This window comes from Melospiza georgiana, chromosome 16 (assembly GCF_028018845.1).
Source record: "Melospiza georgiana isolate bMelGeo1 chromosome 16, bMelGeo1.pri, whole genome shotgun sequence".
Taxonomy (NCBI): domain Eukaryota; kingdom Metazoa; phylum Chordata; class Aves; order Passeriformes; family Passerellidae; genus Melospiza; species Melospiza georgiana.
In genome coordinates, this window is record NC_080445.1 from 8,791,792 (window position 1) to 8,848,418 (window position 56,627).

The 56,627-nt window shown below is 43.3% G+C and overlaps 2 protein-coding genes across 5 annotated transcripts; one reads left to right on the forward strand and one right to left on the reverse strand.

Annotated features, from left to right (window-relative positions):
* Positions 1–2,717: 2,717 nt before the first annotated feature.
* On the reverse strand, positions 2,718–47,396 carry LOC131090275 (multidrug resistance-associated protein 1). The gene is made up of 31 exons (XM_058035550.1): positions 47,293–47,396; positions 36,255–36,431; positions 35,405–35,530; positions 34,037–34,174; positions 32,816–32,932; positions 31,384–31,445; positions 30,422–30,553; positions 29,181–29,408; positions 28,350–28,527; positions 27,468–27,629; positions 26,722–26,814; positions 25,692–25,895; positions 23,171–23,317; positions 22,716–22,803; positions 22,173–22,242; positions 21,226–21,352; positions 19,980–20,156; positions 18,806–18,973; positions 18,271–18,448; positions 14,693–14,777; positions 13,463–13,595; positions 12,329–12,536; positions 10,932–11,242; positions 9,460–9,659; positions 8,593–8,719; positions 8,125–8,226; positions 7,010–7,156; positions 5,954–6,112; positions 4,525–4,691; positions 3,768–3,962; positions 2,718–3,203 (listed from the first exon to the last, which is right to left on the reverse strand). The coding sequence occupies exons 1-31, from the start codon at positions 47,338–47,340 to the stop codon at positions 3,095–3,097; spliced, it is 4,563 nt and encodes a 1,520-aa protein (XP_057891533.1). The 5' UTR covers positions 47,341–47,396; the 3' UTR covers positions 2,718–3,094.
* Positions 47,397–50,681: 3,285 nt separating this feature from the next.
* CEP20 (centrosomal protein 20) lies at positions 50,682–54,884 on the forward strand. 4 transcript variants are annotated; one of them, XM_058035546.1, is made up of 5 exons: positions 50,682–50,728; positions 51,174–51,371; positions 51,976–52,060; positions 52,890–53,032; positions 54,487–54,884. In XM_058035546.1, the coding sequence occupies exons 1-5, from the start codon at positions 50,701–50,703 to the stop codon at positions 54,561–54,563; spliced, it is 531 nt and encodes a 176-aa protein (XP_057891529.1). In that variant the 5' UTR covers positions 50,682–50,700; the 3' UTR covers positions 54,564–54,884. The 4 variants fall into 4 exon arrangements, with proteins under 4 accessions (XP_057891529.1, XP_057891530.1, XP_057891531.1 ...); XM_058035547.1 differs by having other exon boundaries at positions 52,893–53,032; XM_058035548.1 differs by having other exon boundaries at positions 52,940–53,032; positions 54,487–54,573.
* Positions 54,885–56,627: the final 1,743 nt, after the last annotated feature.

Below are 56,627 nucleotides of genomic sequence, written 5' to 3' on the forward strand. Positions count from 1 at the left end.
GGCTTCTGCACCCAAGTCAAGAACAGTTTAGAGTTTCTGCTGGACAAGTGCCAGAGATCTGGAGGTCCACTGCCTGCTGCTGCTCAGGTATCAGGAGAGAATTATTTCCCCTCTACTCTCTCCAGCTCTCATACTTGAGGACACAAACAAAACAATTCCAAACGCAGATACAAGAGCACTCCAAAGGGTTATCAATGGATCTCAAAACCAGGAGCATTTAGAAATACTGAGATAAAAGTCAGGTATTTTTCCTTTTTAACTAAGGCAAAGAGGAACAGAATTGCCCCTGTTGCTGGGTAATTCTGAATCAGGCACCTTTTAACGTTCCATAATCTCCAATATAAACATCTTTAAATGCTCATTTTCTGTTCCTAAGGTAAAGAGGGAAGGCAACAGGAGACAATAATCAAAACATCCTTTCACACTGGTAACCTTTAAAAGGGCAGTTTTGCTGTCAGCTAACCCAAAGTAAGAGCAAGCAAAAATATCATCAGCTTTCACACATCAAGTTGTGCTGCAAAGACAGAAGAAAAGCAATTCCCCAAATTACATATGAAAAATCCATCATGTTTCAGGTGTGCTGGAGTCCCCAGGGCTCTGTCCAAGTACTGTGATGAATCTAGAGCTCAAGTCTCACAGAAGTTGATAAAAGCAAAATATATAAAGGAGTTAACACCTGGAGATACCATGTAGGAGAGAAATGCTACCTTAAAAAATCCTTGTCCCACGATTCCAAGTTGAAGGCAATACTGAAACTGCTAAAGCCAGAAAACAAATCAAAATGTCATGCACTGATTTACACCAAGTTCAGGCCATACATGTACTGTGCAAGTCACACTCCCAGTGCCCCAGATGGTCACAAGACACACAGGAATGCCAAAATGTTAAAGGTGTCAGTGACCCCAAGCACAGTTGTTGCTGTGCCACATCACTGTCACGCTGCAAAAGGATCTTTGGGTGGGTCAGGACTGGGAGCACTTACAGAAGGAGCTCTGCTCACACACATCAATTAGGGTGGTTTCTGCAGGTCTTCTGAAAATTCTGAGCTGTTTCTTTGGCAGAATCAGCTTTTCCAGATGTGAGAAATCTTCCATGTTGCAGTAAATAATGTCAGCCCAGAGACATCAATGTGCACTGAACTCAGATACAGTAAATTCAACTGTACAGCAGCTCCTCTCCCTCTTCCCTGCCAGCAATGGGGTGGAAGGGGAGGATCACAGTGTTCCTGGAGGATGACTGTTCCCAGGCAGGAAAGGTGTCTCAGTGGCATTGACAGTTCCTCCCTGGGTCTCTGCAGGGAGCTCCATCTCCACCTGAATGTGCCACACCAGCCCAGTCCCTGTGCTCTGCTCCTGTAACCCATGTGCTCCAGGCATCATCCCAACCTTCTGCCCACCACAGTGCTGCACCAGTGTCTGGGGATGTGAAAACTGTAACTCACAGCTCATCCCCAAGCTCCCCAGTCAGCCCCTGCTCCTTCCATTTCCACAGAGAAAATTCATAACAAGCTCAGGAGCTGAGGCAGCCACAGCCCATAGACACCATGGGGGTGACAAAGTCCTCAGCACTGGGGCTCCTGCTCTGCTCAGCCTTCATTATCACCTGATCAGTACCACTAATTTCTACTTGCAAGGCAAAAAGCTGAACTGACAAAGCAAACCCTTTGTCAAACACAAGGCAAGAAATAACACGTGTTCTTTCAAACAATTTTTTACTGCAAGTTCTTTGCAAATATTTGCATTGTCATTACAAAAAATACCAAACAAATTTTCAGTCTATTCAATTTCAGAGTGTCATAATTTACAAAAAAATAAATAGTTTTACTCTAAGGACAATTGTCTAGTATTAAGGTCAGCAATATCAATCACAGAAGTCCACATTCTCAGTGCTGAGTATCTGGATCCATCTGACTTAGTTTGCTTTCTTCCAGCATTTTCCTTTAAAATAAGACTAATCAGAACATTAGAAAAGTAACTTTTTTCTTACCACAAAAAGCTGAAAATTCAACATAGATCTTCAAAACCAGACTCCGTTGCCATTTTAATTGTTAGACCCTTCCGACACAAAACTTTAAAAATGCCTTTTTTTTTTAAACAACTGCAACATAACATTTTCCCACAAAAACGTAAGAGTCAACAGCAGCAGCAGGAAGGGCATGTTTCTTTGATATAAGGCTAATGGTCCTTGATGTGGCAGAGCTGCTGTGAAAGCACACAACTACCAAAGCCAAGGGTGTTACAATCAAGGTCAGGCAAATCCTCCCTGCAGGGCCCTGTCCCCACAGGTGCCACCAGCACTGGGCACCCCAGTGGGAATTCCTGAGGGAGCTGGGGGTGACATCAGCACACAGCAACACACCAGCTGCTGCACAGTTTGGTTCTGGAGTGACTGTCATCCCAGACATGCTGGGACACTGCTCTGAAGTTGACTGTGCTTTTCCACATCAGCACTGCTGACATGACAGTGAACTTGCTGCTCTGTGCTGTAAACACATGAAACCTTTAGGACAATGCATAAAGCATTAACCATGTACAGTAAATGCCATCAGGAGAAAGTCTGGCACATGTTTTATTTCACAAGAAGAAGAATCTTTGGACTATAGTACTTTATGCCACAAAATGTTCCAAGTGCATCCCACAATAGATGGCTCATGAAATGAGAAATCCACAAACAAGCAAATAACTAGCATTTGCAAAAATGTTTTCAACAAAAAAAAAAAAAAAAAAAAAAAAAAAAAAAAGGAGGGAACTTCAGAACATAAAAGAGATGAGAAGAAAAAGCTTTTCTGAATTTCTCTGATGAGTCACTCGGCCGTACATCTGAGTGTATAATGACAGATTTCAGGCAAAAAATAGGAGTGTCTGAAGTGTTTTCCACAGTGTAGGAGCTTCTCCTAAAGGTGGCTAAAATCAATACTAAGGAGAAGTAAAAAATAAGGAAAAATTGCATCTTTATGTTGCTTCCACTGCCACGCTCTGGCTAACTTCACTGTGCCTGAAACTCAGCTGTGTGGTTCAGTCCAGCTCAGGGGAAGTTACATTTGGAGAACTGTATCACCTCCCTCTTCCCCACAGTAAACAGCCAAGTCCAAGTGCTACACCAAGCCTGAATCTTTGGCCATGCTATAGAAAATGCCTTTTTCCTGAAGTAGTTGGTCTGGGGTACCACACTCCACCACTTCTCCTCTCTCCAGGACTAAAACTCTGTAAAACAAGGAAAGGAAAAAAAAAAAAAAAAGGGAAAATAGTCACAAGAAGATGTACTTACAAAGGTACACTGAAAGTGACAGTACTCATTTTGCCATTCTGTGATAAAAGGGACAAGAGCCTAAAACTGAAATATGAGACAGCCTGGCCCTCAAGGCCACCTCAGCAAGGCAGCCAGTACAAGGGAGGCTCTATGAACTACAACCAGAAGTGAGGGAAAGTGGAACACCAAATGAACTTCAGAGGGCAGGATCTGCCCCTTGGGACTCCCTATGCTCTCTGTGCCTAAATTAGGGCAAGACACAGGAACAGACTCCTGTCCTTGCCTTCTCCCCTTCTCAGCTTGCCCAGGCAGGAACAGCACAACAGCAGTGACAGAGGACCAGAGGGGCTCCACAGGGCAAGCACAGCCACCATGAGGCAGAACACACACACACATCCTAGCCCTCAAAATAGGGAGCTAAAAAGGAACCAGTAATCACCCAACAAACACGGATTGCCATTTAAGTGGAGCACAGTGCAGGTCACACAGTCTGCAAGGTAAGAGCAGCACCAGCTCACCTGGTGTAGTCCATGATTGTGTTCAGACGATGTGCTATAGTTAACACAGTACATTCTTCAAACTGAGACTTTATAGTGGACTGTATGAGCTTATCTGTCTCAAGATCAACAGCAGCTGTGGCTTCATCCAGAACCAGGATTTTGGACTTCCTGAGCAGAGCTCGTGCCAGGCACACCAGCTGGCGCTGCCCCACGCTGCACAGAGGGGATGGAGCAGGGGAGAAAAGTCAGAACAAGTTCAGAGAATTCATTGGTGCTCATTTTGAAACCTGGCAATTTCTTGTTCTGAAAATAAGGTGGGTCTTACTATTTCCCTGCAGAATATCTAACAGCATCTGAAACTACACCCCCTGGCAATGCAGTAGGAGCACACAAATGGTTTCAGCATAACTGCATCAGGCTGGTTCACTGCATCAGGGCAGTGCTGAGGACTGCACTTTAAATGGTTTCTACAAGCTGAACATATAAAAACCTGATAAGGTGCAAATAGCAAGTGAACAGCTTCCTTAGAATAATGCTGCTGCTTAAATGTTTTCCAAGGCTGCCCAAGCTGCCTTGCACTCAAAGTATTTCTTAAAATTATTTTAAATTCTCAAACTCAAGAGCTGAAAACATGCTGAATAAAACCTAGTTGTCTGATTGCCTGGTCACATATTAAGAATTCTCCAGCTGCCTTCCCAGATTGTGACACAGGGCTGGGCCATTACAACTTGCACAAGCACACCCATGATTCAGTTCAGCACACACTTGGACCCACCTGAGGTTCTCACCACCCTCAGCACACTCATGATTCAGTTTATCAGGAAGGGATGATACAAAGTTCTTCAGGTGAGCCAATTCCAAAGACCTCCAAATGTCCTCATCAGAGTGTCGGTCAAAAGGATCGAGATTCATGCGCAGAGAGCCAGAAAACAATACTGGATCCTGCCCATGGAGAGAGGAGACTGACAATGGACACACAACATGGCAAGGGCTCCACAAATATTATTCTTAGAAAACAATACTGGATCCTGCCCATGGAGAGAGGAGACTGACAATGGACACAGAACATGGCAAGGGCTCCACAAATATTTCTTAGAAAACAAAAGGAAACAACATGTACAGATGCAGTTGCAAGCAAGCTAATATAGTGAATTGAGGAGCGAAGACTCATTTTTTTCCAATAAAAAGTTATTCTCCCTCACTCTTATCCTTCTTGGGGGCCTGACCTCTTCCCTTTGCAGATTCCTGCAGTCCAGACCTTTCCATTAGTCAATAACTCATGAATGCAGGAAAAAACCCCAACAAAATAAACAAACCAAAACACCCAAACCCCAGCCAACTTTGTTTTTACTGGACCTCTAGGCTAAAATAGAGGCCCTCCCTGCTCAACCTTCTGTCAGCAGGGACTGCCAGGTCAACTTTTCACTTCTTAGGGAATTAACCATCTGTAAATATTTCAAAACTCTTCAGCTGCAGTTTGAATGAAATTACTCCTTTTTTTTTTCTCAGACAGGAAAAAATACTACTCTGGAAATATTGATGCAAAACAATCAAAAGGAGAGAGCAAAGTCCGCCCTCAGATTTCCAAAAGAGGTGGTACAGAAAACCTTCTACAGTGAGCTCACTTGTTTTCGCCAGTGTGCTGCAATGGTAATTGAAAACATCACATTTTATGGTCTTACTTTGAATCAGAACAGGCAATAAAGGCTACAGAGTAAGAACAAAAACACTTGAGACTAAATCCAATGCTCATAAAGCTGTATTTCCAAATGTTTAGGACTATCCAACCCACAGCTGGCTGGGCCAGACTGGGATGGTTTCTGTGCAAGAACAGCACTGACAGCACTGCCCAGTGCACAAGGGGATCCCAAGCAGGTGCTGAGCTGGGATCAGCCCTTCCCACTCAGCCTGAGCTGTCTGTAGTCTCTAAGTGATCAGCTCCTGAACCCACAGGCCAAGGTTTTGCTTCACAACAAGGCTCAGCCAAGTTCCTACTTGTTACCTGGCACAGGCAAACTGAAACCAGCCTAGGGAAAAAAGCCTGGTTTCAAGTCCATGAAAGGGCAAGCTGAAGTGACTGAATTTCTTAGCACACATCAGAGGAGGAATAACAATTTGGAATAACAATTTTCTCCTCAGTGCTTTATGGAAGGAGCACTGCAAAAAGCAAAGAAGTTTAGGTAGTGGCAGGATTTTGCACCTACCTGAGGGATAATGGTGATCTTGAACCTCAAGTCATGGAGCCCTATCTTGGCAATATTAACCCCATCAATGATAATTTCACCTTCAGCTGCTTCATTAATCCGAAACAAACCCAAAGTAAGTGAGGATTTTCCAGCTCCTGTTCTTCCAACTATTCCAATCTGTTGGGAAGAAATACAAGAACAACTTAGTCTGGGAAAGAGTTAAATAATTTCAAAGCATTTCCACCTGAAATCAACACATTGTCAAACTTTTGGAGTTATCCACACACCAAAGGCATTCAGTTTCACACTGTATGTTTTACTTCCCAGCTAGACTGAAGTCTTGATCAATTCTTTTCAAATATAAAAGATTGTTGCTTAGGTTGGCTGATACACCTCTGGCCATCTGTCCATTCTAACCACTTGAGGTAGCATTCTGCCCATATTTGTAGGTACAAAGTGTGCACTCAGGAGAAAACAAATGCCCAGTTGGCTACCACAAATAAGGAAGCTGGGTAGTAGATCTTTCATAGCTACCTTTTATGCTGCTGTGCAAGGCCACACTATTAATAGACATCAGAGAATCTACACAGGACTGGGCAAGGAAGCAGGAGGAGAAACACACACATCAGCTTGGCCAGATCCAGAGAACCTGCTCTCAAGTCCCATTTTTTCCTGCAGTCTCACCTTGCAACTTCTGCTTCACTAGATCAGGCCTCCCCTTTGACTGTAGGCTATTTTCCTGAGATTATAATTAACTTAATCTCTCTGCAACCTACTCCTCTTTGCTTATGGCAAACAAATTAGCAAAATTCCCTGGGAAGGGGAGACAAGACAGGATAAACCTCACCTCCCAATGAAACCAGGCCAAATGATACTTGGCAGCCCCACATAACAGTGTCTCCTTATCTCTGATGCAGAACACACCTTGCAAAGGCTGAGAGCCCACAACATCTGCAGGGCTGATTCCACAGAAGCTTTTCTAGTTCTTAAGAGCCCCAGACACAGAACAGAACAGGGTTAACCTCTCTGATGCAGACCTGTGAGCTCAGCAGCCTGCCATGGATCAGGCATTACCTTTTCCCCCCCGTTGATGGTGACGTTGATGTTTTTCAGGACCAGGTCCAAGTCCTCGCGGTAGCGCAATCCGTAGCCCCGGAACTCCACCTTCCCCTCCTGGGGCCAGCTGCTGCCTGGGGCTGTCTGCTCAATGCTCCACTCAGCCTGCAAGAGCCACACAGACACCCCTGATCAGCTGCTGCAACCAGCACAGGCTCAGAGGACTCAGATTGCAATTAAGAGCAATCCTTCTTCAGGGATCATTTGCAAAAGGAACTGTGGTGAGAAGTCTCAGGACAGATGAAATGGTGTGAGTAGCCAAGGGTTTGGCTATCTCAAGTCCCACTTGCTGGATAAACTTCCCTCTTGCCAATGGCAGAATCATGCAGGCAGCACACATTCAGACAAGCTGTCTACACACCCCACCATGGCAAGGACACCTCTGGGGCAGCCACACGTGCAACTAGAAGCAGTTAGGCTGAGACTGCACTAAAACATCCATAAGCTGGTAAAAAGCTGCTGCCTCAACCTCCCACAGGGGTGAGAAAGGAAAGAATACACTGCATTCACTGCCACTGCCAAATAAAAAGGCTTTTGCATGTATAAACACTGGTCTGTATAAACACCAGAACTTAAGGAAAAAAAAATCTAGGAAGGGTCTTCACAATGTCTGGTTGCAAAAATAACAACCTAGATCAGGTTCAAGTGACAGGCAAGGCAAAGAGAAAACCCAGGGAACTCCACAATTATAAAGGGAACAATTACACATTAAATGAATAATGTGATTTGAATCAAAACAAAACAAAAAAAAGTAAAACCTTTCCATTCCCCACACTGAGTGCAAAAAGAGAAACACATAAAAACATTATGTTTGAAGTTTTAGGAAACCAAAATATTTGTGCTACACTACTGCTTAGCCTTGAACATAAGAGCACATTTCCTAAACAGCACTGTGTAAATACCAGTGGGAACACCATAAAAGCACCAACAGGAACTTCCCAGTGGGACCCAGCCCGTCCCTGGCAGGCACCCACAGCCCTGAGCTCTGTCCCACCCTCCAACCACTCAGGGGGCAGCTGACACCTCAGAACAGGGCACTGGCTCCCACAAGGGTGGTGGAGAGCTCACTCTACCTCCTTCTCCATTTCAGAATATTCCTTGACTCTTTCCACAGCAACAATGTTGGTTTCCAGCTCGGAGGACATGCGAACCAGCCAGTTCAGGTACGCTGTGATCTGCAAGGGGGAAAGCAGGCAGAGAGAAGGTTACACTGAACAGCTTACCTGCAATAAATGAAAAATTTATTTATTTGGAACAAACAAAGCACTGCAATTTCAGGCAAGATCTTGGCTAATCAGTGCTGGACAGGAGGAAAGCCTAAATGCCTTTAAGATGCACAGGATGAGACACCTCAGCCATATCCCCTCACAGAGGGAAAGCAAAGAAGAAACTTCCCAGCATCTCCTCAGATACTATTTGTAATTATTATTTTCTATGTTCTTTATTATTAGTTTTCCATCCAAAGCCCTATCAAGGCTCTGATTTTCTGATTCAGTCTAAGGATTCAGAGGTTTTGCTCTTTTTAGGAGAGGCAAAATTACCTGCAGTGAGTAGGACACCGAGAGGCCAACCAGGCCTGCACTGAGTTTGTTGCGTGCAATCACTGCAAACAGTGCTGCAAACAGGACAATGCAGTTCCCCACGTACTCCAGACGGACTGCCAGCCACCTGCAAGGCACAAACACATCCCTCCAGTGCTTCACCCACAGAGATCAGACATGTGGACAACAAATGCTCTGTTACACATCTTTTTTTTGTTAGATTAATGACATGGCATGTGTGTCCTGCTAGTGACACAAGCACTGTGAGATGTCTGAGATTCTGCTTCAGCAGTGTGTGAATCTAGAGGCATCCAAAATTAGTCTTTCAGGTGCATAAATTCCTTTCTATTGATCCCTAGGTTCATAAAGCAGTAGTAGTAGTTAAAACTACTACTACTACATTGGGATCAATGAAACAAAACTTTTAAAATAATATAACCCAGAAGCAAGGCAGGAACTGTCAGAAAGGTGAGAGATTCAAAAGTAATTTTAATTGTTACACATCTTTATTTTGTAAGATTAATCATAATGCACGTGTGACCTGCTAGTGACATTGCAAGATATTTGAGGTTCTGCTTCAGCCGTGTGTGAATCTAGAGGCATCCAAATTAATGAGTCTTTCGGGTGCATAAATTCCTCTCTTAACTACAACTATTTCTGAACACAGGGATTGATAAAACAAAACTTTTAAAATAATATAACCCAGAAGCAAGGCAGGAACTCTCAGAAAGGTGAAAGATTCAGAAGTAATTTTAATTTCATCACAGAACTTCGAACAAAACATATCTGAAACGGAGCCAAGCATGCCAAGAGCTGTGACAGACAAGGAGCATGTCCTCCCCAGTAACTGTGCCGCCCCAGTGGTACCTGTTGGCCACAATGCTGGGGTAATAAGCCTTCTGGTTCTCGTCCACCTTGATGTCGTTCTGGCGGATGAAGCGTTTCTGCTCCTGGAAGGCGCGGATGACGCTGACGCCCAGCAGGGTCTCGTTGAAGTGCGAGTACACGGGCGAGCGGCTCACCGACTCCAGGCGCTTCAGCTGCCGCGACGTGGCCACGTAGAACCTCTGCCAGCGAGAGCACCAGAGCCATGGTCACTGTGGGAATGTGCCCCCTCCTGAGGGAGTGACAAAACTCTCCTCTGTCCCCTTAGGAAGGAAAGAAGCCCACAAGTTTCTCTCCTGGATTAGGTGAAAAAGACACCTCATAGGATCTGGGGGATTTCACCTCAAACTTAAGGATAGCTAATTGGACAGGAGCCAAAAAGTCCCACCTTGGCAATTTAGTAGAAGAGAACAAAGAAATTAACGGCTTTTACCAGGGGCAGGAGGGCCTCTTGCACCTGGATCAATTTTTCTCTGTAAAGAGTTTGTGATTGTGCCTTTTATTAAACCTTTTTTGTTTCCAACACTGCCACAGAAGCCATCCTGCTGATTTTACGCCTTCCAAGGTAGCTGAGCTATCTTGGTTGTGAAATACATCTCCAAGAGCTTATGAGACCTGCCTCAAGGAGACTCCTACTTCAGGTTACATCCAGATTGTGTCTGGAAAGACAAGGGGAATCATAAACAGTTCCCTGCCATCTGGGCTGTTAGTGACAGAGATTCAACTCACACATGGGAATATAGACCTTCTCCAGCACTTTCAGGGCTGAAGGACCATGACATACACTGTGCTGCCTTTAAACAACTGCCAACTAACCCATCTCATGCCATTTTCTCCTCTTTCTTTTACCAGCAAATTTAATTCAACAGCATAAAACACACATATCACCACTAATGGAGCCAAAAGGATTTACAAATTCAAGAGCCAAAGTCAACCCCAGCTGCTTCTCTTTGAACTGTGCAGGCTCTTCCAGTTTCTAGGAGTGAAGGCAGAGTGAAGCAAGCACCCCCTGCCCACACAGGGTAAGAATGAATGAAAGGCTGACACCCACTCTACTGCTCTGCAAACAATATTCTGATGAAACAGGCATATGAGCAATACACACACACACACCCCTCTAAAGGCTACTCTCAGGTTTGGAAAGAAGTCTTGGAAAAGGCTTTCCATATTTGGGCTCTGAGCAACAAGCTGTGCAAAATTTGCCACAAAATCTAATGGCATTTTTATCAAGTAGGTATTAAAGGATTACCTTCTGCACAGAAGTTATTTTACACTTGACAAAGGAAGGAAATGCTGTGCTAACATCAGATTATCAGTAAACCATGCAAAGCACAGTCAGTCAAGCATGACTCAAACCCAGCACATTAAAATCCTTCCTCATGCAGGGTAAGAACAGCCTCAAATAGCAGAGCATGTGCCTGCTGGTCCTGGCTCCCCCAGGGAACACCCTTTACCTGCACGAAAAAGTAGACAAGTCCCAGGGGTGGAATGATGACAGCAGCTATAGGTGTGGCCAGCAGGATGATGATACAAGCCCCAATGACATTGAAAGTGGAGCCCATGAACATCTTGATGATGGGTGGGATGGTGGAGTCGATGGTGTCGATCTCCTTGGAGAAGCGGTTCACCAGGTTCCCGCTGGGCGTGCGCTCAAAGAAGCTCATGGGGGACCGGAGCACGTTGTGCAGCAGGTTGAGGTGCAGGTGCCGTGATGCAAAGATTCCTCCTATTGACACAACCATGGAGTAGCCAAACACAGCAATACCTGGGAAAGGAGACTCATTATTAACTGCTGCCACCTCTCACATAAATAATTTTCCTCATTCTGTCATCATTTAGCATTAGCATGTTGTCACTATAAGACACGGAACAACACACCACTGCTCTCAAGGTGAAAAAAGGGAAGTTTGTTTTCTGACTCTTAACATTTATAGATTTCTAAAAGTGACAGTGGATTGGAGGGTGAAAGTGCCACCTCTCCAATCACACTGGACAAACCAACAGTCCATTGAATTTCTCTTCTTCTATAAAAGAATGCAAACCAATAAGTTATTTACAGAAAGTGTGTGAGAAAGTCCATTACAAGAATGTAAACATCAGAAGGCTTAGAAAATCTTTAAAAAATCAGGGTGACAGTATGTCTGTAGTGCAATAATCCTGAAAACTTGGTTACACTTCAGCCAGACTCAGCAAATATGTCAAGTAGTTAAAAAAAATAAAACCAGTAAAGACATCACTTTTCTTTCATTGCTTCTCCATTACAAAAATTTGTGTAATGTTTGAACATTTTCCCTGAGCAAAAATCACCAAATTTGCTCTTGGCATTTGTTTTTTATTGTGGGATTTTCATGGCTCTTCTGAAGTGGGGTACTTGGGGTGTTGGGTTTCACAGCAAACAAACTCTAAACCACAAAGAGGACACAAAACAAAACATCACTGCAGCAGCCTCCCCACAGTGCCCTGGGTGGAGGCACAGGCAGCTGAGCCAGGCTGGGCTGCAGGGAGGCAGCACAGCCACAGCCTCCTGTGACAAACTGCCCTGCAGGGGCAGCACAGGCTGCTGACAGGCCAGGGAGGCTCTTCTCAGATCAGACATTCTGTCAACAGTTCTGTCTCATCAGCCAGCAAAACATTTCTCACTTTGAGAAATTTCAGTTACAAATGAAAAGGAAAAACACATTTTGTAACTGAATAACTGTATAGGTTGGTTTGCTTGCTTTTTTTAAATTCAAGTTTTTTCATTTTTCTATGAAAACACACACTCAAATCCTTAGCAAAATGATGCTGCAGAGACCAAGAGCATTAGAAGCACTGAACCAGCAAATCTTAAAATACACAAAACCAGGCAAACCTTGAGAAATTCCCAATGCTCCATACACTCCCAGTCTGAGAGTTGTGTTCTGCTGTGTGCCATTGATAACAGGATCATCTGTCCATAAACTCAGCCAGTAGTTGGAAGACAAGGAGGCTATGTGATTGCACATAAAGAGGAAAATGGCCAAGAAAGACATACAGAGTCCAATTGCTTTCATGTACTCCCAGTACACTGATGCCTTTACCTGAAGAAAGAAGACAAAAAGAAATACTCATTTTGCAGCTAGGTTTCAAAGGCAGCAACTCCCCCTTGTCCAACACCTATTTAAAGCCAGTGTCCCTCCATGAGGCCATGAAAACACAGCAGCTGCACTCCAGAGAGGCACAGCCTGGGAACACAGGCTGCAAAGCATCCAGTGGAGACATGCCAAACCCAACACTGCCCCAGGGCAGGCACACATCATCCCTGCCCTGTCATCCACGGGAAGGGAGGAGTAGGGAGGGACCTGCCTGAAGTACCACAGAGCATCAGCAGCAGAGCCAAAAACCTCACTGAGCAGTTCCAGCTTCTGGCTCTCCGTACCACAAGATTATAAAGCCTTCAAACCAACCCTTGCTCCACATGGCTCCTATCCTGTGATCTATCTTTAACCAACAGCAAGCAACCCAAGCTTGGATTCAAGCAACATTGCTAGGAGCTGTAGCTGCCACTTTCCCAGGAACCTCAGTCTCAGGTTTCTCAAAAAGCCCTGGGTATCCTGGGATTAGACACTTATGTCTACAGTGGAAACTTGGCTTAAACTCATCTGAGTCAATGCAGCTCCTCACTGAAGGGCAGTTTTCATTAGGTCATCTAATTTGTCACAACCTCTCTCCAAGAAATAGCTGCAAGGTTTTCATTCCTCCTCCTACACTTTGATGTGGTCAGGCCATCATCTCGTCTCACACAAGTTTTGTGTTGGCATTCTTCCTGCAGGCAAACGTGGGGCTCAGGTTTGGGAGCAGAGGGCACAGCAACACTTCCATCAAGCATTACAAAACAAGCAGCAAGCTCAAGAACTCACTCAGCCCGTTCTCACAACAGTTATGTGGTCTTCAGAAGTTATTTTCTTCTGAAATAGATTTTTCCAAAACTGAAGAAGGGCACAGGAAGTGGGAACTGGAGCCTTACCCTCCCAGTCTTTGCTGTGTCAGCCTCTGTCAGTTTCCAGGAATTCTTCTCAGCAAGTGGCTTCTGCAGATCTGCTGTGCTGCTCTGTGGCTTCCCAGTGTCTCTGCTGTATGTTGAAGAGTTACTGAGCTGCCTGTTTGAAGACATTTCATTTTTAATCTTAGCTTGGCACAGGACAGGTGTTACCTCACTTCTAGGCTTTGACGTTCCACAGCTCCAAGCCAGTGGTTTACATTCCTATGGAGATGTCCTAACCCCACCACAGGGCCAGAGGTTCCTTGAGCCTCCTTGTCCCTCAGGGCACTGTCCCACCCCTCCCTGACAGCACTCAGGTCCCAAGTGCCCATGTCCAGGCGCAAGTAAGTCACCAGATAAACAAGTCTTGGTTGCACAATCACTCCAGAATGAAAAATGCTTTGTGACCATCAAGACCAGCCTTTCCAAACCCCATCATCAGCTCAGCAGCTGCTGGAGAGTGAAAAGGGTATCCACAGTCCCCTCAAAACACGCCATTTAACTCCCAGGCACTCATCAGCTTCCAGAAATAGAGTCTCTAGGGCACCATAAGAACAGAGGCACTATTAGAGCACAGTGAGAATGAGGCATAGACCAGGAGATGGTTTTGGAAAGGTGTAATCAGAGTGATTGCAAGCAGAATAGCAGCTGCATTAGGTCAGCTTGGCACTTCATCCCATCTGACAGCAGTAAAATGCAGAAGCCTTAGGAACACACACCAAAGCTGCACCAGCCAATAAAACACTCTCCCTTTTAGGCAAGCCAAACCCACAATATCCTGCTACAACACAGGAGCTTCTTCCCATGGAAAGAACATCACAAGAGCTGTGTGTGTGCACACATGAGTGTGCATCAGTGTGTGCAGCTGCAGGGGGGCTGCAATGCCACAGGAGCCTGGGGCAGCTCCCAGGCAGAGCAGGGACTGAGCCCAGCCCCTGCAGAGCTGCACCTTGCATGGACACACAGAATGGATGCCAGAGCAGACCTGGTCCTGCCCAGGCAGAGAGGTGGTGCTGGGTTTGTGGGGTGTCAGGTGCCTGCTGGACCTGGAACCACAGGGCAGCACAGCTTTGCCTTCCTCAGGCTGCTGGATCCAGCAGGATATACTTTCCCTCTAACAAACACCATCACCATCAAATTATTGTTCATCCACATCTGAGTGACTGGATTGAATGGATGGGGGGCAAGAGGAAAAGCAAAAATAAAACCACACACCTATGTATCAGCTTTCCAGGGGCTTCATTCACAAGGCCTCCATTTTCTATAGGTTTGCCTTCCTTTGCAGATGGACTGTTTGTATCTGAGAGGGTGAAAAAGTAAACATGGAAATGGGTTAGGCAAAGAGACACAAGCATTTCATTTCAATCCTGACTGCCTGTTGCAGTCTTAACGTGCAAACAAAGCAGGGAGCACAAGTTATTTACAGATAATAACAGAAAATTGACCAGGTGACCAAATCAGTTTAGTTAAACTCCCAACAAGGTTAATTGCCAAGACAGGGAACATTTATTTTTCTAGCAAATGTAGGTCAGTAATAATGTAACATAATTATGAGGACATATTTTATGTTCAAACATGCAATACCCACCCACATGTGACCCACTCCATGGAAACAAACCCAACACTCCAGCCACTCCTTTTCAAACCACAGCTTCTACACAGTTAGTTATAAATTATTTTTATTTTAAAAAGCAATGAGAAGACATTCTATAAATGATGGAGTGAAGATGTAAGAACAGCAGCCATGTGCTAGTAACTTTGAGTCTTCCTGCAAAGCTGAACAAGAAGAAATGTGCAAAATCCTGGCGTTTTAGGCAAAATCCTGGTGTTTCAGGCAACTGCAGGAATCAGATGACTTTGAGCAAGAAATCTTTCCATGAGTTGTTATCCCACAACATCCTGCTTGTACCAAGACGCGGCACACATGAGACCAGAGTCTAAAACACTCCAGAAAATGTCAGCTTGAAACAGGAACCTTTTCTGAGCAATTTAATCCAGTGTAGTAGAGTGCCATGAGTAAAACTAGGTTCAGCTTATGTCAATTTTCCCTGTAAAAACTAAATGCCTGCCTCCTATAAAGTTATCTGTCAGTAAATGGAACTCTATTTTCATGTATGGAAGTTAATTTGGAATTTGCAACAAAGAGTTCTGTGTTTTTGAAGGATCTGTGTACAGTTCATGCAAAGGTATTGAGCTAAATATACTCAAAAGGTATTCAGGAAAATTTGTGCAAATCTAGAGTCTGACATTTGCATGTCTTTATACAAAAGCAAAATATATGCATAAAACAGATCATCCACACATTAACTGTGGACCGCTTTCCTTTCTGTGTCTGGAAACTGAATATTGGTTCATTACTTTAAAAACCCAAAAATAAATTGTTCAATGTGGTCTTAAAAATACAAAAAGCAGAACATATGAAAAAGTTCAATTATTTAGTTCTTATTTATGTGAATAAGATCAAGCCTAGATGGGACTGCTGGTTATTTTAAGCCCTTGACAGCACTTGTTTTGAAAGGTTCCCATATGAAAACCAGCAAGCATTCCAGCAACATACTGCTTTAGAACATTGTTGAAGAAAACAAAACCACAAATAAACCATCCTCCCCCTAAAAGCTCAAATCTGATTTCATGTTGTAGGCCATGAAGATTTCTTGCTTATACTGCATTTAGCTCTGAGAACAAAAAAACGCTCAAGACTGCCACAGTAAATCTGACATATGCACTCAGGATATAAACCCAGTAGTGAGGGTCCTGCTGAAAAAAAGTACCCAGAAATGATGAAAGGGAACAGCAGTGAGCAGTGAATACACATTTGAGAACAAAAGGACCCTCAGGGCTCAATCCTGACTGATGCATCTCTTGGTACACTCACTACATTTCTAAGTCCAGGGTGTACCTATAAAACTAATTTAAAGTTTCCTCATGGAAGCCTCAGACACAGAATTGCTGCTGCTGAGTTACCTACAAGCTGCCACACAACCAAGGGCAGGCAAACCATGCAGATACCTCCTATGCACTGATAAAATTCCTCTAATAATGACTCAGGCTCTTGTAAATAAACTGCAGTACTCATGTTACTCCAAGGCAAGCACTAACACAAAGCCCACATGGCAAACAGTTACCTGTTTCCAGAGGTTGAATCGTTCCTTCTAATGAAGGATCTGACTCTAAAAGCACATATAATTAACTTTTTAACACACTCTACCATTTTCAATCTTTACAACCTCACATCCAAGCAGAATAACCTAAACCACAGAACCCAAGGCAGAACCAAATTTGCTGAAATGGATCTATTTTTAATCCCAAACCACAAGCACAGTTTTCCCACACAGAGAAGGAGCCCCATGAAGGTGAGGATGGCAAGGCAGCACACAGGCACGGGGAGCCCTGAGGAAGCCCAAAGGGAGAGGGAGGCTGGGAGGGACCAGAGCTGCAGCCAGACCCAGGGGCTGGCTGGGAGGAGAGGCTTTCCCAGCCCTGGAGCAGCCAGAAAGCACCAACCCACTGTGTTCCCAGGCTGCCAACAGAGCTGCAGACACCAGGGAGCCTCCCTTGGACAGTGGGAGGGCAGATTCCCTCCAGCCAGCTCAGCCTGGCTCCATCTCACACTGCTGGGCTCCTCCAAGAGCCTGGGACTCCCAGCAGCAGTGACCTTTCACACATTCAGTAAACATGCATGTTATCCCTATGAATCAGACCAACAATGCCTCTGCTTTTCACTTTTTACCACTGGCAGAAGATCACTTGACTAGAACTGATGAACAAATTCACTGCAAAGAGGCCAAGCCTGTGATAATCCCCTCCAGATCACCAGGGTGGCACTGAAGTCAGAAGTGCCTCTTATGAGAAAACTGCAGAGAACCATGGCAAAAGTTAAAGCACTGGCTCACTTTCCAAAAGAAGGTTCAGTAATTAAATGGAAAAATAACTTAGTTTAATGAAAAGGATTTCAAAACCTACTTTTCCACATTTGAAAATGGGAGGAGACAAAGACTAAGAGAACAAGGCTATTAAATGAGGCAAATCTTCACATTAAAGTGAACTTGTTAACTGCCTAAGGGAGCACAGAGAAAGTTAATTTGCCTATGAATTTCACACAGGCTGAAGACTGCAACAAGTCTGACTGTGCCCCAAGCAGCTACAGAAGCACCTACAGAAAACATCCAGAAGTTAAGCTGCCCCCAAACTCGTGTCACACTTCACCCCAGCCAGCAGAGTGCAGGCACCCCTGGCACATCTCAGTGTCAGGAAATCACCACAGGCCATGAAGAAAACAGGCTGGAGGCAAAGACTAAGTTCCCCTATTAAAATCCAATACTGTAACTGTCTGTAGATAAAAGAAAAATAAATCTGAAGTGTATTCCTGTACCAGGGCAGCTCTACAGCTGTTCTGTAAAGCAGAAGCAGGAGTCAAGGACAGCAGCTAGAACATTGAGCTGCTTCCTCCTCCTCCCCATACCCAAAGGAGTCAGTTGCATAAAGAAGACACATGTTATCAGAGACAGGAAGGGTGTATAAACCCCAGCTGGCCTTTTGCAGTCTCACTACCATCTGCATTTTGCACTGAGAGGAAATTTTACTACAGATCTGTTACACATTTTCCTGATTTTAAGAAAGAATGTGTGTTTAACCTCACAACTTTCAACACCCTCAAGAAATAAGCACCTCTACCTATACAGGCAATCACAAGAAACAGTAATTCAACTTTCCTATCAGTACTGCTCTTTTTCCTGCAACAGGACTCTCTTACTAACATGACAGACAGCAAGAGAGTTTATTTGTGAGCTTACCACTGTTCTCCATGGTTTGTTCAGCATTAGCATATGTACGGAGAAACTCAGCAAAGGCCCCATCCTGCTCCAGCAGCTCCTGGTAAGAGCCCATCTCAGAGATTTCTCCATCAGTCATTACCAGAATTGTGTCCATCTGAGGCAGGTAGTTGATTGCATGGGTTACCAAAACCCGGGTCTAAAAGGCAAAGGAAAAATAAAGGGTTTCTGTAATCTCAAATTAGTGAATACCATGGTTGGACTACTGCTATTTACTACTTGAATTGTGTGTATAATAGAACAGTAATGAGGGACAGGCATGCAGAATTTTAAGAGAATGTTGTCTTGATTTTTCCATCAAATATGTTTGAATTACAGAAACCAAAGCACCTTTCACTACAAAAATGTCAGTGCTTTATAAAAGTCCTCTAAAAATTGCAGAAGGATCCTTTCATTTTTCAGCTGTTAGAAACAAATCTAAATATGCAACTTGACAAACTTGGAATCCTTTGAACTCAGCCAAGAAATAGCATTCTATAGAGACATTATAACATACTTTATTTTTCAGGAGTCCTTTTGGTCCAATAACTTTTTCAAAAATATGTTTCCCAACATGAGCATCAACAGCTGATAAAGGATCATCCAGTAAATAAACATCTGCATTGCAGTAAACTGCCCGAGCCAGACTGACTCGCTGCTTCTGTCCTCCAGACAAATTCACCCCCTGAGGAAACAAGAAAACAGGAGCCTTTATTTACAGCTGAAAGAAGATGTCTTGCTACAGTTCATAAAAGACACAAGTCACAGGTGGTTTATTTAAATCAGAGGAAATTCAACATTGCATGAAACAGATCTCCACAAATAATTTCACTACCACAATAGCATAAGCAATCAGTCACAATCCTCTTGCAGAGAAGCACATCTTTTCTGCTCTCACTGCCAGTGAAGGGCTGGCCAAACCAAAAAATACTGTTTGCTAGTCCTGAAAAGCAATTAACCCTGACTGGCCTGCCTAGCTCAGTACATTCAGAGCTGCTTTTCTTCTCAGCTGTATTTCTGCAGTGCTGCCTCTGATTTAAGAAACAAACCCTGCTCCCACTGCACACTGTGACTGGCCTGGTGACCACCAAGGTAAAGCTGCACCTTGGCTGCAGGTGGGGCTGCCAGCTCTGTGCCCAGCTGGGAGAGCAGAGCAGGAGAGCAGCAGCTCAGAGCCCCCAGCAGCCACAGCCCCTGGCACCCCTGGCACAGGGACAGCAGCTCCTTCCTGCTCCACAGCTCTGCACCACCCATGGATGCTTCCAAAGCCCACACCAGCCTTGCTTTGGTAACCAAGGGCCAGATTTGGGGTAATGGTGTTCTTGTGGACTGAGATTCGGATTTTTTAGAAGGGCTGGGGTTGGAGACCTGTTTGCTTGTTTTGAACAAAACTGAAGTGTTCAGAAGATTTTTGTCTTTTTGTTTCTGCATATTTTTTCTGCTCTATAACCGTGGCAACTTAGAAACTGTCACTACAAGATGGTTTTATATTTGCAACTGAGCACAGGATTCCTCCCCTTTCAGGCTTAAGGAGAAGGAAAACACCCTGTTCAAATCTGCCTCTTATTCTAGAGGATTCCTGCTCTGAAAGTTGTAAAATTCAATACAACTTTGAGATAAAGTAAAATAAGAGTCACACAGCCTTAACCACAAGCAATAGCACTGTTATGGTGCAGTGGGCACTGAAATACCTTTTCTCCAATTTCTGTTTTGTCTCCTGAAGGAAGAATCTCTATATCAGGCAGCAGGGCACAAGCCTCAATCACACGCTTGTAGCGGCTCTCACTCAGCTCCCTCCCAAAGATAATGTTATCTTCCAGAGTTGCATTTTGGACCCAGGCTTGCTGGGGAACGTAGGCTACAGAGCCCTGCAAGAAAAATAAAGTTCAGTATACTTTAGACTAAGAGTCTGCACAGAGAGTCAAGGCACAGCAGGGCTTTGTGAGGCAGGCAGTGCTAATCACCCCACAAATTACCTACGGTCATTTCCAAACAAAGCCTTTCTTGGGCTCCAGCCTCCTCCAAAATGTTATTTTTATAATCCTCTCTACAACTGAATGTAACAAAGTGCACTGGTGGAAAATAAAGGGCTTCAAGCAAAATACGATTAACATAAACCTGGAGGAAACATTTGTTTAGAGGACGTTTGCACAATCACTGCATGTCAAAAGTCATTACTTCTTTCATATAATTATAAATTATGTTGTGCACAAAAGAGTTTAATCTGGTATGCAAGTGTTTAACAAATGCACCCCTGCCAAGAGATTTCTGTAGAAAGCAGAGGAAGTGGTTTCCATATAAAAGTCACTTCAAAGGAGGAGACTGAGATAAAGCAGAGTATTTTGCTTTGTGTATCAGCTCTGTCTTCTCTTTCTGCACTCATAATTAGTGACTCAGATCTCAACTAGTTTATTTTTCCACAATAATTCTGAAGGTGGCCAAACCTACAGACTTTTAAATGCTGCAGATTTGTTTAGTTCTTAAAAGTAATTTTATTTCCAGGTCATTTTTTCTCTGTTAGCTCTGTGCAGCACTGATGTCTAGGAAAGAACAAACTGCAGCAGCAGCTTTTCCATGTTCAGGTGTCTGGGGGCACCCTCTCCTTGTAATTCTCTGATGTCTGAGAAGGCAGAACCCAACACTGCTCTTCCTCAGAGAATACCTAACAGGGTCTCCCCATCTCATACCCAGACTCACCAGAGCACTCACCTTTGAGTGCTCCACTGTTTTATTGGGCTAAATCTGACACCAACAGATTTGGATGCTGTTGGGTAAATGACACAGAGTGCAGGCTAAGGGATATACATGCTTGCCAGGAAAGCAGGCTAAGAAGTGCATTTATTTGCAAGTCTCTTCCCTCCTCACACTTTCTTGGAAATCTAGAATCCCTCTAGCAATACCCACAAACAGCTGAACAACTCTGCAGATGTGTCACACCTTGACCACCACGTAGCCTTCCTTCTTGTCCATCTCCCCCAGCAATGCAGACAGCAGTGAGGACTTTCCACAGCCAACTTGACCAACAACAGCCACCAAGGAGCCTTCAGGAACAGTGAAATTGATGCTGAAATAAAGTGCACACAGTTCAGCCTTGCTTGCTGGCACTCCCCAGTAGTTAAACAGTCAGTTCAACAGCCCATCTACAGCTCAAACCATCAGGTGCAACGTGAACACCCTCTGCAAACACTGACTCAGCACTGAAACTGTAACTGCCTAAAACCCACACCTCTCACTCAGAAAGCACCAAGCACTCCTCAAGCTTAGAATACAGAACATATTATGTAATTAGTCTAAAGGGCAAGAAAATAGAAAGAAAGCACTGTGACCCAATCTCACCAGAATTTCTCTCAAGTGTTCTATGAACACAAATGTAAATACAGCAAAGTTTTGTCCCAAAGAATTTGCCATTTAGGGCCCAAGTGAAAGCAGTCAAAGTTAAGGAAGGGAGCAGGGCCTGTGGCTGTATCACTGTTTGCTTTCTGCAGCCCAGGATCAGGGACAGCAGAGTGCAGTGAGAATCAGCTGTGACATGGAGCCTGAGGACACAAACAGGAGGGAGCAGAGCTGGCTGAGAGGGGCTGAGCTGGCTGCACCCTCTAGATGGAGCTCAGCCCATCTGCAGCAACAGCCACAGCTGAAATCCCCTGCAGCTCTCTCTGCCCTGATCCCTACCTCTCCTGCAACCTCCCCTCATGCATTACATAAATGCAATAAACTGTAAATCCCTCCAGTTCATAAAGCCCCAATTTAAACACAGAACTGATGTTATTTGTTCTCTTTCTTTACGGCAACAAATTCTTCTCTATATGTACTTTATAATTCAAGTATAGATCATCTGTGGTGCAGCAGGATTATGGAATGGAATAAAGAGCACCAATCTTTACCTGTTCAGCAAAGGAGGATCAGTTTTGGCCCAGCTAAATGTTGCATTCTTCACAACAATGCATCTTTCAGCTGCAAAGAGAAAACTCATACTGATAAAAGTACCAATACAAGCAGCTACACTGTGTGCTCACAATCCAAAGTCAATCCAAACACACATGGGCAGAGGTATAAAGTTACTTTTTCAGAAGAACAACAACACACTGCTTGCCAAAAACTTGAGTTCTGCTTTTACTGAATTTGGCAAGACAGTAGAGGTCCCCAGGTTACCCTTTGAGGAATCAGGAGGTACATGAATATCAGCTACACACACAGATACCAACTAATTCAGCTGCATCTCCAGCCCTGCCAAATCAGTTGTGGAGGGGAAAGAAACTATCTGAGAAGGAAGAAGAACCTGTACATAATTTTCATTTTACAAACTCTCTTCTCTGTTTTCTGTCTCAAATTTATCAGCAAAACCCACCAAAAATGCAGTAAATTTGTTTTAGCAAGCAAAAGAAACCACCCAAAACCTGCACACACTGATTTGCACAGAAACTCACCCTGTTTGATGGGACCCCTGACTATGCTGTCTGGATCCAACTCCTCATGGGACAGGAACACCCTGAGGCGCTTGAGGGAGACACTGGCCTGCGTGGAAAAGGATGCAAAACTCTTTATACTCTGCTCATTACCTTTATGTGCTCACTGTCTTGTGCCACATACACATTATACCATTATTATGCACCCCCATCCCTCCTTAAATCCATTGCACAGTTGCTTGGATAGCCAAACTTTCACTGCCCAACCCACAAGAAATGTGGGTGATGGAAGGAACAACTTTCCACCATAACTGGGATTATTTCACCAGCACAGCACTTCACACACAGGAACTGCCAAGGTCCCTTCCAGAGGTGCCCACATTTCCCCTGTGCTCATTCTCCAAGCAGGGGGATGTTATCCTTCCACCCAGGGCCTCCTCCTGCACACAGAACACCTGTAATGACTGAAATCTTACTTCTACTATGTTGCTGATGACCATAGGGAGCATGTTCAGTGGGAACCTGAGGATGTTGAATAATGCCAGGGAAACAAAGGCCTTCTGAGCATCCAAGATGTTGTTCTTGTCTATGGTGACATACACAGCAAACGTGGACAGGGCCACCTGAAACCAAGGACAAAGGCCACAGTGAGGGTCGTGTCTTAAAGCCACCAGGTCAGGACCACAGTGTGACAACTGAAATCTAACCGAAAATCAAAGAAAGAGCAATGTTCTGATAACTTTTTGCTCCTGACAACACTTTTTGCAAAACAAACATATGATTAAAGTCTGCTGTCGTAAGAAGTTGATGGCTCCTCTTTAAAAAGAGCCAAGTGCTCACTTTCCTCGCACTGCAGAAGTGAACTCACAAACATCCCAGGCTATTTGAGGTCACACAGCAGCAGAAGGGAAGTAGAGAAATTATCTTTTTTCCTGATCTCTTTCAGTTTTAAGACACTCCTCAAAGTATCAGATATTGGATCAGTAACATATATTGACAGGAAGGTTAGAAGCACCACACTACTAACCTGTTTTATAGTTTGTATAGACTACCACAACCCTAGATTTCCAAATACAGCCCACTTTATCATGGACAAGAAACTTGCAATGTTATTGCATTACAAAGATGAAGCCTTTTCTGTTGTGAACTGTTTCAGTTTCATACTGAACAAGGAAATTACACTGAACCACTGTTATCATGAACCATAAGCTATAAAAATAACTCAAAAAATCCATACACTTATTTTTTAAAATGTATTGAATATATTACAGTAAAATAAAGCAAACTAAGTAAAATCAGATGTTTGTTTTCACAACTATTCCCTTCATAGTTTTATCTTCCACGACAATACCCTCACACCTCAGGATATCACAAGATCCAGCTGTTTTTTTCCCCACAGACTGCCAATTAAAACAAGAAATCAAAGCAGATAAACTTCTGGCATCCTCCCTCCTGAAAGACTTGAAATAATGAGCTCTCTGCCTAAGTAACAGTGTCATCTAAGCACAGCATCCACTGAAGACATCAGAGTTTCTGTTAACAAATCTGGCTGCTGTGAAGACATGGATTGTTCTGGGTGCAGCAGCTGACTCAGCTGTGCCTTGTACAGTAGCTTGTTTGTACAGCCCTTAGTTTGGATAACTCTGTCCCAGGGAGAAAGCCCTCCCATGGAGATCAAAAACAAGACAGGGCCAAAGAATAACCTCCCAAGCAGCATGTCTGCACTCTTGTGTCAGCAGCAATGAGTCTGAAATTCACCCTCAGCAGCACACAGGGCAGCAGGGGAGACACAGCAAAACCAGCAGTGCCTGACACTGTTACTAAACAATGACTAAAAACCCTGGCCTTGGAAATGGGAAGAAGTAGAGGAAATAAAAGTTTTCAAGGTCTAAAGTGTTTCCAAACAGGCAATAATTTTTTTTTAGCACAACATACAAAAAAAACCCCAAAAATCCAAGCAACAAGATGCTGAAAAGCAGCCCTGCCCTCCGGGTTGTGCCCCTGCAGAGCCAATGCCACACACCCACCCCTGTGTGTATTGGGACATCACACCAGTCTGCCCCCCCAGGCTCCACCATCAGCACTGGGGAGTCCACCTGCAGGGTTTTATTTAGAAATCTCATTTAATAATGTATTCAGATAATCCCAGACTTCTTTTAGAAAAGCATTCACTCAAGAATGCGGCTGATGCTTCTCTGCCTTTCATCACGCCCCGAGCATAATGTAAACACTAAAAATGTTTGCAGGGAAGGAATCTGAGACTGGAAAGTACACTTAAACACCTCCAACTGGAACAGCACATATTTTATCCTAATGTAGTCATGGCTTTTAATTGTTCCTGCAGACAAGAGCAATGGCCCCTCGTTCTAATAGGGCCTGAAGCCATTTTGATGTGATCTCACTCTTCTCTCCCTTGCATTAGTTGAAATGTAAGCTAACCACAAACACAGGAGGGATTTTTGGCATATCATGGATTTTTATTTTTTTTTAAGTAAGAATTTGAAGCCATCTCAGGCCACACAATGGTTTTTCCTTTTGCACAGGGTTCTTACAGAGATGCTGGGAGAATCCCAGCCAGAGGCACTCCTGGAGCCCAACACCCCATTCAGCCAGGAGCTCTAATGGAAGGACCTGCTGCTGCTCAGAAACACACTGAAATAAGGGATTTTTTTATTCTCCTAAATCTGACCATATATTTCATCTTAGATTCCTCAAGTACTCTACTAAAAATAGGAGGGGATGCAGAGGAGGTTTTTATTTCCAATACTTGGACATTAACTTCTAGAACACATCCAACCTGGCTGTTAGAGAGTTTCAAAGAAAAAAGTAGTGCCTTTCCACAGAGAAATGGACCCCTAAGTGTTCAAGGACCCCCCATTCTGGAGGGCATTTTGGCTCAACTCATTAAAAAAACAAAATCAAAAGTAGCCCTCAAGTGCTGCCTTGGAAAGCACAATCCCAAAAAGGAGAGAAGACTTCCAGATTTGTTTCACTTACCAAAAACGGAGCACAAACCCAAGTGAAGGTTGCCATTGCAGCAAGGTAAGCAGATTTTTTTAGGACTTTGAGTTCTTTCTGTCTGATCTCTAATACCTTCTCTTTAAAGGCTAATTCCCAAGCATAAAGTTTCAGAACTTTAATCCCATTGAGAATTTCATTCATCAGCTTAATTCTGTTGTCTTTGCTCTTCATTTGAGCCACCTAAAAACAACATTGCAAAAAATAATTAACAGAGCACAATACTTGGCAGAACCTCAAAGTTCTGAGCTTTCTATTTTGCAATGGCAAATTTACCTCATTATCATCAAAAGCTTACTTGCTTCCCAAGCAGGAAATCTGAGATACTATCTGAACAAACAAATATGCAGAATTAACAAGATGTTTTAAACCAATTAAAAGAATGCTTCATGTAACTACAAATCCAAAGCAAGATCAAAACAAGTGTGGCACTGGTTTAAGTGTGATTAACCCTGCAACAGGGAGCCCTGGGACTCGGGTACAATATGCAGTTAAAAAATAAACCAGTGTAAGATGTGCAGCTCGCTTCTAACCTTAGACCAAACATAATTTTGCTTTATTTTCAGCACTATCAATGGCTTTTTTCTTTTTCATCTCTCCAGGAAACAAAGAAAAAACAGAACACGCCACACATCCTGGAAACATGAATATTTCATTTATGGCCATTAGGTTCATTAGGCAGACAGCAGTTTACTTTTGCACTTTAGTTTTAAGGCAAGTTAAAAACTGAACTAATTGCTAATAATTCAATCAATGGACATCCCATGAAGCTGTCTGAAGTGCTACCTTGGTCTTCACTACTGCAGGTCTTTAGACTATTACATACAGATAAGCTGTAAGGCTGAAAACTACACGAGTTTGTTTATTCTGAATACACAACCCTTCTGACCTTTCTTTCCCTTTCATTTTCAAGGGCTAGTTAGAGGGATGGGAAAAAACATAAGCAAAACCCTCCAGGAACAAGTCAAAGAATAGATGTATCTTAAAAGCACTCTATAGAGATGCTAACCTGATAGGTTTTTGTCTTCATTGCCATCACAGCATTTATTGGAACCAGAAGGATCATGACAGCCACACCTGCCAGTACTGAAGGACCTAAATTCTGAAAAGTACATCATTGTAAGCATTTAATCAAACTATTTTTTTTAAATATTGCTCAAATCACTGCATACATTACAGAAAATCATTCTGAATTAGGGTTTCAGCTTGGGAGAAGAAGAGAAGGATCACGTGGAGGCTCAGGTTAATATCTATATACTTTGACTCTTGAAATAAACATATATTTTTATATTTATATATAGCCCTCATGTCAGAGTACATATAGATCAATCTCTCCAAATGTATCTCTACACACACATAAATATGTTTTAACAGTTTGCACTTTTTGCTGATTTGTCTTCTCTTCTGAAGAGTCAGCCCAGTGCTGTGTGAACCAGAAACAGCAACATCTCAAATCTTACTCTGAGCACAGAGCCAAGACCACTTTTACTTAAATCAAGGGACAAGTGAGATCCTCCAGGTGCTGCAGTCCCCCAGAGATAATAGTTTCCCCCTGCATCCTCCCCATATGAACTCAGAAGTGCAAATTCAGCTCCTGACAGCAGCGACAAAAGCAGCTCTGAATGGTTTCTTAATAAACAGCATTTTCTCCTCACTGCTGCACACAAAGGTCTGAACAACAGGTGTGTGTGGGCACAGAATCAGGGAAGCAGCACAGTGCCAAAGCCAACACAAGGAACAACACATAGTGCTCACCCTCCACAGCAGGTACAGTGCCAGTATCACCTGCAGAGGGGCAGACCAGATCATGTTGATGTAGGTAGCCAAGTCCATGAATCTCTGAGCATCCACAGACATCAGATTCACTATCTCACCCACAGTAGAAGTCTTCCTAGCAGAATTTGTGATAACAAGTGCCTACATGAAGGTAAAAAAAACAAAAAACAATTAAAACAACATGAGGACAGACTTAGTCATTTGTATTTTCTCCACAGAAGTCAAGTGCTTCACACAACTGCATCTTTTAAATCACAAGTAAGCATTTTCCTCCTTCATATTCTGTTCACCCTGTACATCCTGCAAAATGCAAGTTGTACAGTTTGAATCAATCAGAATTAAAGTCAATAAGCAAACTTCGGGGTATGGGCTGGTGGTTTTATTGCTTGGGGGTATGGTTTACTTGGTTTGTTACTTATTTTTGTTTTAGTCTAAGTGGAATCTCCACTTCTTGTGACACATTTTCCTCACACACATCTATCAGTTCACAGCTTTCTAAAATGTTCCAGCTTATTCTAAGATGGCACTGCTGCCAAATCCCAAAGGAAGCTGTAAATGTAGATGCATCTTTAATTTTTGCACCAACTGAAGCACTGCACACCCCAAGTCTAAATGAGGAAAGTTTTCTTACTTGGCAGTGAGAAGAAGAATGGTAATTAGCAAATTAGAAAACTGCCCTGGCTTAAAGGCTTTTGTTTGTAAATCAGACATGCTCTTATTTCTATTAAGAGTTAGGAATCAGCATACCAGAGTCTCCTATCTTATTACTCAGACTGGCATTACTCAGAGATGCATTCTCACAGTCACAGATATTGCATATTTGTAGTCACAGTATTGTTACATATTTAAAGAAACACCTACCTTTCTATAAATTACACCAACAATGGCTGTTTTGAGCCTCATTCCAGTTACAAAGCAAATATGAAAATACTGGTGAAGGATCAGAGTCTGAAGACAGGCACAGACAAACAGCAGTACTGTATAAAAGTAGCCCTGCCAGTTTGGGGCAGCCTTGTTGTTTACAAAGTTGAGCAGCAATCTGTGGAGAGAGAAATGAGTTCTCTTGATAGATGGAAAACAAAACCAAATGTCATGGTTGCAGCCTTGGGTTATCCCAAACATTGCACAGGTCATGCAAGCACCTGAAGTACCAAACTTAGACAAAACACTTCAGCAAACTTCTTAGAAACTGGAGATCCCTTGGTATGAGCATAGATCAATCCCTCCTCAAGGTACCAGTGTGAAACCTCAATATCACATAGCTCACATGTACAGCATTCTCTTGGGCTACACTGAGAAGCCTCATAGCCCCTGCAGCTGAAACACAACCACCTGCAGCTCCTTTACTTCTCAGCTCAAAGCAACACAACCCTCCCAGCTCCTCAGCTCTCTGTGGAACCACACACTCTGATGTGTAGGCACAGAATAATTACAGGTTAGCACTGAGCAAACTCTCCTGCTACAGCTGATTGTGTTCCTGCTCTGCCTTCCCAGTGCTGAAAAGGAAAAGAAGTTAAACTTTTATTGCATGATGTTGTTATTTGAAAACCAATGGACTGAAATCATGTTTGCTCCCTTTTATGACATCTCTTCCTCATCAGCTGAAGGCAAAGCAGTTTGGGGAGTGAAATACCAGCATGTTTTAAATCCTATTTATATACTTTTAATACAATAAAAAATATAAGGTCTTACTTCAGAATTTCCGGGCCTGCAAACATCAAGAGATCATGTGCAGCTTTAAAAAGGAAGCTCATGAGAAAATATGGTCCAAAGGTTTTATATAACACCTTGAATAAAGATGCTTCAGGGCTCTTCTGAGATGGTTTTATAATCAAAGCTTCAACCTCTTCTGTCACATCACCATTTGAGTCCCCTGATTTTTGCTGCTTTTTGGGCGCATATAACATGTTTGGTGGTTGCCTGAAAAAAAATCAGGTAGAGAATGTAGCCTTTATTCAAGCATAAAGCCAACTGGAAAAAGGTTCCCTGTACAAATGACATGTAAATGAGCTGCTTATTGTGATTCTTAACAGCTGAACTGAGTTTTACTGTCAAATGTATTTAATCATACAACAACTAAATGAACTGGCTGCTCAGAAACGGTTCTTTGCTTGGATAGGTAACATTCCTGGAAATCTCTCCCTTCAGCCTGCCCTGGGGAATGAGGAATAGAGCTGTAACTCATAAGATTAAAGAGCAGAGGACATTATTATCCCAGAACCCAGTGTGCTGAACTTTCATCAAAACCAAGGCTTCACTGTCCCACCAGAGTTAACAGACTGAAGCCAGGTTAATGCCAAGACATCCCCAATGGACTGAACACACTCTTTTCTCACATCTGGCTTATGCTAAACAGCATGCTCTGAACTTCTGAGGACAAGCTGGATGTAAAACACACTGTGTGAGCAAGCACACCATTTCCCTTCAATGAAAAGGTGCTCCTATTTGCTGCAGCCAAGGATGATGAAAGTAGGATGGGGACCACAGGCATGCGGGCTTTCTAATTTTAGTCATCTGGCTGAGATGCTCAGACTCCCTATATAGTCAAAAGAAAGGAATAAGCTGCTCACTTTGACGCCCTGAACTACCCTCCTGAGGCTCTGCCAACTACAGAGGGAGCCCAAGCTCCTAAATCACACAGCAGAAGTTTGTGTGCAAACACTCCCTGCCCAGGGGAAAACCACACATCAAAAGTCACAGTAATGAGTTTTGGATCATGAAAGATGAAGGGAAAGTCGATGCAGCTCTTCATAAAGAAGAAATAAATGCCCCACTTGGTTCCAGCTCTCTGAGCACCCAAGGACAAACAGGGGCAGCCTTACAAAAGCAGGTTTGGTAACAAACAACTAACACCTCTAAGCAGAGGCTGAGTCACTTGAGCTCTTAAACCTCTGTGTCTTGGCAGAACTGAAAGCCAGGGTAACTGAACTTACCTCTTGGTCTTTGACCACTCTTTTGCCCAGTTTCTAGCCAAACCTGGCACTATTTCCTCTGATTTGTCCTCTTTATTTAATGACCACAAATCCTTGGCTTCCAAAGGGCTCCGATAACCCTGAATCATCAGCCTGCATGAGAAGGAATCAGCAATATAAATGTAACAGCACCAGAAATATTTATGTATTCATAGAGACAGATATATAGATACAGCTGCATCCAGCCCCAGAACAGAGCCAGCTCTCCACAAAGATGCAAGGAAGCATTAGTGCCTGCAGCAACACAGGTCCAGATGCTAAAACATACATCCTCCTTTCTTTACTGGGAGAACTAGACACCAAAACAGCTAAGGAGCCAGGACATGCCACTGAATTCAAATTCCAGGGAAAATAAAAGAAAGGATGAAGTGATCTCATTTGAAAATCAGCCAGGCAATTAATATTCCCATGCCTAGCAAGTTTCAAAATCTTTATTAGCCTTTAATTTCACAAAGCAACTTCTTTCATCTAGCTTTCTGTTGGAACTCTGGCCAAGTACCAGCCACAACTATACACCAATATTATTTTACATGCTTCTGTGATTTAACTCACAAATCATACAGCATAAGTAGAATTAAGTTAATGGGGAAAAAAAAGAGCCTATTGGACAAAAAGATGTAATAGTTTCCAATGCCTTAGTTTCTAAATACAGCAGACAATTTCTCCTTTCTTATACTTCCCAAGGATTTTTTAAATTATATTCCTTCAAACATATTAAATATAGACTGGCAAGATTTAAAATTACAAAGACCCTACAAAGGAAGTTAAAAAAGTATTAATCAAGCTTTTTAAAAATTTAAGCTATCTACAAAACAACCAACCATAATTATTGTTGCATGATTATTGCTAATTTAGCTCTGAAAGCAGGACCCCAAAGTGCCATCTGTCTTCAACTGGTGATTTATGCAACAGCTTGATCTTACCCAGTGATCCACCAGAATGTGATTCTGGAGAGGAAAGAAGCACTGAACTCTGGGCATGGATTCTAAAGGAGAGAAAAAGAAATCAATCCACATACAAAATGACTGCAGGGCCAAAAGAAACAAGCAAAACAGAAAAGATGTTATTGAAATTCCTTTTTTTTTACAGTACTTTTTTTTCACATGACTAAAACTTGCCATTCATGCTGCTGAGAGCAAACACAAGCCCAGCCTCAGGGCTGTCAGCAGGCTGCACCAGGGACACAGAACAGCAGTGCTCAATCAAGAGTGCTCCACATCAACAGCACAACAAACAGCTGGAGGAATTTCTGGTTTGGAAATACTTGGTAAAAGGGCATAAAGCAGAATTTAAAGCTAACTAACATGACTTCTTTGCTGGCTTTCCCAACAAAATGAAAGGTTAAAATTTGAGGTCTGCCCTATTTCCTGAAGACACTCTAAATTCCTAGAAATACTCAAGACAGAAAAACAACTGTGGTCTCAAAGCACCTTGCAATTATTCCAGCCATGATCAAAGAAAAGGTTTCCTCACACCCACAGTATCCTGTCATGTATATTTAACCCCTGAATGAGATGAAAAGAACCAAAAGATGAAGAGGATCCAAAGACTCAGCAATCTGCTCCCCCTCCCAGGCACACAGACACAGACTGCCACGGGCAGGCAGAGCACCCTGGCACCAGGACACTGCTGGGGAAGGTTCCTGTGGCACTCAGAAGTGCCCATGGACCCTTTCCACAGTTACAAAGGCAGTATTTATTCCCTCCTCAGACATTTCACACCTTCCTTCATCAGTCAGTGCCACTGAACTGCCATCACACCAGAATCAGACCTTGTATAAAACTGGAATTTCATGCCATAAAGCTCATACATACAGCTAAGAACACAAGCCAAACCAATCATGTCTAGGTAAAATCAAATATCTACATCCAACGCACCCTCTAGCATTAGCTGCTCTTGTGTCTGAGCTGGTTAAATCTTTACTTGACACAAGAGTGATAAAAACAGAAATCAAACACATCTGCCCAAGCTGAAAATCTTTCCAGGTCTAAATTCTTCCCTGTGTTCAAATGAAAGTGAATCCACATGCTACTGCCTGCTGAACATATCAGATAACCAGGAGCACAGCATTTCAAATCACCATTTCCCACTGACTGCCAGCAGCACTACTGAATATAAATACACAGAACTTATCCTTCAGGAATTCTATTCAGCAACAAGGGCAACTGTATTTTTGTGCTTTTTCTTACATACAGCCCCTCCCTTCCCCCAGTTTTGCATGTTATGGGCTTGTTTTGCATCACCAAATAAAAAGCAGAATTTTAATTATTTATCATCTTGGAGACTATGGCCCTGTAGCTCAATACACAGAATATTGCACATATGATACTTGGCACCCTGTACAGACTCACTCACAGGATCATTTACTGTTTCAGAAAACAAAGGTGGTTGCTCTGGAAAACAACACAGGATGAGCTCTACTAATACCAGGACAAAGTAGATACAGAAGGTGGCATAACGAAATGGATCCTCCTGCAAAGGAAGGACATATTCCAGTTAGAAGGCTTGAGGAATTTGTTTTAATTAACATGTTATGATTAAACAGAAAACAGCTCCTTACTGTAAGTTCTGAAACTAAGTGCTACACCACTCACCCGCCATGCAAATTAAAGTCAATGTCTATTTTGGTAAAGGGAAGGTAATGAGAGGGGAGAGGCTGTGAAAGACACATTTATTTTTATTCAGTCATTACCATTAAAATACAAGCATTATTTCTTATGTAAAAAGTTCTCTTTAACACATGGTTTCTGCCAACACAGCCCCAGTCTGAAATAAGTGTATTCCTTACAGGGGCAAGACATTTATGCACTGGGTAGCAAGGAGTATTGAAAGCAAATTTTTTAATTCTCAGAATTGTAAAAATTACAGAGAGCAGAATTTACATTACATTTTGTTCTACTGAGTGCAAAATTCAGAGGTTCTTTCAGTTTTTAAGACTGGGACTGATGCATACACACAAACCACAGAAATCAAAGCACAGGTATAGATGGGGACACACCCCCAGCAAAATCCCATTCCCAGCAGCTAAAGACAAAAGCTGGGTGAAAGTTCTCAAAATTGCCAATGCAGCTTAAAGGTTTCAAGAAATAAAAATAACATTTTCAGGCAGCTCCACAATTCGTCTGATACTTGAGGTGGTGTTACTACAGGGGCAAACTGTCTTAAAAATATTTCACTTTGATTCTGTCCAAGCAGGTGAGACCACAGCAGCACTGAACAAAGTGTTTCAGGAAATCCACTGCTCAGTCAACAGGAAGGTGACAAGCACCCAGCCCGAGCAGCTTGATAGCAAAGATTACAGAGAATTTGAGAGCCCTCGAGCAGACACATCCGCTTTCCCCAAGAGCCAGCCCAACTCTCTTGGCAACTGCTGCTGCAGTTAAAATCACTCTGAATTTCGTGAGCATTTCAAAACAGAAGACATTAATTCCTGCTTCTCTTGCTGTTGCAACCCAAGGAAAGCAGGTACACTAAATGAATCATTAGCTGATTTGACTGGTGTAATTGCCAAGCAACTGTTCTATCACTGCAGCATTGGGGATCATTTTCAACTGAATGAGGCTAAAAGTCACTTACCAAATTTAAGGCATGTTTTATTTTGGATATAAAAATCATCGTGGCACATAACAATGAGATGAACCAGAAAATTGTCAATACACCAGAAGACTGGACTCCTTTTATTCTTTCATATTGTATTAAAAATGTGGCCAGCAACTGTAGATAAATAAAATGAAAATATATTCACAAATTAAGTTTTACAATGGTATGCACATGTAAAAGGTACTGTGCTAAAATCTGCTTATTTAACATTTCTAACCCAGTATCTCCCAGACCTTCTAAATCCCTGAAATTTAAAGTGTAATTAAAAAATACATTTAAATAGGAAATTCTCTGTATCAGTAAAGATAAGGAGTAGACAAAATGAAAAAGGAATATGCATTAAATCGAAATAGACATTCACATATATAAAAGTACTGCCAACCTTTACTTCTTTACTTTTCTGGTTCTATATCACAAATCAACATGGAATTAAGGCATTTCCTGACTAGCTCTTTTTAAAATAAATAGATTTTTTCCAGACAAGCCATAACACCACACAACACCAACCAAGTATTAGTCTATTTCTGTATTTTGTGTGTTTTCAGAGTCTTTTAGGAAGCTCTACATCTCACTTATCTACTGCAACAAGCATTTTCAATCAGCCTGACAAAAGCTTGACAGTTGCATTACTAAATGACCACAAACTACTTAACAGCTCTTGCATTTGTCAGTATGTTTGAGGTCTGTTTGGGGATTTTGTTGTTGTTGAGGTTGTGGTGTCCCCTTGAGCATCATGTTTAATCATTCCAACTCTGTAACAAACCTAAGGCAACTGACAGCAAATGAAGAGCAAGGCATCTGCCTTGAAATGCAGAGATATTGGTGTGAAAGCAGAAAACCCCAGCACATCCAGGTCAAAGGAGGCAGCTGGGGACACCTGTCACTTGTGGCTTTCAAGGCTTCTCACTGTGCCCTCAAGACTAACAAAGACAACACACTCAAGAATGTTATGTGACAGTTTGTAAGGAGATACTTCCACAACCTCCCCCAGATTCAGGGGTTTGTATTACCCAGGTTGAATCAGCTCTCTTGAGCTGACTCCTCTACCCAATGCCTGAGCCAAACTATTCAATGGATGCTAGCTCAGGCCTACCAAAATAAGACAACTGAAACTGCCTTGTGTGCTGATGTGCATCACACTGAACACAGATAGATGAGAGTCTGATTTTTCTCTTTTTTTATTAAAAGAAAGCAGGTATTTCAGAGTCAATACTTCACAGCTCAACTACAGAGTAAGTCTGTAAATAAAGGCTGCAGCTCAAATGGTTACAGCACTGTGAACAGCACAGAGACTGTGTTATTGCTTACAGCTTTGCATGGCAGGGGCTGTGCAGGAGAACTTACCATTGTTATACCCAATAGTGTAGGGCTAACGAGAAAAAATGGAGCTCGAAAAATATTTTGACTTCTTTCCCAGAAAGAGTAGAAAAGGTCTGCCCAGCAGACTATCCACAGTATTAAGCCCAAAGCCTGCAATAAAAAAAGTGCCTTTAATACATCAGTTCACAAAGATAATGCAGCACAATATTTACATGAACACTAGATCTTCTGTATTAGCAGGAGTCATAATCAGATCATATCATTTGGGCAATTCTACCGTATGCACCAAAAAAAAGCAATTTGGCTTTAATTATTGAATTCCTACTAGAAGAAAAAAGTTTACTGGTTTTTAATTGCATGTAATTCAGTCTATTATGAAGCAGAAAGCTGGTCTCCTGAATAATAGACTGCAGAGAAAATAAACCTCTCCAATATACCATGTTATTACAGCCCTTCTTTAAACTTTGCACTTATTCTATAGGGAAGAAAAAGTTAAGTACCTATTTGACAATAGAAGTGGAATGGAACACCTGCAGCAGCTCTAGAAATGTATGGTGTGTAACTTAAGAAGCTGACAGGATAATAAATTCTTTCTATGATAGAAATAAGGGCTTTGAGATTGAGTTGCCTTAAAACAGTCTTCTCCAACTGCTCTTTAAAAGGATTTGCATGTTTGCTGCTGTGCCAGGGTAACTTTCAGAAAGTCTGATAAAAGGGCAAAGGAAACAGGAAAGGCTGGGAAATCAAACACAAGCAGAACAAATAAGTTACCCCTGAAGCGTGCACATAGGTCAAGACTGATGCTAGAGCAGGGCTGAAAAGAGGCTGCACTTTGCAGAGCAGGCTGCTGAGCTGAGGTTCCAGGGACACTCACCGTTTTGGCTTTGTTCAGGTTGGACACCTGGATGTAGCCCCTGTCATGCCAGCGAAGGTACAGCGAGTACACTGGGAAGCAGAGCCACAGGTAAATGCAAGGGATCCACACCAGGACTGTGTTCTGAAAGCACGGGGTGAAGTCTGGATCTTCTGTGTGCCATGTCAGATTCCAATCCTGGGGCAAGAAAACAGGCTCAGTTACAGAAAAAGCCGACACTGAACTTCAGTATTTGACAATCAGAAACAGGGACTCAGCATAAAGAATCCACAACAACAAGGCATAGAACCAAGTAAAAGGCTCACCCTTGTAGCTTGTTTCCTCCTCAATAAGAAGAGGATGGAAATTGACATAATACAATGTTTTCTTACTTCTCTCAACATAATTTTCAAGCCCAAGGTAAATCACCATACAATCAAACCAAAACTGATGCTCACAGTAATAAAACCATGACATTTTAACTACTGGCACAAGGACTATTCACAATGACAGACTATTTAGTAGTAACATGAGCTTTCATACCGTATTTAAGATTGTTCTAAGTTAGGAAAATCTCTTGCAGCAAATTTTACCTTTAAGTCATTGACCTTGCTGAAAACTTACCACATGCAACACTTTCTCTCAAGTGCTGTAGATTTTTGACTCTCCAACAGAATAATGCAATGCACAACATTGCAGCTGTAGATGGACTGCAATAGTCAACAGCCAAAGCATTGCTCCCAGGCTTCTGTTTAAAAGTCACTGAGCCAAGAGCAGCAGTCCCATGCCCAAAGGCTTGTTGACTGTAGTGTTAACTTTTCAGTGGCAAAGCATTTTTTCAGGCAGTTGCACAGCTTACACTACACAAAACACCAGTACCACTACTGGGACATGTCAGCAATCCCACTCCTTTATAAAAGCCTGAGCTGGCCACTGAAACAGGTGCCATCATCCATATTTTATAGATGAGGAAACAGACCCAAAAGGAGCTGTAGTGCCTGTTCCCTCTATTCCAACATCAAAGCTGAAAGCAGATCCAACTGCCCAAATCACCACACTTTGATCCTTGTTTGTCCCCATGTTCCACTGAATAAACAGCTTCAAACACAAAGAGAACATAGATCTAAAGAGGGATATAAGATACATTTTCTTTCCCCATTTCCCTCAATTTCTATCAGAATCTAGGACCTGATACAACAGACAGCATACACAGGACACTCAGTGTTATTTTTCTCCTCTAATTCCACAGCACTCTAAAAATCCTTCGCACTATGTATCATTTTTAATTTTTCATTTTTAGAAAATCTCTGAGGCAATTCCAGGGCATTAACACTGGCAGAACACAAGAATGCCCAGTTATGTTTGACTGTGCCTGTGGAGGGGTCACAAGCTGTTCGTGACAAGGCAGTGGCTGTGAGATCTGTGGCCAGCCACAGCTTACTGAGTTTCCTGACTGCTTAACTCATCAGGCATTTCAGCTGAGTCATCCTTACATTTAGCCACCACACAAATGCTTTTGGCTTTCTAAGTCTCAGCAGCACTACTCCAGCACAACAGCCAAGAAAGGCTCTTGACTCTGCAGAACAGTTTACAATTCACAAATTAAGATAGTTATAAGATTATACAAGTAAACCAACCAGATGCAATCAGCTTTACAAGGAACAAACAAAAGCACTGACATCTTTTTATGGAATAAACTTCAGGAGATCTACACACCCTTTAGAAAGCTGTTAACTTCTTTCTCCCTGTTTGTAAATGCTTTCTATAAAATTCATCTGGCAAATACCAGCAAGGTCAGGGCAGGTAACACATGCCACTGCCACGTGGCAAAATAAGAGCAAGAAGTGCTGTATGCATGACTGCTATGCACACTGGCTGGAGGATATTCTAAAAACATGCAACCTTCCATTTGACAAGTTATCATCTGGAGGTGTTTGTTTCCCCATAAAAGGCAAGAGTGTACAATGCAATGGTACTTCAGTGTTCAGAACAGAAAGATGGGACAAGTGGGCAATTTTGGGCAAGACTACTGCTAGAATTTAACAGCAACATCAGTTCTCTCTTTCATATGTTTCCAGGATTTCATCCAGAAGCTGTTGCTGTCAAGTAGGCACATGCTCAGCTTTAAAAACATTTATCTGTACAAAAGAAATGGCAACACACAGGTGAGATGCAGAAGCCACTTCCATTTTGCATTCATTTCAGGTGGCAAAAGGCAAGGAACACGTGAAGAGAGACAGAGCAGCATTTTCCTGCTGATCCCCTCAGCTGTGTAGCACAGACAGGAGCAGAGGGGCAGACCCACCCTTGCTCTGGGCACCCCGTGTGCTCACAGGGCCACCTGTGAGGGGTCACAGCTCCCACAGTGACAGCAGCCACGGGAGGGTCCCCGTTAACCCCAGCCCAGAGGCACTGCAGGGACACACCGAGCAGGGACACACCGAGCAGGGACACACTGCAGTGACAGGCTGAGCAGGGACACACCGAGCAGGGACACACCGAGCAGGGACACACTGCAGTGACAGGCTCAGCAGGGACACGCTGAGCAGGGACACACTGAGCATATGTGGCAGGACACAGCAGCATCTGAGGCAGATGTCTGCAGGACACAGCAGCAGCAGCTCTCAGCCTGAACCCAGCTGGGATCACCATCAAGAGGAACCCATTCCATTACAAAAGGATGGGCTCTACATGGAGGACACCACAGCCTCAGGAGGTTCCACTGCAGCTGGAAAACGTGTCACTCTCATCATGAAACCAGCATGCATTCACATTCAAATGATAGGTTCAGTTACACAAGTCCAGACTAGTTGTGCCAGTGGAAAGTACATGCTTCTCCTTTGCTTTACATAAACCCAGATTCAGTTTTGGCTTTTTCCATCACAAACAAAATGCAGAAACACTCACTGAAGCAGACCTTTGTATTTAACAGACATTCATTAGCAAACTAATGACATTTTTTTCTGAGTCAAGTTTTAGAAACACTGTTTAGCAAGTTGTTCTAAAACATGAAATTACTCAATTTTTCTCAGCTCAAAGATTAACCATTTTCATTCTGACCCATCAGTTAATTCTTCTGCTTTGCAAAGTCACATCAAATAGCAGAGATATAACTACTGAAAGCCTACATAAACTAGCAGCCTTCTGCCATAGAGGAAGAGAAGGAAAAAACAAGGTAAAGTCTACAGCTATTAGACTGTATCATCTGGAAGCAGCCTTATTTTAAGCTGTGACTGCAGGAACCCACTGGAGAAGAATCATCCTGATCCTTGCTCCTTTCTTGCTAGATGTTGGGAGAGATACACTGTTGGCTTAGTGTAAGTGCAGTCCAGAAGAACCATAACTCAGATGTTAAATTGTTTCAGGTTCGTTTTTCTTTTCTTTTCAAAAATTCCTTAACAATTTCAAAGTTTCCCAGAACAGCAGATGGGTATTTTTAATTTTACCTGACCTATTTCTCAGTTTTCATTTCTATCATCAGCACTATGGTCTAAAATTCCAGTCCACAGTTCTAGTTCCCTGTAGCATTTTTTCTCTCATGGCACAGAAAGCTTCCTATCACATCTGAAATGAAACCCTCTGTCTACAAGAAGGGCACAAAAATGCTTGGCATTCCCCAGAATCAAACTGATCCATTCACAGGTAAACCACTTACGTAACAGTGCATAAAACCTAGGAAAATTAAGAGCTATACTAACTCCTGTCTAAAATTTCAGGAACAGGCAAGATAAAAGCATTGGCAGTAGAACTGTAAGACAAGGTTGCAACACAGAAGGCCAGTTATTGTGCCTTTGCTGGGGCAGAATACACACCAAGGATAGTTGCATGCCTCCTGGATGGCTAATCTGAGGAATATCAGTATTTGGGGCTGGCTGCCTCTCCTGGCAGCAGGAAAGGCTGGAAATTGAACAGCCAGGGGTTGCTTGTTCTCACACCAATAATCCCACTTGACCCACAGCACACTTCAGAATTCTCACTGGCAGAAATGGAGAGACCCAAATTGTTTGGTTTCATGCCTGCTGTGTGCAAGTGTGCTAGAGATGCAGGCTGCCAGCCACAGTGTTAAATCCACCTGCATGGACCAAATTGTGACTGAAAAGTGACTTAGAACATTAGCACACAGCTATGTAAAAAATGAAATTACAAAACCACACTGGAATCTTAACATCATGGTAAACACTTACTCCCTCAAATGAAGCTTGACACTGACACTGTGTACCCACTTCTTCAATATCACCCACAGAAGAACCACTTCCCTTGTAATACCAAGATAAAGTTTCTCAATCTTATCTCCCCAACAATAAAAAAGACTTCTGTTTAATGCAATGTTTACATTTAGCTGACTGAAAGTAATTAGCTCTCTCACGCACTATCACTGTAATTGCAGCTGACAACTTTCATTATAATAGGATCATCACTTTCCCACTGAAATTGCAAGTCTTACAGTCTGCCAGCTCTAGATATAGGATTGAAAAATGTCCCAGTGTAGCACCTATAAAACCATGAGCTGACTGAACCCCTCTCTCAGTGTAGGCTAAAAGGCAGTGGCCTCATGGCACCTATCTAGGACAGCAAATTTCCTGCCTCTCCCCAGACAGGAGATTTGGCAGATCTGGCTCAGCCTTCATCTTCAGAGAGGCTGCATCAGTGCAGAACAGGACCTCTCTCTTTTAGGCTGCTTTAAAGGAGCCCTGACCTTGCTTTAAAAAAGTCCCTGATACCTGATATGCCATCTTTGTTCTGCCATTCATGTTTTGGAGTCAGATCTGAAACCTGTGCTGAGGCTCAGGTTTAGAATGGAGCCTAAACAATCACAATGATCATGGCACAATCCTCACCAGCATCAGACCTGCTCTGCTGTGCTCAGCCCACATCACGGGGAATGACAAGCTGGTAAGACAAGCAACAGATATTTGTACAAGAAAAGTACTCCAGAATCCCTGCAAAAGTTTTCCAGCCCAGCTTCCCAAAATACCATGTGCAGACTGAGACCTCAGAAAAGGGAAGACACCATGCCTCTCCTTCACTTCAAATTCTGAGACCTAAGCTTATTCTTGAAGTATCTTAATGTTGTCAAAGACAAGATTGTTAGAGCAAGAGGTGGAAAAGTTACAAAATATAATAATCACATAATAAACAAGGGTCCTAAATTTTTTTATCATGTATATAAAGAATATTAGGGGGAAAACACCAGTGTTTCCAGTGACAAGAAAATGCCCTTAATTTTTCATAATGTTTTCTATTAGAAATGGTTTTAGCAAGTTATAAATGGTATTAATGGTTTAAGTTCTCAACAGTAATTACTTACATAATGCAGATTTGACTTGTTAACACAGACAAGAAAAAGCCTCTATCTTCCAATAACTGGTCCTGAAGTTAAATCAGGTGTCTGTACCTCTTTGCCCCAAACCCCCACATGAGTATCTCCTAATATTTACAAAAAGTTTAGATCCTTTATTATAGAAAGCACTGAATCAGCTAGAACTGTGTTAAATTCCAAGGAGAAAAAGCATATTTTGCTTTTTTATTCCATTTAGCCTAAAATAAGAGGCAGGTGCTAACAAATTGCCAAAGAAAGGAGTGCCTGCAGCTGTGGCATTTACAGGAGCTGAGTTTGTAACCTAAGAAGCTAAAAGCCACCAAACTATGGCTATTTTTTTGTGTCAGAGAAACATATAACAGATTATATTAGAACTTGCAAAATTAAAATTTAGCCTCTGTCTACAGACACTGCATTTCCATACCCTGCCATATCTGCAAGTCCCACGACAAAACATTTGGCCACTTGACAACAAAATATTTACCACTTCTAGTTTCAGAACCTAAGGATGGTTTTTACCTTTCTGCAAAGTTTTTCACTGAAATCACTGTTACCTAAAAGGATACAAGAAAAAGATTTCTGCTCTCATCTCCTTCTTGCACCAAACACAGCAACTTCTGCTCAATAATGCAACAGCCTGTACCTTGAGTTCAGACCACTGAGAAGTCTGAACACACCTGGGAAATAATCCTACCAAGGGACTAAGGTAACAGCTTAAGTTGGGATAAACTGTATGTGAAGGCAGCACAGGTGCAAAGAGTGAGAAAACAGTAATGCAAGGAATTCTGACTCTATTAAAAGTAAAGGTCAGTACCCGGCAGGAGGCTTTTTAGAGATGTGACCCAGAGTGACTCCAGCCAACCCCAGCTGACCTTCACTCGCTCCCAGTATAGCTCAGTGTTCAAGGTAAACTGCATTGTGATTGCATGAAATGGCACAAGTTACTCAGGCATTCTGCCACCTTTTTTGCCTTTTTTAACTTTTCTGAGCAATTCTGAACTGCCAGCTGTAGAATGGCAGGTGATCTGTTCAGAAAATCCCCATCAACAACAGATTATCAGGCTTAATTTCCCTGGTTTTCCCTTAAATTGATCTATTCTGGATCAAGGGATATCTTGAAATAAATCTAAATCTAAGTTTAATTTTTCTATGCACATTTAAATTTTCTATGCACATTTCTATGCACCCTTGTTCATAAATGGAAGAAAGCTGACAAACAACCCTCTGGCTTTCATTGCTAAAAAACGCAACAGCCAAGGCATGAGAATCATGCAATCTGCTGTTAATCACAATAAAGCACCATTTGGTGTAAAGGCTTCCTTGTTTATCACTCTGCTCCTCCTCTGTTCCAAATGCTGTGCACATATGACCTTCCTGTGTCAGTGACTATGAGCATTTTGTGACCTGCACACTCTTCAGCAGAGACTAAACTCATGGCTTTTATCAGGCTCACCCAGGACCCTCCCACAGCACCTCCAAGTCCCTCCCCAGCTTGCCACAAACACAGAGGAGCACTAAAGACATATCTCAGAGAAAGAGCTGCAGGGCTCCGAGAGCTGTGCCAGTTTACTGCCTATCTGATGTGTGACAGCCACAGATCTTCAGAACCTCATGAAATTGCTCCTTACATAAGAAGACTGGTTTTTCTTCAGAAGACTGGTTTTTCTTCAGAAGACTGGTTTTTCTTCAGAAGACTATTTTGGTAAAACTACCAGTGTCTTCATAAATAACATAAGCACAGCAGCTGTTTGTGTCACACAGTATCACTTCACAAATGTCAGTTAATAACCGCAATGCATTAAAGAATATTAATATTTTTTTTCTTAATAAAATTCTATCGAGCTACATTATGGATCTCTCCCACTACAACAAGGTCAACCAAATACAAAACCTCTTTGACAAACACGAAGAAAACACTTTTATTTAGGCAGACAAACACGCCCAAAAGCCTCAGCCAGAACTCTGCACAATGGCAAAGGAAGCAAAGCCCAACCCCTCCCAGCTGGTCCCTAGATTTTGTGTTTGAGGCTCTGCCTCACCTTCACTCACCCAGTCTGTTCTTCTGTAGTTTGTTTTCACACAAAAAGAGCTAAATCTGGCACAGTGTGTGGATACCACTTCTTTATTAACAGTGAAGAAGCTTCATAAAAGCTTCTGAACAAACAGGGAAGAAACAGGCCAGGGTTTACAGCTTGAATCATTATAGGATTTTCAAAACAAAACAGAGAATCTCTAAACTTGCTTTTCTCCTAGGAGTGAATGCACTCACTTTCAATCATTTCTCAACAACAAAAAGCCCAACTAAAAAACTGGAAAAAAAATCTGCTAGATTTCCACTGAAATAAAGAACTTCTATTGAAATTAACTTAAAAAAACAAAGTGTCCGCCTGTGAACAACACGATAGGAACTTATATTTATACAAACCATTTATGTCACATTCCCCTAAGTATTAACAAGAAACTCGAAATTTTCAGATGCATATTTCACACTTCTTTTTCATAAAACCCTACTGTGAGTTTTGAAATCCCAAAGTATCACATAAACTGTTAACCTCTTCCTTTAGCAATTTCAAACATGAAAAGACTTCTCTAAGCATGATACCACAGAGTTTACAAGCTCTGAAAAAAAAATGAAACCAAGGTTTTATTCAAAGAAAAAATAGATTATTTCAAAATGCACATGCACTGAGACTACGCATGTGCTGCTCTCTCCAGACAGGCAGGTCAGGAGGCCAGAGTGTACAGTGAGTTCTACATCTGCTGGGACATTTATCCTGCTTACCTGGAACCAGTGCTCCTCACCCTGCTTCACCTCTGCCTCTCTGTGTACTGCTATTGAAACAAGGCAGGCTGTGCTCAGACAGCACTGATATTCTAGCCAAAGCTATCTCAGTGTGTCAGGTCACAAAGTTTTACAGCTTGAACGGGCCCTTAAATTCACTGAACTGGAATGCTAGTAGTGCACTACTTTTTTCAAGCTTTTATTGTCATCAACAACTATCAGTAAATAGTAACTTCATCTTGCAAGCTGTACCTTTCTTTATATTATGGATGGAATATTTGTTCCAAGACACTCAGTGATGGTAGAGCAAGCAAGGATTAACTGTACTTGTCCAAAAAGGGAGTCTAAAGGAAGCAAGATGCAGTAAAGTTCTGTAAGAGAACTATATACAGTAAAATCTGATAGCACAGTTAACACACTGAGTAGTATGGGAATCCTTAAATTCAGAAGGCTTTGGGAAAGTTGTAAAAGGTAGGTCTTAGAAACAGTAGAATTGCAATTAGAGCTAAGCAGTAGCTTCAAGATTTGTTAGTACCCACCCTTCCCAACAGGAATCCCAGGACAACTTGTTGCTGTGCTGCAATAAGTAGGGCCACAGAGGTGAGACAGTGAGAAAGGAAAGGAAAAAACATCATGAAGATGGCAGTCTTCCTTGGGTTCCTGACCTTGCAGAGTAAGTATTAAATAAAACCAATCTGTTTAATTCTCAGACAAGAACTTTCAACAATAACATTCCTTGGGCGTGCAAACAAGAAAAATCCTGGCCAGCAAAGCCTAAGAAGATTAGCACACAGTTTTAAGGGTCCATTAGGTCCTTTCAGCCACAGTCTCCCCCACAATTTAAAACTGACCTGCCCATAACTCAGGATCACCTTTGACAGAAAAGACATCATCTCCTTGAAGCCGAGTTTGCCAGAAATCCCTCAGCTCCACTACAAGGCTCCAGGATCAAAACAGCTGATGCAGCCACCACAAGAATGCAATAACATGTGCCACTGTGTATCCACCCAGCTCTGTGAAGCACAAGAGTGCTGTTCAGAAGCCAGGAAGAACAGCAGCCCAACCACAGGACATACCTAAAAGCCCACTAAACTCTGCATATACTTAGACAATTTCTAAAAATCCACTACAGCCTCAGCTTTAAAGAGCAGCAATAATGGAAATGTCAGAAAAAGCAGCAGCCAGAGTACCCAAAGGCACCCAAACTGGCATTTCTACTCTCCCCTACTGGGAATGATGCAACAAAGAGGAAACAGAGTGTTACTTGTGAAGACAAGGTCAGCATGAAGGAAGTTTTTTCCAGGCACATCTAACCCTCACTCAAATGCACAATTATTCTTCTGCAGGATCAGAAGAGCCCAGAAATCAAACAACCACAGGATCTTTAGCTGCAAGAAATGAAAGGCAGATTCCATGTGATTTGGAGAAGGATGTCAAATCCCAAACACTGTGAATCAATGCAATTAGTGGAAAAAATGTATGGAGTAGTTTTTTACAAAAATACCAGAAATGGCTATAATAAACATGAGAACAGTTTTAGTAATAAAAGAATCTGCTGTGAAAAATCCTATATAAACTGGTTGCTTCCAACTTCCTATGTGTGGCACAACTTCTCTTGTGCCTACCTGATGTTACAATTTCACAGCTCAAAGAATGAGCGGGCAGCTCTTTGTCACAATCCTACTACTCTCTCCAGTCAGTTTCTCCATAAACTCATTCTGAAACATACATTCTCCTAAGCCCTTCAAATGAAAAGTCTCATTCTAGGGAAGAGAAAAAATATATATATAATGACAGCTCATAATTAAGGCAGTTCTGAGAAACCTGAGAAATAGCAGAAAAGAGATATTAGTATAAGCAATATAAAAGCAAGTTAGCAGTCACTTCTAATCAGCTGAAAAAATCTAATTGTCTTAGTCTTGATTTTAACACGATGATTTTAACATGATGATAACTACTCAGTAATATCGTAATTGTTCTTGAGATAAATAGTACAATGGTATTTATTGAGACATCTGATTCTATTTTTTCACTACTAAGGCAGCTCATTAGCTCAAAACTATTTGGCAAACATCTGATGAATACACAAGTAGTTCTCTTCTTAAGTTGACTTCAGTAGCTCTCACTCCAGATTTATTTTCCTAACTTCCAGCTCTTCCCCTCCTCCACGCAACCTCCTTCTACACATAACCAGTTTGCTCCTGAGATGAATTTTCCCTCCGGTGCTGCTCCAGGACCGGCGTGTCCCCGCACAGGAACCCGAGTCTCAGCCGAGCGAGAGGCACCGCAACGTGCCCGCACCGCTCACCTGTGCCCAGGTCACGCACAGCACAGCACAGCACCTGCGCTCACCACTCTTCGCTAAGGAAGAGCCAAAATACTGCTGTAAAAGGTGCGATAGAGCTGCTGGAAGCGCTGCTCCGTGCCTCCTCCAGCCGCTCTCGAGTGCGGGCAGCCGTCAGACACCGTTATTGTTGTTACCCGCACGCCCCGAGGAACGCAGCGAGCGGCCGAACGCGTGGGCAGAGCCCTGTCCCGGCACTCGGAGCTCGTTCCCAGCGCCGGGCAGGCACCCCCTGGCCAGTTCCCCTCCAAGCATCCCCCTGCCGGAAGCCCCGCACACGAGGCGCGCCCGCTCCGCGACCCGGCCGTGGGGACACCGCGCCCAGGCGGAGACCACGAGCGGCCGGCACAGCACGGCCCGGCCCAGCCCGGCCCCGCCGGCCCGCGGCCGCTCCGCGCCGGAGCTCACACCCCGCACGGCCGGGGCGCACCGCAGCACCCGCGCTCCGCCGGAGAGCGCCTGCACCGCCGGCTCCCGCTCCCCGCTGCCGGGCGCAGCCCCTCGGGCTCCGTCACCACCCAAGCCCCACCCGGCTCCCCGCCATCCCTCCGTGCCGACACCGGCAGCCGCCGCCGCCGAGCCGAGCCGCACCCGGCCCCATGGCGCCGCTCACCCAGAAGGGCTCGGAAGCGTCCGCGCTGCAGAAGCTCTCGATCCCCATGGAGCGCGGCGAGGCGACCGCGGGCTGCCGCGGCAGAGCTTTCCCGTCCTCAGCTCTCCGGCCGAGCGGCGGCGGGCGGGGCTGGGCCGGCAGCGGCAGCTCGGGGCCCTGATTGGCTCCGCGTCACGGGGATGCCGAGCCCCGGCCGCCGCCGCCCGCGCTGCGCGGCCCCGCCTGGGCGGGCAGGGCCGGCCCGTCAACGCCGCGTGCGGCACCGCGGGTGCGCCCGCAACGCCGGCCTGGGCGCGGCCCGCGGGGCCACCAACGCCTCCGCATCAGGGTGGGCGGCGGGCCCAGGAGCCTCGGCCGGAGCCCGACGCGTGCCTTTGTACAGCGCAGAAATGCCCCGCGCCCCCGGCAGCGTAGCCGGGGCGGAATCGCTGCCCCCGGAGCCCCGCGGGCGCGCCCGCCTGCCCGGCTCTGCTGCCCCAGCAGCTTCCAGGGCCCTGCGCCTCGCACCCGCACCTGCCCGCCGGGCTGGGCCGGAGCCAGCGGTGGGCATGACGGTATCGCCCTCTCCGAGGCGCTGCTCCGGCCCCTGGGAACAGAGTCCCACGTGTCTGTCCCCCGGGGAGAGGCACCGCAGTGCCCCGCTGGCGCCCAGGCCCCGCAGGATCCTAGGGGAAGGCCCCAGGGAAAGCCTAAGCTCACCTTCAGATAGTTCACTTCTCAGCGTGAACCAGCTGTACTGGTTTCAGTGCCCCTGACTAGTTCAAGTTGACTAGCACGAACAGAACCAAAACAACTTCGTCCACAACCAGGTTTGCATCAAAATACGCAGTAGTTGAGCTGACTGCACAGCCATGTGGTTGCATTGGGTTGTCTCTCAGGGTGTCTTTACATCCTATTTAAAATGCACCAGTTAAATCCGCAGTCAGCTCGCCTGCCTACTGTACCAGAATAGCCCAGCTAGAGTATGGTGGTACATATGTAGGAATGGCATTACATGCTGCAGGAAATAGCAGGGTGGTTACATAGTACCCTACAGTAATATCTGAAATCTTTAATCACACAAACCTCAATTTTAAATGTTCTTGTCCATCCAGAGCAATCATGGTAACAGACAAAATTGTTAATAAGAGACAGGTCTTGTTTGTTTAATGTGTAACTTGAAAGCAGGAATCACACACACAAAAAATATATCACAGACTGCTTCTTTATTCACCTGCCCTTGCAGAGCTGCAGTTTCAGAGCTGTGCTAGTGGTGGCCAGATTGTCCATCTGGCTGCAATACTTCTGCTCTGTCCCCCTGGATCCTGCATTCTCAGGGTGTCAGGTGGAAGAGCAGCAGCAGCTGAGTCCAGCCCGCCCAGCTCCCGCCTGCGCTGATGAGCGGAGCAGAATCTTCACAGAAAGATCAAACCACGCACGTTGGGTGTCAGAAGTCCTAGGAGTTTGTCAGTTTAACCCATACCTTAATTCATATAATGTTAAAATCTTTATAGCATTGCAAGAGAACAGCTAAATGTTCAAGTATGATTCCCTTTATTTTTATATCCAAAAGTAAATAAGCATGAAGTAAGGAGTGTCTAGAAAGATACATTTTTTACCCACATGTTTACTGTAAGCTAAAAAACTAACAAAATTTAAGTTTCACATTCCAAATGCTTTTCTTTCAGCCCCAGACTGTCCCAATGTCACAATTGCCATGCTTCATGTCAATGATGTTTCTCCTCAAAAAATTATTCTTGGATTTCCACATCAAACTAGTTCTCTTCTAATTAATTTTATTTCCTTGTAAACCAAAACACGATCAAAATACAGAGTAAAAAATTAATGTGAGAGGAAGCCAAAGAGTTCAGGAAAAAAATGTAACAGAATATTTTTTGTGGAGGAGAAAAACTAGAGCTGACACGAGGCCAAACTTGCAGAAATACAGAATCAAATCTCAGAGTACCAGAAAGTCACTGAACATAGATTTCACAAACCATTGTTGTAAACAGTATCTTTTAACACACAGATTAATACAACAAATAGAAACTGAAATCTTGTCTAAAAGGGAGATTCCCTTGTAAGCAGAAAAAAGAACTACACAGAATTCTATATTATTTTTTTGGTAGAATACAAATTGAAGCAGCACACAAAACTGAAGCAGTGTGGAAAACTGCAAGAACTTATCAACGAGAAAGCAGGTGTGATGGAAAAGTGACTCATAAAGTAATGGAGAAGTTTGGAAGGATGCAGAGAAACATGTTTAGACTGAAAATGCCGTAACATTAAACATAAGCAGCTGTTTGTCCCTGGAGTCGCCCTGGGGATCCGGGCAGCGGGCTCAGGGTGGCCATGGGGCAAGCACTGCTCTGACTCACTGTCAGCGACTGCTGGGCTAAGGAAACACAATGACTTCACCACCACTTCTGATTTTCCTAAATTTTATTTATTGACCTCTACCAGAGAGGCTTTGGAAGACTGTCATATAAATATTTGCTTTGAGAGGAAATGTAAAACCAAACAAAACAAAACAAAACAATCCTAACAAACTCCCCAACTCCCAGACATAAGCCTTGTCTTAGCCTTTACTGCCTAAGACAACTCACATTTTCCTTCAAGCCCCAGCAGACAATAGCAAATCCAGTTTGTTCACCCACCCCGGCTGCATTTCCTTTGGGAAATGCTTCATGCATTGACAGAATAAACACTCTTGACTCATCCCAGCAACACGGAGCACACACACAAGCCTCCAGTCACGCCAGGGATCCTCAGTCTTGCAAAACACCCCGTATACAGTTACATTTTGGCAAGTCCTTCTCATTAGAAGCTCAGCTTTGGCGAGTCCTTTTAATCAACAGTACATCTGTCAGGGCCTCCGTGCAGAACTCCCCCGCTGCACACATGGAAGAAATTCTCGCTCATTTTCCATGCTTCCTTCCCCGATTTTTGCCAACCTCTGAAATTGCAGAAGGAGAAAGCGTGGCACCCCTGACACTGCGCCCAGCTGACGGAGCTGGACAGCAGGTAGCTGGGTAGCTCCACGGACAGCACGGAGGCGCTGCTGATGCTGGTTATTCTATCCCGGCACGACCCGGCCCGGGGGCCGCTGGCAGCAGAGGGATCCCCCGGGGCTCCGCTCCCTGAGCGGCCGGACCGGAGCTGCGCTGTCCCCTGAGGGAGCTCCCGGCCCCGCTCTGTCCCCTCAGTGATCTCTCGGCCCCGCTCTGTCCCCTCAGGGAGCTCCTGCCCGGCCCCGCTCTGTCCCCTCAGTGATCTCTCGGCCCCGCTCTGTTCCCTGAGGGAGCTCCTGCCCGGCCCCGCTCTGTCCCCTCAGTGATCTCTCGGCCCCGCGCAGCTCCCTCAGGGAGCTCCCGCCGCCCGGCTCCGCGCCTGCGCAGTGCGCACGGCGCCATTCGGGTACCGGCGGCCATGGCGACGGTGGCGGAGCTCAAAGCAGGTCGGGGCCGGGGCCGGGGATGTCTCGGGCTGCCGGGAGGGCAGGAGCGTGGATCGGCCTTTCGCGGCCACCCGGATGGGTCTCAGAGCTGCCGCGGGCGCTCATGGGGCCCCCGTCCCTTGGCACTGCCCCCCCCCGTCATGTACTGCGGTCTGTATATTTCCGTATATTTCAGTATTGGTGTAGTAACATCCTGTTTCTTAAGTTGCCAGAATGCATGCTTGCGACTAAAAAAATAAAAAATTGTATTTGTGACTTTTCTGAAGGCTGAGTTTTATCTGGGACGTGCCTGGCTGGTGGGTCCTGGCACGTGCACAGGTGCCGATACCTTATCGCTGTGGCGCTGGCACACGCCAGAGCTCCGTTTGTATCGGGGCTAATTAATGCTGCTGCTGCTCCTGGAATGCGTTCGGCTTTAAATTAACGCGCCTTTTTGTGGTGGTAGTTCTAAAGGACACACTGGAAAAAAGAGGAGCTCTTGCCCAAATCAAAGCGAGGATCAGAGCTGAGGTGTTCAATGCCCTGGATGACCAGAGCGAGCCGCGGCCCACGCTGTCCCGGGAGAACCTGCTGATCAATGAGCTCATTCGGGAATACCTGGAGTACAACAAGTATAAATACTCAGCATCTGTTCTGATGGCAGGTATTGGCCATGAATTTGTCTTATCGCTGTAATAATAATCAGTGATTGTTTGGTTAAATAATTCCATTGATATTATGGAGTCAGTAAGTGTGACAAGCTGCATAATCTTGTCTTCCCTTGGGAATTAACGGGGTACAAACAACCTCTCCACAGCTCTACTTGCAGCATTTAGCCAAATCACTCCATTCGTTTTCAAGAAAACTTACTCTCTTCTCCTTTACACTTGAGGTAAATTGTTTGGCACAGTAGCTGATGCAAAGGCAAGAAAACTTGATAACAGCCTGCAAACTCAAATTTCTTGACATGTCTGAGAGTAGTAGTTTGGAGAAAGAGTTGTTTGCCTGATGAATTTATCTTTATACTGTAAAACTTCTTTAATATTTTTCTTACATTCTTTAAGAGTGAAGATAAAAACTGTAATGTGCTATTGTAAATAATACCTGTATGAATCACTAATGCTTAAGTGAGTTCCCTGAATTACAATACACTGTTACTTGTTAAAAGTCTAAAAGGGAGGTGTGTGCTCTCATGATCTTTTTAAGTCTTCTATTAATTTGTGACATTTTTCTTACCGGTCTTAAGATCCAGGGATTTTGTTTTCCAGAATCCGGCCAGCCTGAAGTGCCCTTGGATAGACAATTTCTTGCCAAAGAGCTGAATATAGTTGAAGATGCAAGCGGAAAATCAGTGTAAGGAGGAATTTTGGAATCACAGTATATTCTGTATGCCACTATATTTTTCTCTTTAGTGTAATTATAAAACACATATAGATGTTCTCAGTAATTAAAATGTGGCTGCTCCCACGCATGTTCTCAAATGCTGGATTCAGCTTCAGGATGCCAAACAAGGGGCCGTGTTCAGGCATACTCCAAACTAACACTGCATTCTGCCAAAAAAAACACTGTGGCATTCCCCAGAGTGCCCTTGTGCACCAAAACACAACTCTCTTACCAGTACAGTCTACAGAAAGCAGATCTGCTCTTTGCATATCTGTGAGTTGCTGTGTGGAGCAATAGAAAGATCAGATATAAAATCAGAGTGCGGCAATAAAACTGCATTAATGACCTGAGGCTGAGGCAGGTTCAGACACGTTCAGCACTCTCTGTGCTTGTGCTGTCTGAACCTGTCAGTGCTTAGGAAGAGCCAGGTTTGAGATGTGCCATGGTGGACTGGCCCCCCAAAGTCTGATGTGTTGTGAGTGTGTGGATCCTTCTGATGCATGGGTGAGAGTGTGCATCTGTGCTGAACGCACTCCAGTTCTTCAACTGCCAGGGGAGCTGAAGTTCAGTGGGGAGTGTCTCTTAGTCTGAGCTTTTTAGGGCAGTGTTGGTGCTCAGGAGGAGCTTAGGTCTGTGCTTATTTACGTAATGGTACTTGGATGGGTTTTAAGTCATTAAAGACATATGTACATATTGTAGAAGTAAATATTAAGATCTAAGAAGTCCTGGGGGAAGGGTGTATTTTTAATGCTCAGTATTTCATAGACTTTACAGACTACTTTTGAATTTCTCCCTTAAGCAGACCTCTCCTGTATGGAATTCTCTCTCATTTCTTACATGCTGGTAAAGAAGAAAGTACCCAGAATATCCTTCCAAAAGCATCCTTGCTGAATTATCCAAAGCAGAACCTTGGCAAACCACTTGCTGAGAGAAATCAAAAAGGTGTGTGCATTGTTATTTTTGCAGAACTTTTATCTGTGACCAGATTTCCTAGACCATGGATATGTCTATAATAGTATAACCATGCAGCTGGACACTGTGTGCCTCCTCCTCTGTGCAAGGAGTGCTTTCATCTGACACCAAATGCCTTTTCCCTGAAAGTTCAGCTGGCCAAATTGTGCTCCCTTATATTATTATAAACTTGAAAAGGGTCAGCTAGAGACAGTTTCACTATACTGGGAATTCAGCACAATATTTTAACCTAAATTCTCAATAAAATATATTTTAAAATGGGCATATCTCTGTTTCTTATCTGGTCTAACCCAATTTCTATAGAAAGTTCTTAACTCTTCAGCTGTCAGTTCTTTACATGGGCATAAACCTTTTCTGAGAACATAATTCAGATCCTATTTGCCACAAGAGCTTAAGCCCAAAGTTCATTGCTCTACAGTAAACACTGCTAAAGCTTACTTGCCTTTTCTGGTCTGCTTTTGGACTGCTTACAATGAATACCACCCAAGCTAGAGAATGAAAAGGTTTATTGGCCCAGCTTTTTCCTTCAAAGAGACTGCTGGGCATATTGCTTCATTTTTTACTGTGCAGATTTATTACTCTCCTGTTAATACTGTGAACTGTCTGGTTTGTATCCAAAAATTTCAAAAGTACTGACATCTAAAAAGGATGAGAAGTACTAACAGTTTTTTAACAGTTAATTCATTGAGACAATGATGTTTTTCTTCTGCCAGAAGAGGGGGCTGAAGAAACAAAATTTCCATAGCAAAACTACTATAAATTACCTCTTTGTTAGAAAACAATTATTCCTATCAGAAATTCTTCATTTTTAAAACAAACTGAGTGTATAGGAGAATTGTTTTTAAAGTAACTTTTGTTTCTGCTGACTCTGCAGGGTCACCCTGCCTTGTTGACTCCAATATAACTTCACGTGGAGATTTAATTGGTTACTGTTAGTTACAGAACTCAGGATCAATCATGAGACACAACAGCACATTGCTTTTTTAGAACTAAGCAAAAACTTACATTTTTAAGGCTTTGAACCTTTAAGTAAATACATTCTGAAATTACTATCTGCATGTGTTTGAGGAGTATGTTAGTAGAGACCTAAAGGCATTGGGTTTAAAATACTAATTATCCTACTCTTCATTAGGCTGCATATTCATAAACTCAACCTGCCAAGTCACTTATTTAACATCTAATTTGCTTTTCACTTTAGAAATTACCTTGTTTATTTAGATGTATGAGTATCCCAGCAGACTGGGGATCCTGAGAAAAGGTGTGAAATACAGTGTTTATCTCCTACAGCTGCATGGAAACATTAATCTGTAAAATTTCCTACATCCCCTATAATGATATTGTGCATCCAAGTTGGTAATAGTGGAAGATAACAGGCATTGGAGCTTCAGATCATGAGAGTGTTTTTGTCTGTGTTTCATTTTCAGACAGAATTCCAGAACCAGGAAGGATGGCTGGCACGAGTGTCGAAGAGCCTCTTATTTTACAAAGTATAAAGAGATGATATCTTTCATTTTCTAATTTCTCATTTCAAGGTCTGTCAGATTTAATTTAGGACATTCTTCATTTCATACATTTCTCCAATAAATCCAGTGGGACCATTTTAGCTTGTACCATCTACTCATGAGACGGGATGACAAGGTCATGCTTACTGTCAATTTAAAAATGTTAGCAAAGCTCTCTTTCCCCAGTGCTGATAGAAGGAAGACTGTATAGGAACTCACATTAGTGAATCCTGTGTCCAGAATTGCACCTGAATATACTGAGTTTATCCAATAAATTTTTATATAATAACTTATAATTCTTACATTTATATCTTTGTGTGTTTTTCCTGTGTTTCTGAATAAAATTTTTCAGTTTTATTCTGTGTCGTATTTTGAGAGTGTTCAAACTAAACATTTTAATCATTCTTTTTAAAAAGAAGCTGCAACTTTCAGATAAGTAAGGGAAAAGAAATTCTAATAGAAGAAATGAAGTGATTTGGAGGGATAGTTGTTTTTAGTTCTCCAGAAATGGGGACTATATTTATCTTCATTCCAGCAAACAAACAAGGGTAAGTTTTTTCCATCTGGAGTTGCTATAAATTGTGCAATGTAACACTGGGTATATGGGAGGCGAAGGAACTTCTGGGGTTTTTTCCCAAACAGCATGAAACTCTAAGTTGGGCAAAGCTAAAAATAAAGTTGATAGTAGATAACTGATTCCCAGAACTCTTTTTTAGCTGAGATATTTACATGTTTTGAAATGGTAATTTATTTTAAAAGCCAAACTTGCAGGGATACATAAAAAATAACATCTATTTTTTTCTCTTCTCATTTTACCAAAATGCATAAATTTCAAGTATATCCAGTGGTACTGAGAGGAGTTTTGTATAAATAAATCTCTAGAGTCAGGTCCTTAGAAACCTTTGTTGTTCGATAAATGGTACTGTGGAGGGGGGAAGAGAGGAGGAGAACCTGCAGTTTGTGAAGGACCCCAAGTTGTGAATTTCACACTGTGAAATTTTGCCTTTATCTTGATTTGAGCCAGTTAGCATTGCAGGGCTACTTTTTATCTCTCCCAGCAGCCCGTACTGTGATGTGGGATTGCAGAGGCTGCAGTTCCATCTGAAGCCTCAGCAGTGAGCTCATCTCCTCCGTGTGACTGGCAGTGCTGGCAGCTCCTCCTTGGCTGATGTGTGTGTCTCAGGAGTGCTGCCAGGAGGGGAGGACGTGTGTTTGCAAATAAACCTCAATCAAATCCGTCCGTGAGTCCCCTGCAGCAGTGGCAGTGACCACTGGATCAGGCAAAGCAATCTCTGTGTGCTCTGTGCTCACACCTCTGTCACCTTCAGCTGCTGGGCTGAAGAGCCATCCCTGAATTTTTCATTTGATTTTCTGGAAGTTCAGTGCTAGACCTGTGTTTTCCATGAAACAGTGGATCAAATTGTTATGTGTATTTGGATTCTGAATTGTCTTTTCAAGGACAAAGAAAGGCTCTGAAAACACAAAAGCTCAATCCTTCTCTGCTATGCAAATGTTTCAGTGTAAGCAAAGCCACTGCTACTGCTTTCTGTCTTCCCACCATAGATCATTCAGATGCTGCCCAGGTGCCATGGAGGTCCCTGGGAAATTCATTTTTGGTGATAGAAATTTAAAAAAATTGCCCAGGCTGAAGAAGACAAAAGGATATTTGGTACCTGCCCTTTCCCAGGCACACAGCTCAGCAGGCTCCTCTCTCTCCACAGTCAGGAAAGCAGAGGCTGCTACAAAGGCATCCTTCACTGAGCTTTGAAGTAAAGATGTATGTCTGAAATCAGAGATAAAATGCATTTGAAACAAAGGGAATCCTTGGACTGTTTTCTCTGGGGATTCACCCATTGTACAGACACTGTTGGACACTAGGTGAATTTGGTCTGTTTGCTCTGGGTGTAACTTGAATTTCATCTAATTCTCCAATACCCTCACAGCCCACATCTGGGGGTTAGAAACAATCTCTTGTTTCAAAGTATAATCATTGTACAAGCAAACTAAAGGCAAATTAAAATATATTTCCAGTGATGTTTATTTACAACAAAGCTTTGAAATAT

Excerpts from the sequence above, each read along its gene's own strand:
- LOC131090275 (XM_058035550.1), bottom strand. The coding sequence starts at position 47,340 with ATGGGGATCGAGAGCTTCTGCAGCGCGGACGCTTCCGAGCCCTTCTGG. Across the intron at positions 32,933-34,036 it reads TAAAACATGCCTTAAATTTG|GAGGATCCATTTCGTTATGC; the intron begins GTAAGTGACTTT and ends CTTCCTTTGCAG. Across the intron at positions 23,318-25,691 it reads GGGTTTGTGCTCCGTTTTTG|GTGGCCCTGTCCACGTTTGC; the intron begins GTAAGTGAAACA and ends CCTTGGTTTCAG.
- CEP20 (XM_058035546.1), top strand. The coding sequence starts at position 50,701 with ATGGCGACGGTGGCGGAGCTCAAAGCAG. Across the intron at positions 51,372-51,975 it reads AGCATCTGTTCTGATGGCAG|AATCCGGCCAGCCTGAAGTG; the intron begins GTATTGGCCATG and ends TTTGTTTTCCAG. Across the intron at positions 52,061-52,889 it reads GATGCAAGCGGAAAATCAGT|CAGACCTCTCCTGTATGGAA; the intron begins GTAAGGAGGAAT and ends TTCTCCCTTAAG.